Here is a 72,089-nt window from a genome sequence, read left to right as displayed (position 1 = left end):
TTAAACCTCACTTGAATTATTTTCCTTAAAAATCCACCACGCAAATCCATCCTGATTTAACCCATCCATTTCGATGAAAAATTGTTTTGGCTTTAGTAGGAAAGAGGGCAAGAACATTTCCTTGCAATAGTTTTTCCCTCACTGAAAAACCGATGAATGAAATAAGACCTCAGGATTGCCTGAGATAATTTACATACTAATTAGTAAGCACAGTGTAGTTGAGAAAGAGAGACAGAGACAGAGGCACTCTGGAAGTGAGCAGACATGGTCTCCATGACCCCCAGCAGCGCGATGGTGATCGAGTTGCTTATCCTCCCCAGTTCTCTGTTCACTCATCAGTCAAAACCCTGAGGATAGCTATTAAGAGGGTAAAATGAAAGGTGTTTGAAAAGCACCTAGCACAGTAGGTGCTCAAAAAATGCTTTTTACTACTTTCTAAGACTCACAATGAGATCCAACCAGTCCATTCTGAAGGAGATCAACCCTGGGATTTCTTTGGAAGGAATGATGCTGAAGCTGAAACTCCAGTACTTTGGCCACCTCATGAGAAGAGTTGACTCATTGGAGAAAACTTTGATGCTGGGAGGGATTAGGGACAGGAGGAGAAGGGGACGACCGAGGATGAGATGGCTGGATGGCATCACTGACTTGATGGACGTGAGTCTGAGTGAACTCCGGGAGATGGTGATAAACAGGGAGGCCTGGCATGCTGCGATTCATGGGGTTGCAAAGAGTCGGACACGACTGAGCAACTGAACTGAACTGAAGACTCACAATATCCATCACCTTCAGAGTTTAGAAAAAGGATCAGTTTGCTCACCTGTAAAATGGGAATAATGACACTTAATCAATGAAGGTAGTTGCGTATAGGATATTGACAAAGAAGAGCATAGACACTGGGCTCAAACTGTCTGGTTTCCAATCTCAGCCCTACTACTAGCTGTGTGATTTCAGGCACTGTATTTGCTCTCTCCCCACTGCCCCACCGTACTCCCATGAAAGGAGGTGGGGCAGGGGCTGATTATAGCACCCATTGCCCAGGTGGTGAAAGTACTCACCATGCACTTGGCATAGGGCTACCTAACCTTCTTGCACACGGTTTCCTTTGGCAGTTTGTCAAAGCCTCTGGGCCCCCTTCTCAGAGTAATACTCTTAAATGCAGAAATCCAGTACTTATAGATTACAAAGGGGAAACGAGTTCTAATGAAATAAAGTTGTTGACATTTTTAAAAACAGATTTGTGGTATATGTGCTTGCACATACACCTCTAAATCTGAAATAAATAACAGCTTTAGAGTCTGTCTTATATCTACCACTATTTCAAGGTAATAATGAATGGAAATGGTATTGTGAGAACTCAGTGACTGCCGTGTGCTGGACAAGTACCTGAGATCTTGCGGATGGTGATGAAGGCACAGGTGTGGCTAGTAGGACTTTGATTTGTTATCTACATTCATAGTGGAAGGAATGCTTGATTTCAGTTACAGGTGAATGGAACCCGTAATCTTTTCCCAACTTAACATATGGGCATCAGATAAAGCACACAACTGATTAACACAATAAATGTCAGCTATTATTACGTCAGAAGGGTTGTATGGATCATGTGAAATAATGAATGTGACAACCATGGCAAATATTGGGCCCATGAGACAGGGAAACTATTCCATGCACCGCTATCCTGCATGAAAACAGCTATAGACAAGATGTTAAAAAAAAAAAAAGGCCTAGCTGTATTCTAATAAAACTTTATTGATAAAAACAAGTAGGTAAGATTTGGCCCATGGGCCATAGTTTGCTGCACCTGGCAGTAAAACATCATTCCTTAAGAAATGTTGAATTCAATTTAAAGTGTTTCAATATATTGTGGCTTGTCAGGTACTTGGCACTGGACCCTACAGGAAAGCGCTGTGCATATCCTTTATAAAATCTTGAAATTGTTCAACAAATGATAGATAATCAGAATAAGTTGAATTTTCTTAGCCTGTTACCTGCTATAATGTCTAGACTAGCTTTGTCTATGAAGACAGAGAAACATAAAGCTGACAGCAAGGATGACATGCTGAGTAATTAGAAGCAGCAGCACTTTAATATAGGGGGAAAGCAAATGACATTGGAAACTATCAATGGCAATATCCTCTTGGGTTTGGAGCTTTCTCCAAGGAGCTATAACTACTGTGCAGTGGCGGCCTGCTTGGCATACTGTAGGTGTCCAGTAGATAATTGTTAGTTGACAGACTGACTCTTCCCCTTGGTCCTGATGAGTCTCTACGGAGGAAGACAGCAAGCATATATTCCTTCTGAAATCATAGTACTATCACTGTATAGACAGTGTTCTGGAATTTCTAGGACTGGTGGAAAGAAAGAAAAACAAACTGGCGAAGGAAATGCACTTGGTTGGTTGCTCTTCAGATGGAAAAATCTCAGGGCAACAAATGTTATTCAGCAACTACTACATGCAGAGTGCTATGGTGAGATAGAGTAGAAGGAAAAAAGATCCAGTGATGCGACTTCCCTGGTGATCCAGTGGCTAAGACTCCACTCTCCTAATGCAAGGGGCCCCAGTTCAGTCCCTGGCCGGGGAACTAGATCCCACATGATGCAACTAAAGATCCCACATGCTGCAGCTAAGACATGGCAGAGCCAAATAAATTGATTAATTTTTAAAAAGATACAGTGGCTTTTGCTCCTCCTGCAAAGAAGTTAGGTCATACATCTATGACAGAGAATTGTGCTAGGAAATGAGAGATGACAGTTTAGACCTAGAGATGTTTATCTTTCCAGTCTGAAGCTAGTATCTCTTGGTGTCCTTTGTTTCTGGTCCCAAGACCATCCATTTCCTTTTTCACTGTCTTGCTTAGTATCTGCCTTCAACAGAGAATAAAAGCTCCCTATGCAAAAGTCATCAAGGCATTGTACATGAGAAGGCCCGCAACTTTGGTGTGTATGCTCTGACCCCAAACTAGCTTAGATACAAACACAGTGGACTAGAGATGGGGAAAAAAAGTTTCAAGACTTTAATGCAGGTCCCAATAATGGCACCTGCTATCAGCTGTAGACGTTCTCGCCAGGGGTTCCTGCTTTTTCAGCTTGTTGGGGTGGAACTGTTCCCCATGCATCTACCAGAGCAGCAGGGCAGAGGTGTACTCTTGTCAAGCCAGGCTACAACTCTAGAAACATTTTCTCATAGAAATCATGTTATCTGGTATCTTGAGTGTTACAGATATCAGATTCTACCTTTTCTATTTGTTTGTTTTTAAGCTGTAGGCATACCCCTACACCATACAGCTGGAACCACATAAAGAAGTAGGTTGGGGAGTTTATCTCAGTCAGCCAGGCACCATTCAGTGGCTTGATCTTGAGCCATTTCACACTCTGCACTGGTTCCCAGTCCTCCTGGCTTCTGACCTCATATCTCATTGGGTCAGCTTTGCCTTATATACCTCAGGTTCAGTATCGCTTCTCCAGTAAAATCCATTGGTTACCTTCTTTACTATTGTCTAAGTTTTCACTGGGAGGGGGCTCAGTGAGGTTTGGGAGCAGAGGATGAGAGTATCCTGGATATAGCTTCAAAGACGCGCAAACCAAGAGAGTGGTCAGAGAGGAGAAGCAAATAGACTGAAAGTCAATAAGCCAGAGAAGAGCATGCAAATATGTCATGAAGCTGAGTAGGCAGTGGGGAGCAGTTATTAAAAGCCAGGCTGTGTGGCCAGGGAGTAGAGGAGGCCACATTGTCACTTAGAAACCTAGACTGACAGAACCTCCTCCATCTTATGGCCACATCATCTGGAACACATGGCCTCTGGTTGCCATCTGTGAAGAGAGTTGCTTACCAGCCATTAAATAATCTGGTCAAGAGTTGACTGATATTGCTTCTGCTCATGGTCCATTGGCCTGACCTAATCACATGATCCTGCACAACTAAAAGGGGGCTGGGAAATGAGGGGAGCACATCAATATCTGATGAACAATTATTGAGCTATCCATGAAATGAAAAGACGCTTGCTCCTTGGAAAGAAAGCTACAACAAACCTACTGCTGCTAAGTCGCTTCAATCGTGTCCGACTCTGTGTGACCCCATAGACGGCAGCCCACCAGGCTCCGCCGTCCCTGGGATTCTCCAGGCAAGAACACTGGAGTGGGTTGCCATTTCCTTCTCCAATGCATGAAAGGGAAAAGAGAAGGGGAAGTCGCTCAGTCATGTCCAACTCTTAGTGACCCCATGCCCTGCAGCCTACCAGGCTCCTCCATCCATGGGATTTCCCAGGCAAGAGTACTGGAGTGGGGTGCCATTGCCTTCTCCAATGACAAACCTAGACACTATTAAAAAGCATAAGCACCACTTTGCCAACAAAGGTCCATATAGTCAAAGTTATGGTTTTTCCAGTAGCCATGTATGGTTATGAGAGTTGGACCACAAACAAAGCTGAACACTGAAGAACTGATGCTTTTGAACTGTGGTGTTGGAGAAGACTCTTAAGAGTCCCTTGGACTGCAAGATCAAGCTAGTCAATCCTAATGGAAATCAGTCCTGAATATTCATTGGAAGGACTGATGCTGAAGCTGAAACTCCAATACTTTGGCCACCTGATGCAAAGAGCCGACTCATTGGAAAAGACCTTGATATTGGGAAAGATTGAGGGCAGGAGGAGAAGGGGGCAACAGAGGATGAGATGGTTGGATGGCATCACCGACTCAATAGACGTGAGTTTGAGCAAACTCTGAGAGATAGTGAAGGACAGGGAAGCCTGGCGTGCTGCAGTCCCTGGGATTGCAAAGAGTCAGACATGACTTAGAGACTGAACAACAACAACAGCTATTGAGCTACAGGCACTATTGAGGTGATGTCAATAGCTTCTTCAGGGCCTTGATGCTGACAGATCCTCTCCACAAACAATAATTAGTCTGGGTTTACTCCAGCCATACACTTGGGCCCAAGAAAATGAAATTTCCAACACAACAGCCCATCTATTGGCTACATATAACTTCATAGGACAACAAACTCTGGGTTTTGAACAGTTGTTTCACAAATAGACTTTGAAGACTTGCCTATTCTTAAGCTGGGAATTATTTTAGTGACCTCAAGCCTAGGATAGTCATGTGGTGAAATTGTACAGTGAGCAGAGAACCGTGGCAACTTATTATGACCTCTTCCTTCCATGGTCCCTTTCCTAGTGAATGATGCCACCATATATTCAGGTAAACAAGCTAGAAACTTTTCTGTCCTCCTCTGCCACAAATCTCTCCCTCACTCACCAGGCTCCTATCCCATTGGCCTCTTCTCTGTCACTTATATGCTCCAAGCTTGTTCTTGTCTCCAGGCCTTTGCATTTGTTGCTCTTTATGCCTGGCATACACTTCCGGTCTACCTCCATCTTTATTTAACTATCTGTTTCCACTGTGCACAGCATATTCTACAAAATATGAGATCACCACCATTAGCTGGTGATAAGGCTAGTCATAGAATGTAAGCTCCAGGAGCAGGGACCACTGTGTATCCCCTGGAATATAGTAGGAGCCCAATAAATATACGCTGGAATGATGTCTAATTATGAGTCACCAGGGAAGGCAATCGAAAGTGTCCCCTCCTCACTTCCATAGTCTTGGGGGTCACATGTGACATATTTAACATCACCTTCAGATGGGTCAGTGTAGTAGTGGAAGTAGTTTCATGGAATTTCTTTCCATGCTTTGCCTCATCCTCTGGGTGAAGTCAGACCCAGGAGCAGTGTTAGTGATTTCTTTTGACTATGTCTACAAATTAGTAGTGAAACAAAACCCAACACACCCTAGTAACCCAATTTAAAAATGGGCTAAGCACTTGAAATAAACATTTCTTTAAAAAAGACCATGCAAATGGCCAGCAGATATATGAAAGATGCTAAATGTCAGTGGTCATCAGGGGAATATAAATCAAAACCACAATGAGATACCCCCTATCAGGATGTCTCTTATTTTAAAAAGAAGAAGAAGAAGAATGTGGAGAAACTGGAGCCCTTGTACACTGTTGGTGGAAATGCAAAGTGATACAGCCACTACAGTATGGAGTTCCCCCCCCCCCGCCAAAAAAAATAGAACTACCAAATGATCTGGCCATCCTGCTTCTGGATATTTATCCAAAAGAATTGAAATCAGTAGCTTGAAGAGATACTAAGACTCCTATGTTCATTGTAGCACTATTCACAGTAACCATGATGTGGAAACAGACTGAATGTCCATTGACAGATAAATGGATAAAGAAACTGTGGTATATACCAATAATTGAAGACTATTTATCTTTGAAAAAAGAAGGAAATTCTGCAATATTTGACAACAGGGTGACCATTGAGAACATTATAATAAGTGAAATGAGCCAGTCACAGAAAGACAAATACTGCAATGATTACATTTATATGAGGTATCTAAAATAATCAAATCCATAGAATCAAAGAGGTAAGTGGTATTTTCTAGCAGCTGGGAGGAGAGGGAATGGGGACTTAACTAATCAAATGGGCATAACATTTCATTCAAGCAAGATGAATAAATTCTAGAGGTCTGCTGTAAAATATTGCACCTATAGTCAACAATAATATGTTGTACCCTTAAATTTTGTTAAAATGTAGATCTCATGTTAAGTGTTCTTCCCACAATAAAATAAAATAAAAATAAATATTAAAATGAATAAAAATGTGATCTCCTTCCTCCTATGATGGTCATAGTAATAATAACATTAATAGCAGTAATAATAATATTAGCAATCATTTATTGAGTGCATATTAAATATATACCAAGCACTTGCTAAGAGCTTTGCATGCATTGCCTCCTTTAATCTTAATAACAGCTTGAGCTCTTTTCTCTCCTGGGCCTCAGTTTCTCCTGGAAGAAAGTGAGACACAGCCCAGTGTTTGGGGGCAGGAATCTGAGGAAGCAGCAGTCAGTTCCATTGTCAGGCTTCTAATACTGAAGGCGGACATTAAAAATACATCCCAAATCTAGTCAGTGCTGCCAAAGGAAGTATACCCATTTCCTACTTACCACATTGTTGGAGTTGCTTTAAATATAATTACTGTGAGAAATTATATTCCAGTGGGAAAGTATTAATGGATAAATTTACGAACTACTGGTTGGGCACTTTTCATGTCCCTGAAAGGAGTTACTTATAGATGTGACAGGGGGATGAAGTCTCAAGGTCCATGGGCCTAACTGGCAGTGGGTATTAATAGATGGTCACCCTGCACTACCCTCCCTCCACAGGCTCTTTCCAAAGAGGAAGGTGTACTCAATGTGTTGTGGAAACTTCCCTCTTGAACCAGCCTGTGTTTGCCCACCTGAGCCTCGGAGGTATTACCTCATTGTGAGAGCTCTTATGGTCCTGTACACAAATGGAGCCCTCTTGTCTCCCAGTTTCAACATCTATGAATTAGTTTTCGAAGCACCATCCTTCGGTACTTCTAATTTGATTACTGTTCCCTTTGATTTGCCCCCCTTTTCAAAGCTTTCCCATAATCCTTATAGGAACCAAGACAATGTATACAATTTGGCAGCAAGGAATTTGGGATTTAGTAAGTCGCCTGCACAAGCCAGCAGATCTATGAATTGTCTGTGGAATTAAGATTCCCTAGCTTCATTTGGAACTGGGTGCAGCTGACCTGAATAATGAAACAGGGGGCCCAAAGTTATGAATCCCCTTCAAGCATTGCTTCATTAGAATCCCCTTACAAAAAAAGAAATGGGACTCATCTCATCAGCTCGATTTTAAGGCATCTGATTAGACCACTATTTTCTCAGCAGGTCCCTTTTCTTTAAACTGTTGACTATGGATGGCCTGCTGAATAGAATGAACTTTGGACCACTAAATTGCAGCATTATGGTTATTTAGTATAATTTATATATAAAAAAAAACCATGAGAGAAGCCATGATCACTTACTTCTTGTTGCTAATGATATTTCCATTTATCTGAACAGGTATGGGTTTGGAATATCTATCTCACCCCAATACTCATCCTGGAACACTTCCCAATTAGAAACCCCAAACATGTTCTTTGGAGGTACAAACTCTATAGATGATAAATTAAAAATTAATAGCACCTGCACATGTACTTATGAACATCCACCTGTCAGGAAAGCTATGCATTTTTACTGTGTTTCCCTAATAAGTCCTTCCATTCAGTGTTTAACTTATAATTCAATGAATTTGGTAAAAGCCTAAATGGGCCTTGATGTAATATACTCCATTAGTGCATCACTATCTCTCTGTTTTGAGATATAAGGAAAAGTGTTGAAATTATGTAGTATTTACTTCATGCAGTGTGATAATTAAAGTAGTGCATATAATGTGCCATTCTTTTCTGGTTAGTGGGAAATCCAGTTACAACTGCATTGCAAATTTAAAAGCTGTTTTGAAACAATTGCTGCCTGAATCAATGACCTTCCAGAATATTGACCTGGAGAAGCCACAGGCCACCTTTGGCTAGATTTGTTTCTCTTAAGCATCTAGTCACTAAGAGAACAGTGTGGTGGGACAGTGAGGAAGAGCACGTGCTTTTAGAGTGAACCAGAGCCGGGACCGCGTTCTAGTTCTATCAGTGATGGCCTGGTGACCTTGTGACTCTTCTGGAGCCTTGATGGCTTTATTTGGAAAACAGGGTTATTTCAAGGCTTAATGGAAAGAGCCCATATGAAGTGCATAGCTCAGTTTCTGATTCACATGGGGACAGTCAGCAAACGTTTGCACACTTTCCCTTCTTCCAAAAAAGTGAAACCCAAATCAGGACTCCACCTCACTTTACAGTATCAGTGATCATCATAGGAAATCTCAAGAAAGTTCCCAAACAAAAATAATTTTATTCAACCTTCACTTTAGAAATCAATATTAGAACATGGAGGAGGTGAGTGATAGGATGGATGAATAATCAATTCCAGCATCCCAGAATCCAAACTACAAAGGAATTTATTCTCTGGCAGAGCTTTTTTTTTTTTTTTTTTTCAGTAATAATCTGCACAGAGACATTGGACAGCATCTTTTGGTCATACTGACAGTAACATGGGCCTGCTCAAATAAGTAGCATATCCCTTGGCCATTGGCTCATTGGTGAGGAATGACCAAGTTTGCCTACCTTTGTGTGGGCAGACCCACCTAACCCCACACTGACAACTATTTCAGTAAGTCTTTGTATCTTCACACTAGCAGTTGACCAAAAGTGGTCAACCTTTTTCCCATTGGTTTTTCAAAGGGACACCAATAATTCTGCTGGTCCTTGTGGTCTGAAACTCGGGTCTTAACAGAGGAGAGAGGCATGTATGAAAGACGGGGTGCAAGAGAGGAGGCATTTTTACACTTTATTAATACCTAGATGCAGGTGCTCTATCAAGATTCTGAGTTTTAATCTCTGTTTGACCACAGAGATGCTCCTTTAAAATTCCGTGTTTAAAGTGAGTTCAGTTCAGTTCAGTCGCTCAGTCGTGTCCGACTCTTTGCGACCCCATGAATCGCAGCACGCCAGGCCTCCCTGTCCATCACCAACTCCCGGAGTTCACCCAGACTCACGTCCATCGAGTTAGTGAGGCCATCCAGCCATCTCATCCTCTGTCGTCCCCTTCTTCTCCTGACCCCAATCCCTCCCAGCATCAAAGTCTTTTCCCATGAGTCAACACTTCGCGTGAGGTGGCCAAAGTACTGGAGTTTCAGCTTTAGCATCCTTCCTTCCAAAGAAATCCCAGGGTTGATCTCCTTCAGAATGGACTGGTTGGATCTCCTTGCAGTCCAAGGGACTCTCAAGAGTCTTCTCCAATACCACAGTTCAAAAGCATCAATTCTTCAGCACTCAGTCTTCTTCACAGTCCAACTCTCACATCCATACATGACTACTGGAAAAACCATAGCCTTGACTAGACGGACCTTAGTCGGCAAAGTAATGTCTCTGCTTTTGAATATGCTATCTAGAAGTTGGTTACAATTGATGGCTGTCCTGCATTGATTAGTCCAGTTCTTGGCACAGCCCTCTGAAACAGTTTGACTTTCTCTGTCTAGATTCTATCTTTACTCTTACTTCTTCATTCATTGCTAAGGAAGAAAATCCCTTCCTAGAGCTTTCAGTAGGGACAACTGAACGATATTGAAAGCTGAGTACTACACCTATGGTCTGGGCTAAGCTGGTGATCACTGCTAGTAGGCTCCTCCATTTCTCTGGACTTGTGTTTGTATTCAGGAGACTTCTGCTGGAGTGACACAGCCAGTGTCTTCGTGCTCCACCTGGTTAGTACTATGGGGCAGAAGAATGAGACAGTCCTTTGGGGGGCACTTCAGAACTATGTGTTCTTTTGGACCGACCCCCCCCCGCCAAGTCTTCTCAGTTTCCCCCTCCCAGTGTGTAACCTGTGCCCTTCAAGCTGGTGGTGGTTGAAGGTGATCAGGACCCTAGCATTCTCTCCAAAATATATAAAGGACTCATCTACTCAATAGCAGAAAAACAAATAATCTGAGCATTTGAATAGACATTTTCCCCAAGAAGACATACAAGCACATGAAAAAGTGCTCAGTACCCCTAATCATCAGGCAAATGCAAATCAAAACCACAGTGAGATATCAATTCAAACCTCTCAGAATGGCCATCATCAAAAAGACAAGAAATAACATGTACCAGGGATGCTATGGAGTAAAGGGAACCCTTGTCCACTGTTGGTGTAGCCACCATGAAACACAGTATGGATGTTCCTCAGGAAAATTCAGAATAGAATTACCATATGCTCCAACAATTTCAATTCTGGGTATTTACCCAAAGGAAACAAAAACACTAGCTTGAAAAAACATCTGCATTCCCATGTTCACCACAGTATTATTTATTAATATGATAGCCAAGACATGGAAGCTGCCTCAGTGCCCATTGGTGTATGAATGGATAAAGAAAATGTGGTCAGGATGCATTCCCAGGTCACTGACAGTAAAATCTTTGGCAACTGGGCCACCACCTTGTATCAGAGACCGTGTGCCCCACCTACCATTCAAGACGGTATCCTCTTTCACCAGTGATGAGTTAACCAGTTCATCTTACCACCTGTTTTCAACCACTTTTTTCAATATCACTTTATGTTAGTTCAGACCCTCCAAGAGGCAGGTGCCAAAACAAGAAGAGAAACACAAGAGAATATGAGGGTAGAGGGGGCTTCTGTGAGGGAAAAAGGGGAGTGAGCCAGAGGAGGCAGGGAGGGCTGTCAGACAATGCCGGTCTGACCTCATGAAGTAGGGAGGAGAAGACGAAGTGTTAGGTAGGGGAGTCTTAGATGTAGCCCAGTTCTAAGAGGAATCAGCCTGGCTGGTGGGACTCCATCAGAGGGCTACCAGTCTAGCAGAAATGAGCCTGCCTTATGATCATTGCTGTGTTTACTCATTGGCCAGAGCAGTCAATGTGGTCTCCATGAAAATGGATTCTGAGCACAACAGGCTGGACGGTCCTCAGTTAGGTTCCTCCCATCCAGAGATCTGAGTTGTGCATTTTTATGGCCCCTAGAATGATGGGGAAACCAGACAACATCTTGACAGGATGATCAAAATAGATATCACCATGAGGAGCACACCAATATCATGTGACTCCAGGTATGACTGGCTGAGGAGGACACTGCAATGCTTTTGTGGTGTTCCTGCCAAAGGTATATAACCTTTATGTAGTCACAAGGAGGGGCTTCCCAGGTGGCTCAGTGGTAAAGAACCCATCTGCCAATGTAGGAGGCACAGGTTCAATCCCTAGGTCGAGAAGATCCCCTAGAGGAGGAAATGGCAACCCACTCCAGTGTTCTTCCCTGGGAAATCCCCTAGACAGAGGAGTCTGGCAGGCTACAGTCCATGGGGTTGCAAAAGAGTCGGACATGACTTAGCGACTAAACAACAGCAATCATGAGGAAACATCAACAAATCCAAATTCAGGGTCTATATGTAAAATAATGACTGGTATTCTTCAAAAATCTCAGTGTCATGAAAGACAAAGTCAGAGGAAGTGTTCTGGATGAAAGGGAACTAAAGAGGTATGACAATGGAATTCAGTAGTGACTCTGGATGGATCCTGTGCTGGAAAGGAAAGGATGCTATGAAGACCATTACAGGACAGTTGATGAAATTGGATTGTGGATTGTAGATTTGACAAAAGCATTGTATGGGTATTAAATTTCCTGAAATTTAATTTTTATACTATGATTATATAAGAGGCTATTCTTTTGTTTGCTTTTTACTTGCGATATAGCTGATGTACATATAAATTTCATATGTTAAAAAAAAGGAAAGAAAAAATGTGGTATATATATCCAAAGGAATATTATTGACCATAAAAAAGGAGAAAACCTTTCCATTTGCAACAACATGGATGGACTTTGAAGGCATTATGCTAAGTGAAACAAGTCAGACAGAGAAAGACAAATACCATATGATCTCACTTATGTGTGGAATCTTAAAACAAACAAACAAACAAAACTCATGGGATAGCTAAGAGGTCGGTGACTGTCAGAGGCAGAGGGTGAGCAAAATGGGTGAAGGTGATTAAAACATACAAAGTTCCAGTTATAAAATAAGTAAGTCATGGGGATGTAATATACAGCATAGTGACCACAGTTGATAATACTGTACTGCATGTTTGAAACTTACTAAAAGAGTAGATTTTATGATTTAATTAATTTATTTATTTTTGGCTGTGCTGGGTCCTCATTGCAGGCTTTCTCCAGTTTTGGAGAACAGAGGCTCCTCTCTACTTGTAGTGTGGTGGCTTCTCACTGCCGTAGCTTCTCTTGTTGCAGACCATGGGCTCTAGAGCATGGGCTCAGTAGTTGTGATGCACTGGCTTAGTTGCCCTGTGGCATATGAAATCATCTAGGACCAGGGATCGAACCCATGTCCCCTGCATTGGCAGGCAGATTCTTTACCACTGGACAACAAGGGAGGTCCAAGAGTTGATCTTAAAAGTTCTCATCACAAGAAAAGAAAAAAAAAAATGTGTAACTGTGCTTGTTGATGGATGTTAACTAGGCTTATTAAGGTGATTGTTTCACATTGCAGACAAAATTGAATCAATAAGTTGTACACTGGAAACTAATATAATGTTATATATTAATCATCTTAATTTTTTCAATTAAAGGTAAGTAAAAATTTGAAAAGAGAATAATGGATAAAGTAACATAATATTCTATGTCAACTATACTTCGATAAGAAATAAATACTCACCAGCATATAAACAAGTGAAGGGACATGTAAATAAAACAAGATTGAAAACATTTTCACAATTATTATACTAGGTGATTAAGGGGATTCAATTATACTATTTTCTGTAGCTTTGTTTTAAATTTTCCATAATAAAATGTTTAATAAATTAAAAAAATCATGCAGGCTACATTGGTTTTCATGGTTCCTGGAAAACACAAGATGTGATCTCACAGATGACCAAGTTCCAACCTGGATGATGATCCCCTTTATGCACTGAAGCATAAATAATAATTGAATCCTACAGTAATTTGGGATAATTTTACACATTTAAAACTATAGTCCTTTTCAAAGATACCAGCATTGTAATTTTCACAAATGTAGTAAAATCAATCAAGTCCAATCACTTGAACAGGACACTTCTGGCACATTCTAAATCAACTTGAGCCCAAGGAGGGAGCCAGTCAAGTAGAAGGAAAAGTGTGGCCTGGTTACCTACTGACTTGTGATTATGGTCAAGTTATTTAACTGCTCTGGGCATCAGTTACCTCACCTACATGTGGTCTGTATCAACTGAGATAACTTACATGAAAGTTCTTCATAGAATTTATGAGAAATAAGACCTGGAAATCTAGGGGAGGTTTCACATGTCTTGAAATTTTATAGAGAAAGTATACCTCTCCCTTAGGAAAAAGAAAACCTGCTTTTTGCCTGAGTTTTAACTATATGAAAAACTTCAAGACATCACAAGGAACTTAATAATATTATTTTTAGTATAAGTTTGGATAATAAATCAAAACTAGGATTTATCCTCTCTAAAACTCAACCAAAGGCAGTGTTGGTTGGTTTAGCAGTGAAGTACGTGGACTTGTGCCTGACTGCTTGGGTTCAGAGCCTGGCAACCACCTTTGAGCTGTCAGAGCATGGGCAAATCACATAACCTTTTCGTGTCTCAGTAGAATGAGGTTAATATCTTCTGGGTTGTTGTAAGACTTTAATGAATGGAAAGATATGAAGACGCATAGAGCTGTGCTTGGCACAGAGTAAGCACCTATAAGTGAGAGTGATGACAAAGATGATGACGTCAGTTTGGAGCTTTGTCCTTGTGTGAAAGTTCTCATTCTGCCCAAATGAATTCTTTCAGATTTCTTCAAAAATAGCCGTCCTTTCCTCAGAGAGGCATTGTGGCAAGACCGTGAAGAAAATGTCTCTGATGCAAAGCCATTGGTCATCAACATGACCAATGTGAGAAAAGACAAATCCGCTGTTCTGGGCATCAAGTCCCTGGAAATCTTGGAACTGACAGCATGTCTGATCAAGTGATGCCATTCAAGACATTTAGCCAAGGGTGATGCTCTAGGATGAAATTAAAAGGAAAATGACAAATAAACTATGGCAACTAATCAATACATGGCCCAGTATGGAAGCTAACAGTCCATTTCAAGAGCAAGGTCTGGCTTTTGCAGAGCCTGCCTTTTTGTGGGCAGAACTGGGTTTTGTTATGATCATGTTGGGAATTACAAAGATTAGTGCCCTGAAATCAGCATTGCTCTATAAATATTTCTTTCTTCTGTCTTCCTTAATAGCTGGGAAATGAATTGGATAGATAGATAGGCAGTTACTGGAGTGATCCTATTTCAATACTGTACTTTAAGAAATTTCTTTGAAATTACGCTGAAACTTTAAAATAGAGACAGAGAGACAGAAAGACATTGTCAGGTTTGTATGTAGATTCCAGATTAAATATCAAAGGAGAAGTATGTGCCTTTTATCTCCTGATTCATCTACCTGATAATAATGGTTAGTTTATTTGAGACGTGGTTCTTAGGGCCAATATCTTAGCCCAGTCTCCTGTTATAAGCATTAACATCCTCTTTGGCATAAAATACCCCCATTTGCAACTTTTTCTTTGAAACTGATTGAGTGGCATCAGTAACCTCCAGAAGGGACTGATAACTGTCTGCTCCTCAGAATGAATGACTGTAGGTCAGGCCACCCGTCCCTTCAACAGGCACCTGTGGTGTAAGGGCTGGGGACATTGAGCACAACTCAGGGATTGCCAGACTACAGCCCCTGGACCAAAGCTGGCCCAGCGCCTGATTTGGTAATTGAAGTTTTATTGGAACACAGCCATGCCCATTCACTACATAGCTCCCTCAACTGCTTTCCTCCTACAATGGCAGAGTAGTTGCAAAAGAGGCCATATGGCTCACAAAGCCTCACATATTTACAGAAGAAGTTTGCCAACCCTTGCACTAGCTGGTGGTTTGTGATTTAAAGTGTTCTACCATGTTTAAAGTCCCTGGACAGGAGAGGAAAATAAAGTCAGTAGACTGGCTGACTTGATTGTTTGCTTATAGTGAAACTGAGCAGATTGGGCATAACCCTGAAAGGTGAACCGGGGAGTGTGTCCCTCTGAGCCTTCGCTGATTCAATCCTTCTACCTGGATCCACCTCCTCTCTTCCTTCCTGCCCATCTCCTGTGTGGCCTTCAGGATTCTTCCTGAATCCAGCCTCCCGTGTGAAGGCTTCCCTCACCTCGGACTCCAAGCAAAAGGAAGCACTCTCTCCTGAAGTTTCCAGCACTCCTTGTATAGAAGTGGTCTGAGCTGGCCCGTGTGGCATGGCTGGCCTCGTCTCCTCCCCGGTGAGCTGGGCAGGGGCAGCAGCCATGTAGTACTTGTCTTCACAGCACTGTTGCTGCTGTTGCTGCTGCTAAGTCATTTCAGTTATGTCTGACTCCTAGCGACCCCATGGACTGCAGCCTACCAGGCTCCTCCCTCCATGGGATTTTCCAGGCAAGAGAACTGGAGTGGGGTGCCTTTGCCTTCTCCCCTTCACAGTGCAGCCATATCCAATTCAGTCACTTGTTAGATGTAGAGCTGATGTTTCCCACACCAGACACCTCATCACTTGCCTCTGAGTTTCTCTTCTGTCTTACTGTCTCCTGTCTGCAGCTAGAGTGGCCTTCTCATAAAGGAATTCAGGTCATGTCACTCCTCTGCTCCAAACCCTATGCTGGTTGAGACTTGGAACAAAATTAGAAGGCTGACCATAGCCTGCAGGGCCCTGCCTGACCTAATTCTCTGCCTGCATCCCCTCCATCATCCATCTTGTCCTGCTCTTCTCCTTGTAAGCTGCCTTCCAGACCTGCTGCTTTCCTTGCTGGTCCTCAAACACGCCAACCATACTCCTGCCTCAGGGTCTTCACATGGGCTATTCCATTTTCCTGCAACCACCGTCTACTCCCAGATAGCTACAGAGCTTACTCTCTTCACTCAGTCTGGTTACTGCTCTGCTATCACCTCCTCAAAGAGGTCTTCCCTCTCTGAGGGGACAAGAGAGCCCCCCTTGTGACTGTGTCCCCTTAAATGTATATGTCTTCAAGGCACCACCCCCTCTGCCCCACTTCTTGATGTTACATGGCGCATCTACTTCAGGGTTTTTCCCTGCCTGCCTCAGGGAGGAGGGTCCCTGTCTTGTTTGCTGCTTTCTCTCCAGGGTTTGGGATACGGCCTGGCATCTAGGAGGTGCCCAATAACCATTCCTAGGATACAAATGACTGGAAGAAGTCTGGTGACTCTGACACCTGTGCCACCGTGTTTTAATCATTTCAGGGTTGTAATGTGTGCTAAACTGTACTTTTTAATGAATGAGAAAATGGGTTTTAGGAGTAGGCAGAGAGTTCAAATTCTAGCTGTACCAGGTAGCAGTTGCATGACTTCTCCAGGCCTTGCATCCCTTTCAGTTAATAAGGAGGACAGTGATATCTACCACACAGGGTTGTTGTAAGGAATAGATGAAATAATACATGTATTGCGAAATTTTTGATGAGGCAGGCTACAAATGTTATGAATGGTATAATCCCATTTTTGCAAACATGTTATTGTGTTTAGAAAAATGCCTATGAAAGTATAGCCCAAAATGTTGACCGTGGCCATTAAAGGTGAGCTTAGGAGGGATTTTTGTTGTTATTCTCTGTCATCTTCTATAGTTTTTTGTTCATGTGTTTTTACAACTAAGTGCATGACTTGACTCATCCGAGGAAAAAAGCCATTTTAACTTTGAAAAAATCAAGATGAAAATAAGGCCGTACGTACCCTTCTGACTGCAACCTGCTGCCCGTCATTCTCAGTACTCCCTGCTGGGGGACAGGGTCCTGAGTGGGCTGGCAGGGGAGTGTGGGGTTCAGGCAATGACTGTGAGAACAGAAAGGGAGCAGAACCAACTTCCTCATCTTCTATAGGCCATTCTCCCCTTTTAGAGCAGGTTAGTTGGTGGCCTGGCCCTCGGCTTCCTCACCAGTGTGGGTACTGGACCTCAGAGTACAGTGGAGAGCATCCGCTAAGCCTGCAGCTATGGCCAGGGGTATAGACGGAGGCTCGGGGCCGCACTGCTGGGGCCGGGAGCCTGACAAGTTCAGATCCTCCCTCACGTAACGGATGACCTTCCTCTTTCTGAAGCTCTGTTTTCTCCCCCTCTGAAGCAGGGAGAATGCTTTAGCGAAGGCAAATGTTCTGTGAGAACTCCAGGGACTCATGTGTCCTACTTCAACCTCAGCCCTGAGCCCCTTCCCCTTAGCGGGGAGAGTCTTGATGTAGGAGGGGGGAGTGGCCCCCCTCTGACTGTAGCCACCTTTCCTGGGCCTTGTTTCTGAGCCGTGAAAGGCTGGGAAGAAGGGTCAAGGGAAGCAGGGAGTGAGTCATCACCAATTCTCTTTGTGTCGCTGGAACACGTGTGGGAGGGAAGGCACGCCCTGCCTGCCCACTGCCACTCGAACAGCCACTGTGCCCCACAAGTGTGCATGGCTGCCCACAGAGAGTTGGGAACAGAGACGAGGGCAAGGCTGAGCTGTCCAGGGTGAGCCAGCTGGGCATTGGCAGCCGGAGAGCCCAGTTTTTCACAGCCTTGCATGTATCTGATCCCCAGAGTCTACTGGGGTGAGTGCTGTGTCCCTATACCACCGCCCCCCGCCCCCAGCCCAAACTGTGTCTGTCCAGCCCTATAGCAGTCTGGAACTGCTCATTGAATTGAAGCGGGTTTGATTGTTGGGGATGTTGTTAACCATGAAACACAGTGGGTGCAGAGTCGGGAGGATGGCCACGTGCCCCTGTGGTCTTCACTGTTAAGAGTCATGGTAGAGGTTATCAGGATGAGAGACTTTCCCATGTGTTCCTTCCTTCCAGAGCAGGGTGTTGAACCTTCAAGTGTGCTGGGCTATTGGGACTCAGAGATGAATGCACCCGGGACCCTGCCCTGGAGGAACAGTGAGGGGTGGCACCGGGCGTGCCAGGCAGTCAGAATGCCCAGTGCTCAGAAAGTAAAAGTGAAAGTCGCTGGTGTGTCTGACTCTTTGTGACCCCATGGTCTGTAACTCCATGGAATTCTCCAGGCCAGAATACTGGAGTGGGTCAGTCAGCCAGTTCAGTCGCTCAGCCGTGTCCGACTCGTTGCAACCCCATGAATCGCAGCACGCCAGGCCTCCCTGTCCATCACCAACTCACGGAGTTCACTCAGACTCATGTCCATCGTGTCGGTGATGCCATACAGCCATCTCATCCTCTGTTGTCACCTTCTCCTCCTGCCTCCAATCACTCCCAGCATCAGAGTCTTTTCCAATGAGTCAACTCTTCGCATGAGGTGGCCAAAGTACTGGAGTTTCAGCTTTATCATCAGTTCTTCCGAAGAACACCCAGGGCTGATCTCCTTCAGAATGGACTGGTTGGATCTCCTTGCAGTCCAAGGGACTCTCAAGAGTCTTCTCCAACACCACAGTTCAAAAGCATCAATTCTTTGGTGCTTAGCTTTCGTCACAGTCCAACTCTCACATCCATACATGACCACTGGAAAAACCATAGCCTTGACTAGACGGACCTTTGTTAGCAAAGTAATGTCTCTGCTTTTGAATATGCTATCTAGGTTGGTCATAACTTTCTTTCTAAGGAGTAAACATCTTTTAATTTCATGGCTGCAATCACCATCTACAGTGATTTTGGAGCCCAAAATAATAAAGTCTGACACTGTTTCCAGTTTCCCCATCTATTTCCCATGAAGTGATGGGACCAGATGCCATGATCTTCGTTTTCTGAATGTTAAGCTTTAAGCCAACTTTTTCACTCTCCACTTTCACTTTCATCAAGAGGCTTTTTAGTTCCTCTTAACTTTCTGCCATAAGGGTGGTGTCATCTGCATATCTGAGGTTATTGATATTTCTCCTGGCAATCTTGATTCCAGCTTGTGCTTCTTCCAGCCCAGTGTTTCTCACGATGTACTCTACATATAAGTTCAATAAGCAGGGTGACAATATACAGCTTGACGTACTCCTTTTCCTATTTGGAAACAGTCTGTTGTTCCATGTCCAGTTCTAACTGTTGCTTCCTGACCTGCATACAGATTTCTCAAGAGGCAGGTCAGGTAGTCTGGTATTCCCATCTCTTTCAGAATTTTCCACAGTTTATTGTGATCCACACAGTCAAAGGCTTTAGCATAGTCAATAAAGCAGAAATAGATGTTTTTCTGGAGTTCTCTTGCTTTTTCCATGATCCAGCGGATGTTGGCAATTTGATCTCTGGTTCCTCTGCCTTTTCGAAAACCAGCTTGAACATCAGGAAGTTCACAGTTCACTTACTACTGAAGCCTGGCTTGTAGAATTTTGAGCATTACTTTACTAGCATGTGAGATGAGTGCAATTGTGTGGTAGTTTGAGCATTCTTTGGCATTGCCTTTCTTTGGGATTGGAATGAAAACTGACCTTTTCCAGTCCTGTGGCCGCTGCTGAGTTTTCCAAATTTGCTGGCATATTGAGTGCAGCACTTTCACAGCATCATCTTTCAGGATTTGAAACAGCTCAATTGGAATTCCATCACCTCCACTAGCTTTGTTCATAGTAATGCTTTCTAAGGCCCACTTGACTTCACATTCCAAGATGTCTGGCTCTAGGTGAGTGATCACACCATCATGATTATCCGGGTCGTGAAGATCTTTTTTGTACAGTTCTTCTGTGTATTCTTGCCACTTCTTCTTAATATCTTCTGCTTCTGTTAGGTCCATACCATTTCTGTCCTTTATTGAGCCCATCTTTGCATAAACTGTTCCCTTGGTATCTCTAATTTTCTTGTAGAGATCTCTAGTCTTTCCCATTCTGTTGTTTTCCTCTATTTCTTTGCACTGATCGCTGACGAAGGCTTTCTTATCTCTTCTTGCTATTCTTTGGAACTCTGCATTCAGATGCTTATATCTTTCCTTTTCTCCTTTGCTTTTCACTTCACTTCTTTTCACAGCTATTTGTAAGGCATCCTCAGACAGCCATTTTGCTTTTTTGCATTTCTTTTCCATGGGGATGGTCTTGATCCCTGTCTCTTGTACAATGGCACGAACCTCCATCCATAGTTTCATCAAGCACTCTATCAGATCTAGTCCCTTAAATCTATTTCTCACTTCCACTGTATAATCATAAGGGATTTGATTTAGGTCATACCTGAATGGTCTAGTGGTTTTCCCTACTTTCTTCAATTTAAGTCTGAATTTGCCAATAAGGAGTTCGTGATCTGAGCCACAGTCAGCTCCCAGTCTTGTTTTTGCTGACTGTATAGCCATCTTTGGCTGCAAAGAACATAATCAATCTGATTTCGGTGTTGACCATCTGGTGATATCCATGTATCGAGTCTTCTCTTGTGTTGTTGGAAGAGGGTGTTTGCTATGACCAGAGCATTCTATTGGCAAAACTCTGCTAGCCTTTGCCCTGCTTCATTCCATATTCCAAGGCCAAATTTTCCTGTTACCCCAGGTGTTTCTTGACTTCCTACTTTTGCATTCCAGTCCCCTATAATGAAAAGAACATCTTTTTGGAGTGTTATTTCTAAAAGGTCTTGTCAGTCTCTATAGAACTGTTCAACTTCAGCTTCTTCAGTGTTACTGGTTAGAGCATAGACTTGGATTACTGTGATATTGAATGGTTTGCCTTGGAAATGAACAGAGATCATTCTGTCATTTTTGAGATTGCATCCAAGTACTGCATTTCGGACTCTTGTTGACCATGATGGCTACTCCATTTCTTCTGAGGGATTTCTGCCCGCAGTAGTAGATATAATGGTCATCTGAGTTAAATTCACCCATTCCAATCCATTTTAGTTCACTGATTCCTAGAAAGTCAATGTTCACTCTTGTCATCTCCTGTTTGACCACTTCCTATTTGCCTTGAATCATGGACCTGACATTCCAGGTTCCTATGCAATATTGCTCTTTACAGCATCGGATCTTGCTTCTATCACCAGTCACATCCACAGCTGGGTATTGTTTTTGCTTTGGCTCCATCCTTTCATTCTTTCTGGAGTTATTTCTCCACTGATCTCCAGTAGCATATTAGTATATTGGGCACCTAGTGACCTGGGGAGTTCCTCTTTCAGTATCCTATCATTTTGCCTTTTCATACTGTTCATGGGGTTCTCAAGGCAAGAATACTGAAGTGGTTTGCCATTCCCTTCTCCAGTGGACCACATTCTGTCAGACCTCTCCACCATGACGCGGCCATCTTGGGTGGCCCCACAGGGCATGGCTTAGTTTCATTGAGTTAGACAAGGCTGTGGTCCGTGTGATCAGATTGACTAGTTTTCTGTGATTATGGTTTGTGTGTCTGCCCTCTGATGCCCTCTCACAACACCTACCGTCTTACTTGGGTTTCTCTTACCTTGGGCATGGGGTATCTCTTCACAGCTGCTCCAGCAAAGCACAGCTGCTGCTCCTTACCTTGGATGAGGGGTATCTCCTCACAGCCACCTCTCCTGATCTCGAATGTGGAGTAGCTCCTCTCGGCCCTCCTGCACCCATGCAGCCACTGCTCCTTGGACGTGGGGTAGACTTCCCCTTCTCCAGGGGATCTTCCCAACCCAGGATCGAACCGAGGTCTCCTGCATTGCAGGCAGATTCTTTATTTGTTGAGCCACACAGGAAAACCAAGAATACTGGAGTGGGTAGCTCAGAGGATGGTCCAAAAGGAACAGCAGCGGTACCCATCAGGTGTGAGCAGCTCTCCTCACCACTGGAGGTGCCATCTGGCTTCTGAAGGAAGTCAAGGAACTTGCCTGGGGCACAGGCCCTGAAACAGGTGGCCCAAGAGAAAGCACTTGGTTGTGGCAACCTGGACCTGTCTAGATGCCAAGAGGGGCCTTGTCTGTGTGAGGCAGTCAGCCAGGTGAGTGTCTTCTTTGAGGCCTAGGGCAGTTAATGTTCATCTGTTTTTTACTTTGGGCATTCAAGAAAAGGACATACTCTCTCACATCTGGCCCCAGTGTCCCTTTCCAATGCCACTGCCATTATCTGCTTGCTTTCCCTAGCTTCCGTCTTGCTCTCTACCCACTTCACTACACATGCCGCATATTTTCCTGCCTCTGTGCCTTTCTAGGAGCAGTACCACCCCCCACAGGGACCTTCCTCAGGTCTGCCTTTGACCTAGTCCAATCAACTGGTGAGGGTCAAAGTGCTCCTGCAATAATCCTGAGCCCTGGGGCATGTCCACTGTCGCTATCTCCATGCCACCAGAGAGACTCGATCTCTCCTTTCCCTTTATGCCAAGGACACTTTGGGGCAGTTAGGAGACCAGACTGAGAAAAACGTACCTCCTCTGTGAGCTTAGGCAAAGCTACTCACCCTTTGAGCCTTAGGTTCATCATCTCTATACTGGAAATAATAATAGCATCTGCTTAGCAGAGTTATTTTTAGGATGATATGAGACAATCCATGGAAAGCATAGTGCCTGACACATAGTAAGCACTCAATAAATTATAACTCTTTTTGTAACACCCTAGGTTGTGAGCTATGGCAGGCCAGGGAGTGTAGTTAATCTTGATATTGCATCTTTTCATTTTAGTGATGAGCACATGGCAAGTGCTCAATGAAGTTGGATCAGATTATCTTGAATCCATGCCTTGAAGATCCTGGGGCCACTCTGGGTGCTCCAGAGTTCAGGGTGCCAATCTCAGTTGCAACAATGCCCCAACAGCTTCAGACCCTACAAGGTCTACTCTTACCAACAGCCCCTTGAGTTGGGGGTCCCCCTCGAGGGTTGAGCTGTGGTGAGTGTATGTTTGAAAGGGGCTTTTTTTCAGGGGTGGAATCCTTGGTGTTACAACTAGTGGAACTAGTGGAATAGCTGGGGTATGAGAGCAGCCACGTGACATGCACAGGAGCTGGTTAAAGGCGCACTCCAGACATCAAGCAGATGTGAGAGAGGAAGTGGGCCACTGAGATCTGCTGGGAACAGCCTAAGGAGCCACTAGGGAGAGGGCAGACATAGAGGGTCAACCCTAGCCTTCTGCTGAAAACCCTCAGGGATCTTGGCAAGAAACAGGGTGGGGCTAGGGTGGGTTTATTTTAAACACCACCTGAGTCTCTCCAGCAGGTCCGTATTGAGTTGGGGGGGGAGGCAAACAGGAGAGGGACAGCCACTGCTATGGGCTGTAACTTGTCACATGATTTTATTAGACTTGAACTCCCCTGGAATAGACTTTATATATTGTTCTTAGCTCTGATTCCTTCTTACTTTCCCACACTTGTTTTATCTCTGCCTCGGCTTTCTCATCCATTTTTTCCCCCTCCTGTTGAAGTTGCTATACCTCTGTGAGCCATTACAAATCTTTTTTTTTCCAAGTGATGTACAGTATAAATAAATAATATTTTTAAAAATACACCAACCTCACTTGATGCTCACAACATTCCTTAGATATGATGTCCTTCAGAGAGTATGTGGCTTGGGCAAAATCAAAGAGCTTTTAAGTATCTTCTGACTCCAAGCCCAGTGCACTTCCCACCAGTGGTGACCTGTTGAGCCTGGACTGTGTGCCAGTGACACTGGGCAATGCACTGGGGACTGGGAATTGACATGGTGCCACACACATTCTCTTAGGCCTGTGAGGAGTCATCTAACCGTGAGGAATGTGAGGCTCACAAAGCTTAGGTAATTTGATGGACTCATACAGCAGAGCAAGTAACAGAACCTGAATTCTGCCCCAGATGGGACTCCTTTGACTCCCACTTAGCAAAATAGAGAGCTCACCAGTGAGAGTGTTAGAGGCCACATCCTGCCACCCACTCAGTCTGCCACCCTTCAAGTCCATGGTTCTGTAATAACAAAACTAAGAAGAGCTAGCAATGGTTGCCCACCTTCCAGGGGCCAGTGTGTGTGTGTTAGTCACTCAGTCATGTCTGACTCTTTGCCACCCTATGGACTGTAGCCCGTCAGTCTCCTCTGTCCATGGAATTCTCCAGGCAAGAGTACTGGAGTGGGTTGCTATTGCCTTCTCCAGGGGATCTTTCCACCCCTAGGGGTCGAACCCAGGTGTCCCGCATTGCAGCCAGATTCTTTACCATCTGAGTCACCAGGGAAGCATTCCAGGTGCCAGGTACCATGTTAAATCCTTGACTTTCATTATTTCATTTCATCCTCACAATAATCCTCTGAGGCAGGTACTCTTCTGCTCCCTTGCTTCATTCCCTGTGCTGTGTAATCTCAGCCACACCCATAGCTGCAGGTAGGACCTCTCTTCCGGGGGGTGACAAGCATCTTTCCATAGCCCAGACTTCTCTGGGCACTCCAGAGTAGGATTTCTGCTTGCCTACTTGACTTCTTGAATTTATTCGTGTGTTCACTTGGTAAATATTTGTTGATCACCTATTATGTATTAAGCACTGTTCTAGATGCTAAGGATTTAGAAAGTAGGGACTTTCCTAGCTGTTCAGTAGTTAAGACTCAGTGCTTCCACTGCAGGGGCCACAAGTTTGATCCATGGTTGGGGAACTAAGATCACCCATGCCTTGAAGCACAGAAAAAGAAAAAAAGACAAAATTCCCTTTCTCCTGAAGCTTACATTCTAGTGGGTAAGAAAGAAAAGAACGATATCTAGATAGTGAGAAGAGGTAAGGTAAAAAAATAAATAAATAAAACAGAAAGTGAAAGTGAAATCGCTCAGTCGTGTCTGACTCTTTGCGACACCATGGATTGCAGCCTACCACGCTCCTCTGTCCATGGGATTTTCCAGGCAAAAGTACTGGAGTGGGTTGCCGTTTGCTTCTCCAGAGGATCTTCCCAACCCAGGGATTTAACCTGGGTCTCCCGCATTGTAGGAAGACGCTTTACCATCTGAGTCACCAGGGAAGTCTGATATCAAATATTGGAGAGATGCTGAACTTTTAGGTTGGGGGTGGAGAGAAGGCCTTGTTGATGATGGTGTTTGAATTGGGGAGGTGAAGGAGGTGGAGGAGGAGAGGTGGGCCTCTAAAATACCTCCAGATCAACAAGTTCAAAATCCAACCTATGACTGCCTCCTGAAAACCTAATCCTTGTCCAGTGATCTCAAGCTGAAGAAATGACCCTACCATCTATTGACTGGATGCAAGTCAGAAACATAGGAGTCATCCCTGACTCTGAACTCTCTCTCCCTTCCCCACACCCTTATCACCAGGTCTAATCCATTACCAAGTTCTGCTGCATCTGTCTTCTATTTCCTACTCATGAGGCCATGTGCTTCCCCATCTCCATTACTACTGCTGGTAACATCATCTGTTACCTGGACCAATGCAGTGGCCTCCTAACTGGTGTCCCTGCTTCTGCCCTGGCCCCCATCTAATCTGTTCTCCTCACAGCACCTAGAGTTACCTTTTTCAAACTCAAATTTCAGAATGCTCTTATCTTGCTTAAAGCTTCCCATGGCATCACATAACTCTTAAGTTCTTCCTGGTAGGTTAGAGGCCAGACTCATGATCCATACGGTCTGATACCAACCTCCTTCTCTAGTCTTATTTCATACTGGTATTGCCTCCCTTACCACCCCAACACACATACACACACACACACACCAGTCACACTAGCTTTATTTTAGAATCTTAAGCCAGTCGTGTTCTTGCCATGATAAGACCTTTTTACATGCTTTTCCCCTTTCCTGAAATCTTATTCTTCACCTACTTCAAGCCAATCTGTGTCATTTATTAAAATTTACCACCCACTTCTCTGATCTTCTGGATTAGATCAAATTCTTATTTGGATTTTATAGATTTTTCCTTTCACACATGTAATTTTGCACTGATTTGTCTGCGTGTTTGATTTCTCTTTACCTGTCCCACTAAATAGTACCTCCATGAGGACAGAGATTCACATATTCATCATTGGATCCCCAGTGCCCACAACAGTGCTTGACATGTAAGTAAGCACTCAACAAATGTTTATTGAGTAAATGAAAGAATGAGTGAGTGAATCACCATTTCACAGATGAGAAACTGAGGCTCACAGAGGTAAAGTGTATCATTCAAGGCAACACAGCTACTTGGTGGCAGAGCAGGGATTTGAGTCTAAATTTGTTCAATTTCATCTCCCATATACTTTGGTATGCCTCTTTCTGCCTTTCTAAGTTTACTTTTTTAACTTCACTAATTATGTGTGAGCATATCCATGCTGTAAAAATTCAAACCATAAAGATTTTTATGCAGTAAAAAGTGTAGGGGACTTCCCTGGTGGCACAGTAGATGAGAATCCACCTGCCAATGCAGGAGACATGGGTTAAATCCCTGGTCTGGGCAGATCCCACATGTTGTGGAGCAAGTAAGCCTGTGCACCACAGCTACTGAGCCTGTGTGATAGAGCTGGCGAGCTGCAACTACTGAAGCCCTCATGCCTAGATCCTGTGCTTCACAACAAGAGAAGTCACCACAAGAAGAAGCCCACGTACTGCAAAGAGCAATAGGTACTGCTCTCCACAACTAGAGAATGCCTGTGCAAAGCAACAAAGACCCAGTGTAGCCAAAAATAAATAAATAATTTGTTTAAGTGTAATTCCCCTGGCTTTGGCGCTCCTGTGGCGTATCACTGTCAACATTTTGTTATCTGTATTTCCAAGGCTCATTCCGTGCTTGTACTATACACATATAGCTAGCTAGCTATATTATAAACACACATCCACACAGATAGATAAACATAGTTCCATTGGGTTTTGTTTTTTACATTGATGGCTCATACTAGGTGTGTTCTTCTGAGGTTTCTTTTATTAAATTAACACTATGCTATAAGATCTGTTGATGTCAGTACATCAGCCTGGCACTCTCCTTTGCGTACATGAGGAGATGTGGAAATATTAAATGATGCATAAAATGCACAAATGCCATTAAATTATTATTTTATTATCAAAAGAGAGTCAGGTAGTAGTGTTTTGCTGCAGTTCTTTATTATATGTCACTGTGCTACACTTTGGGGATCCCCAGATGAGGAAGACAGTTCTTGCTTGTATCCTGTCAGCAAAGATGAAGCTAGGAGGCTGAGCCAGCAAGGCATGCTTAGGGCAACAGAAGTAGATCCTATAAGCAAAGGGCAAATGTGGGAGGGACAAGGCGTGGCACATAAGCAGCGGGTTAAATCAAGTGGGGTCTTATTTATCATGTTAAGGAGTGGATCTTTTCCTGAGGGTGCAGGGAACCATGTAAGGAGTACTGGTTAGGAATACATCAGCTATAAGTAGCAGACAATTTGCTAACAATATTTTTTTCTCAATATAACAAGAAGTCTGAAGGAAAGCAGTTTCTGGCTTTGGTTCAGAAGGTCAACAGTGCTCTTGGAGCTCAGGCTCTATCTTTTATAGTCATCATCCTGATTGTGTTCACTTTCATCTCTATGCTTATTGCTTCATAGTCCCAACATGGCCACATGGCTCTGGTATCACGTCCATGATGAGGGAAGTTAGAAGGCGAAAAGAGATTGCTCTCAGGAAAGCAAAAATTTCCCCAGAATCTCCCATCAGATTGAAGCTTATAACTCATTGGCTAGAATTGTATGTGGTGGCCCTAACTTCAGGGAAAGCTGGAGAAATTAATATTTAGTTTTTATTACTTCTAAAGTGAGGGTATACAATGACTGGGAAGGAGTGTTTTGGTCCCCAGCCCAAATGATCTGCTTCCAGTAAGATTTACTCAGGGAATTGGCAGGAACTAAGGAATCAGGCCCTTCTGCCCTGTGATGCCATTATAATTCTTCCCAAGAGATTTTTTTGGGCAACCCTGAAATGCTAGGAAATTTTTCACTCAGGCCTGAAAATGTTTGCCGAGAAAATAATGCAGGATTCCTGGTTTGCACATAAGGAATAGGTAAATCCCTTATTAAAGTAGGATATGGCCACTTCCACCTAGAGAATAGGTCTGTCCATCAGTCTCCAAATTGGAGCTGTTGGCTTAAGCCTTGTGTGGGAAAGCCCACACTATAAGGATATAGTTCTAAGAATCCACTCAGGAAGGATCAGATTTGAACTGCTTGAACTTAGAGAACTGCCCTGGCAGCTCCACTTCAGCTTATAGCAAATCTCTCTTGGCATTTGTATGTATGCCCTGTCTGAGAGAACTGTAATCTACTGCCAGGAAATGCCACTACCTACAAGAAAAGGAGGACCTACTGGTCACAGTCTCCATCAGGTCCCAGAAAGAAGAGTGTATTCATGCTACTGTCCTGAATCACAGACATGGCAGTAGGGATAGGGCTTGTGTTTGTGTGGTGAGGTTTTGAAAAGTTAAGCAGGATAGAAAGTTGATCAAAAGCCAGGGGATTTCAGGCTGGGATTGTGGGGCCCAGATGATCTTGTAATTCACAAGTCTATACAATTGTATGATCTTTCTCTGGAAGAAACTATATATAGAAGTGACAAAAAAAAAAGTTGAAAGGATATATGTTGCACAGAAGCAGAAGGCCTAAGAACCCAAGCAAGAGTATTACATTAGTAACGGATGTTAATAAAAAGAAGGCTTAGAAAGCTTAAGGACCTCCTTTCTAAAGCAGAGAGCTGGGCTCTAGATAATATCAGTTCAGGCAACCCCCACCACAACCCAGGGAGCTGAGTATCACTAGCTCCATTTTTTACATATGAGATCTGCCTAAGTCAGGTCATATCAATGGTGCACTCTGAAGTATGGAATTCAGTTCCATTTATTTCTGATTTTAAAGTTCATGCTCAAAGGCACCCTCACTACACTGCATTGAACAGACTTTCCCTGGATGCCAGAAAATGATGGTCTGTTTGAGAGGCTATTTTTCAGTAGAGAGAGTGACTATCTTTTATCTGCAATTTCTCATTAGTTTGGTTTTTGAAAGCCCACTTGAAAGGTCTCTGCTTGTTTGTTGGTTTTTTTCATTCGAATGCACTCTGACCTAAGTTGCAATGGATAACTTGTTGCCAGGATATGTCTGTAATAGCAGAATGGAAAGTAAGCAATAACAAAACAGCACAATCATCGAGTTCTTTGTGATGTCTGCATTTCTTTTTATTAAACCCATTATTTCTGAATCTTTTTGGGTGGGGCTAGAGATAGAGGAGAGCTATTAATGGCCAACTATTCTTTATTTCAAATCTATTCATATTATAGTTAATTGTTGCTTTACAAACATTTAACACCCAAACTACAGCCTTTTTGGTTAAATTGTTGATGACTACACGGCCAGATAAAAAACAATCTTAAACAAAGATGGGCAGAATAAATTGAAAACTGACAAGTACTTTCATGACCCCACTAACTTTTCAAATAATAAGAAAATTTGTGGGAAGCAATTCCTAACCCTTGACACTCCACGTGAAATGTGGCTAGCTCTCTGATACTTTCTCACACAATCCCACAGTAATTAAGCCCATTCTACAGATAAAGAAACTGAAGCTCGGGGGTGAAATGACTTGTCTGAGGAGGCCTTACAAATAACTGAGAAAAGAAAAGAAAGGGAAAGGAGAAAAGGAAAGATATATCCATCTGAATGCAGAGTTTGAAAGAATAGCAAGGAGAGATAAGAAAGTCTTCCTAAGTGATCAGTGCAAAGAAATAGAGGAAAACAATAGAATGGGAAAGACTAGAGATCTGAAAATCTAAGATACCAAGAGAACATTTCATGCAAAGATGGGCACAATAAAGGACAGAAATGGTATGGACCTAACAGAAGCAGAAGATATTAAGAAGAGGTGGCAAGAATACACAGAAGAACTATATAAAAAGGATCTGAATGACCCAGATAATCACAATGGTGTGATCACTCACCTAGAGCCAGACAACCTGGAGTGTGAAGTCAAGTGGGCCTTAGGAAGCATCACTATGAACACTGCTAGTGGAGGTAATGGAATTCCAGTTGAGCTATTTCAAATCGTAAAAGACTATGCTGTGAAAGTGCTGCACTCAATATGCCAGCAAATTTGGAAAACTCAGCAGTGGCCACAAGATGGGAAAAGGTCAGTTTTCATTCCAATCCCAAAGAAAGGCAATGCTGAAGAATGTGCAAACTATCACATAATTGTACTCATCTCACACGCTAGCAAAGTAATGCTCAAAATTCTCCAAGCTAGGCTTTAGTAGTACATGAACCAAGAACTGCCAGACGTTCAAGCTGGATGTAGAAAAGGCAGAGGAACCAGAGATCAAATTGCCAACATCCATTAGCTCATAGAAAAAGCAAGAGAATTCCAGAAAAACATCTATTTCTGCTTTATTGACAACACCAACACCTTTGACTGTGTGGATTACAACAAACTGTGGAAAACTCGTAAAGAGATGGGAATAACAGACCACCTTACCTGTCTCCTGAGATATCTGTATGCAGGTCAAGAAGCAACAGTTAGAACCAGACATGGAACAATGGACTGGTTCCAAATTGGGAAAAGAGTACATGAAGGCTGTATATTGTCACCCTGCTTATTTAACTTATATGCAGAGTACATCATGCAAAATGCCTGGCTGGATGAAGCACAAGCTGGGATCAAGATTGCTGGGAGAAATGTCAATAACCTCAGATATACAGGTGACACCACCCTAATGGCAGGAACTGAAGAGGAACTAGAGTCTCTTGATGAAAGAGAAAGAAGAGAGTGAAAAAGCTGGCTTAAAACCCAACAGTCAAAAAATGAAGATCATGGCAGCCAGTCCCATCACTTCACTGCAAATAGGTGGGGAAACAGTGAGAAACTTTATTTTCTTGGGCTCCAAAATCACTGAAGATGGTGACAGCAGCCATGAAATTAAAAGATGCTTGCTCCTTGGAAGAAAAACTATGACAAACCTAGACAGCATATTAAAAAAGCAGAGACATTACTTTACCAACAAAGGTCTGTGTAATCAAAGCTCTGGTTTTTCCAGTAGTCATCTATGGATGTGAGAGTTGGACCGTAAAGAAAGCTGAGTGCGAAAGAATTATTGCTTTTGAACTGTGGTGTTGCAGAAGACTCTTGAGAATCCCTTGGCCTGCAAGGAGATCAAACCAGTCAATCCTAAAGGAAATCAGTTCTGAATATTCATTGGAAGGACTGATGCTAAAGCTGAAGCTCCAATACTTTGGCCACCTAATGCGAAGAACAGACTCATTGGAAAAGACCTTGATACTGGGAAAGACTGAAGGCAGAAGGAGAACGGAACGAGAGAGGAGGAGATGGTTGGATGGCATTACTGACTCAATGGACATGAGTTTGAGTAAGCTCTGGGAGTTGGTAATGGACAGGGAAGCCTGGCATGCTACAGTCCATGGGGTCACAAAGAGTTGGACACAACTGAGTGACTGAACTGAACTGAAGGGCACACAAAGAATGAGTGGTAGAACCATGATTTGAACTTAAGTCTGTACAGGTCTCGTATGTGTGATCATTTTGGCTCAGCTCTAAGAATGGGTAAGACTTAGATGTGAATTTCAATCTTCATAGAATAAGTAAACAGAAAAACTGCATCTGAACATTTCTATTAATGAACTTGACCTACTGATCTTTATAGAGCATGTCACCGAACAGCCATTAACTACACATTTTTTTTCAGGTACACATGAAACATGAACCAGGGCAGAAAAATTTGGAACCATAAAATAAATCTCAATACATTTAGAAAGATTCAAGTCATACAAAATCTGCTCTGTGACCAGAGAATTAAGTAAAAAATCAATGATAGAGTGACTTCCCTGGTGGTCCAGTAGTTAAGAATCTGCTTGCCAATGTAGGGGGCACAGTTTTGATCCCTGGCCTGGGAAAATCCCACATGCTTCAGGGCAACTAAGTGCAAGAGCCACAGCTATTGAGCCTGCATGCTCTGGAGCCTGTGAGCAACAAGAGAGTGTGTGTTAGTCGCTCAGTCGTGTCCAACTCTTTGTGACGCCATGGACTGTACAGCCTGCCAGGCTCTTCTGTCCATGGGATTTTCCAGGCAAAGATACTGGAGTGAGTTGCCATTTCCTTCTCCAGGGGATCTTCCCAACCCAGGGATAGAACCCGGGTCTCCTGCATTGCAGTCAAATGCTTCACCATCTGAGCTACTAGGGAAGCCCACAACAAGAGGAGCCAATGCAATAAGAAGCCTGTGCACTACAACTAGAGAGTAGCCCCTGCTTGCTACAACTAGAGAAAGCCCATGCACAGCAACAAAGACCCAGCAGAACCATAAATAAATAAAAGTTTAAAAAATTAAAATAAATATCAATGATGGAAAGATCTCCAGAAATTCTCTAAATATTTAAACACCAAATAATATTTTTAATGAGCTGTGGGTTAAAGAAAATTCAAAAGTAAAATTAGGAAGTAATTTGAATTGAATGCAAATGAAAACACAACATAACAAAACTTGTGGAAAGCTGCTAAGAAAGTAGTCCTGGGGGAGATTTATAGTACTAAATGCCTATATTAGAAAAGTCTCAAATCGATGGCCTCAGCTATATGATATCACTTATTTGTGGAATCTAAAAAATAATACAAGTGAATCTATATGCAAAACAGAAACAGACTCACAGATATAGAAAACAAGCTTGAGATTACCAAAGGGGAGAAGAAGGGGGAAGGCAGAAATTATTATCTTGTAGTAACCTATAATGGAATGTAATTCGCAAAAATATCGAGTCACTATGCTGCACACCTGAAACTAACACAATAATGTAAATCAACTGTACTTCCAATTTAAAAAAGCTACAGTCATGCCAGTGTGAAGTTGGCAGAGGCATGGATACACTGAGCAAATAGAGAATCCAGAAATGGACTCAAACAAATAAGCCTAAGTTATTTCTGACAAAGCTACAAAAGCAATTCAACAAAAACCATTTTCAACAAATGATGTTGAAGTAATGAGACATCCATTGACAAAAAAATTAAATCTCCCTTAGCCTCACAGAACATTATGCTGCCATTAATGCAAATGAATCACAAGCTTAATTGTAAAACTTTTAGAAGAAGCACAGTAGAAAATCTTTCGAATCTAGGTTTTGATGAAGAGTTTTAGCCTTGATAACTACAGCAAAACTCATAAAAGGAAAAACTGATAAATTGAACCCCATCAAAACCAATAAGTTCTGCTTTGAGAAAGACCCAGTTTAGAAGATGAAATGACAAGCTACAGACTCAGAGAAGCTATTTGCAAACCAGATATCTGACAAAAGACTACTATCTAGAACTCTCAAAACTCAACAGCAAAATAATAATAGTAATGACAGTAATAATAAAAATCCAACTAGAAAATGGGCAATTATGGAGTCAGAATTCAACTGTGCTCGGTGGCTGCTGATAAGAAACTAAGTAACATGAATGTTAGTCACTCAGTCATATCTGATTCTTTGAAACCCCATGGACTGTAGCCTACCAGGCTCCTCTGTCCATGGGATTTTCCAGGCAAGAATACTGGAGTGGGTTTCCATTTCCTTCTCCGAGCAACATGAGGAAAAATGACGTTTTTAGTTTCCTTACTTCTCTAATGAGAAGGACCTCTGGCTGTCTGTTAAGCTTTTTCTGGTCACTTGTATTTCTTTCTGCCAACATATGGGTAGATGTCCAGGGCCAATTTGAGGTCAGTAAACACCCTTAATTGAGAAAAAGCATGCAAAGAAAGAAGTTGAAAACAAAACCAGACAATTTAACACCACTTCTCACTTCTGCTAAGATGAAGATCTGGGCCAAGCGTTTTAATTCTTTTAACTTTCACTAGATAACATTATCATGTTATATGGATTATATTAATCATAATATAAAGGTATGTAAATGATAACCACAGATTTGAAGCAAAAGTTAGAATTCATTGTCTGTCAAATGCAAATGTACTTATGGGCATAGTGAGCATTTGAATTCAGGATCAGAGTTATACATGCTATTATATTTCTATACATATTGTGGTATTTCTTGAGTACCCACCAGGCATACATATTTAATTTTAAAATACATTTAAAAATTTTCAGGAGTTAATTTTCATGAGTGAATAAATATATCTCAAAATGAATTCTGAAGAATATTTAGTTTTTTCCCAAAGAAAGGAAGGAAAAAGAAAGTGGTGTTTCTTATTCTGGATGAAGTGTCAATATTCCTTAGCAGAGTTCCCTTCAGTCATCAACAAAGATATATATTTATTTTTAAATTAATTTTTAGCACTGAATGGAGGCAGTTAAAAGCCCTAAATTGTCGTGCACATTCCACCACCAACTCCTGGTGTGGCCTTGATGAAATCCCTTTCCTTGCTGGGACTGTATTTCTCACGTAAGAGGAGGGGTTTCAACTAGAATATGACATCTCTGGCCCTTCCATAGAATGCTATAAATGTGTGTGTGTGTGTGTCTTATTTATCTACTTTGGGAAATAAAAATGCTTTATCCCTTAGAGCATATAAGCCAAACAGTTACATTTAATCTCGGCACGGCTAAAGAAGCGTTCTTTCCTATATGTTGAGATACAAGTAAAAGAAAAGGCTGAATAAATTCCATGGTCAATTACATGGTCAGTGAATCACAAGAGTAGAGGCTCTTGGAATTTGGCAGCTACTGTTAGATTCAAAAGATGTGCTGAGAAGCAACGGTTTTAGCAAGTAGTTTCCCTGTTTACTCGAGCCTGGAGGCTGTTGCTAATATTTGGGACCCAAAGTATTGTAGATTGTTCCATTTAACAGCCCCTCTGAAGATCAGATTCTGGAATTTCATGGACTTGCCAGATTTTAAAATCATAATCTATGACATGCGGCCATGTCTGTTATGATTTCAATCTGGCCCTGAGTTATTAAACAGGCCAGTGGCTCTGAACTAGGTGGGGGGTCGCGGCTTAGAGGCAACACAGCTGGAGGGATTATTCTTATTCTTCTCTTATTTTCTAGTAGCTCTCTAGGGTCTAGGTGTGTGTAAGAATTTGATTCTTTCCTTCCTTCTAGATTCCTTCCTGAAGAGAACTTCCATGAGAATCTGCACAGCCCTCACTCTCCCTGTCACTTCTCCAACACAATTCCTCTGGGTGAGTGTTCGAACTGAAATCCTTGGGCCTGGGGCCTAAGAGTCCAGAGTGGTGGTCCCTTGACTTCAGTGCAGGTGGAGAGTTTGGTATGGATATGGGAAGGATGGGGTTTCCCTGGTAGCTCAGCTGGTAAAGAATCTGCCTGCAATGCAGGAGATCCCTGTTCAACTTCTAGGTGGGGAAGATCCCCGGGAGAAGGGATCAGCTACCCACTGCAGTATTCTTGGGTTTCCCTGGTGGCTCAGGTGGTATAGAATCTGTCTGCAATGCGGGAGACCTAAGTTCGATCCCTGGGTTGGGAAGATCCCCTGGAGGAGAGCATGACAACCCACTCCAGTATTCTTGCCGGGAGAATCCCATGGACAGAGGATCTTGGGGAGGCTATAGTCCATGGGGTCACAAAGAGTCGGACTGAGTGACTAAGCACAGCACAGCACAGAGTGGGAAGGATGGGCTCCTGGTGACATGCCAGGAATTGAATGGGTCCAGAGGCAGCTTACACACATACACAAACTTAAAAGGTGAATCTGATTAGAAGCCAGTGTCTCCTTCACTCCATTGTCAAAATAAGATAAATCAAGATATAGATACTTCTTACCCAGGGACCAGAAATAGCTTTTCTCCCCCTATTTTTGTTTTCTTTCTTGGCTGTGAATCATTTGGGATCTTCGTCCCCCAACCAGGGATTTAACCCATACCCTTTGCATTGAAAAGCAGAGTTTTAACCACTGGACCACCAGGGAAGTTCCAGAATTAGCTTTCTTTAATTTTTTGATTCTGAGTGGCAATCTGAGTGTAATATGCATATGCGTGTATGCATGTATGTGTATAAATATATACGTGCATGCATGTGTGCTCAGGTGCTTCAGTCATGTCTGACTCTTTGCAACCCTATGGACTGTAGTCCGCCAGGCTCCTCTGTCTGCAGGATTCTCCAGGCAAGAATATTGGAGTGGGTTGCCATGCCCTGCTCCAAGGGATCTTCCCGAACCAAGGATCAACTGAAGTCTATGTCTCCTGCATTGGCAGGCAGATTCTTTACTGCTGAATCACCAGGGAAGCCAACAAATGGATACATGTTGTGATAAATACATATCCTATACATATTATATATATATATATATATACATATATATATATATATATATATATATATATATATATATATATATATATATATATATATATGGGCAAAGCTACCTCCACAGAATAACAGCTGGGAAGGCTATGTTGCGTGACAGAAGTAGGACCTGACAATGAAAGCTGGACTGAGTAGCTAAATTAATGAACGTGAAGTTGAAGGTGAGTCAACAGTGCAACAAGCACGTCTGTGGACTTCCGGTTAGGTGAAACTTGCTCTCTGAGTGGGGAAGTGAGTGAGCTCTGCACTGCCACGTACGAGTCACACTCCACCCAGGGGCATCTGGCTGCTACCCTGGGCTGTCGAACAGAGAAATACATATTGCCAAATTTTCTGACGAGAGTTCTAAGGAACACCTCAGTTCAGTTCAGTTCAGTTCAGTTGCTCAGTCGTGTGTGACTCTGCGACCCCATGAATCGTAGCACACCAGGCCTTCCTGTCCATCACCAACTCCCGGAGTTCACTCAAACTCACGTCCATTGAGTCGGTGATGCCATCCAGCCTAGAGCCTTCCAAATGAGAAAAAGTTGATAGAAGAGTGAGTGGCCTGGAGATAAACAGCCTTGGTGCACAGGGCTGCCCTAGAACACATGGGGAGTGACCTCGGTAAGACACAACCAGGAGGAGTAGATGAAAGGTGCAGTATAGAACAATGAGAGCTTTCCAAAGAGAAGACAGGTTGCCCCGCATGATAGCAATCCATTCATCCCCGGAGGTATTCAAGCTGGCCATCCATTTGGCTGGGATGCTGAAGAGGAGATTCAAATATCACATGCACGGGGCCCTGAGATCCATGGCGCATGGCACATGACACATGACGCTCTTCAACATATGGAAAGAGTAGAGTGTCTGGTCCAGGGCACCTACACAGTTCTGTAGATGTGTAGATATAGTCATATATCTCAAGTGAGAGGTTCAGGGAAAAATGTGGAAAAATTGTACAGTTTACATCTTCTTCTCCAAAGGACACAGAGACATCCTGTGACAATCTCATCCAAAGAAGATGGAGTGGTCCTGAGTAAAGTCCACATGGTCACCATTTCTTTAGCAAGCACGATCCCAAATGATGCCTTCTTGAGAGTGGCTTACCTCCTTGTCAGCTGTGCCCTTCCATAGTCTAGGTCCTTTCATCCTCCCCAGATGAAGTGCAGTTGAAGAAAGTGACCAAAAGTTGATTGAAACTTACTGTTGACAAGAGTGTTCTTCTGAGTGGCTGAGTTGAGGGATGGACATCTGAGTGCTGAGACATCAGGAACTGGGATGAGTGAACAAGCTCCTCCTGGGAAGTCGTCTTTGAACCTCATTTGTCCCTGAGAAATGGCCATCGAAGACTTGCTGCCATTCTGTGTCTTGTCCTGCAAACTGGTACCCACTCCATACATGGGAGTGCTAGCTCGCTCACCAGTAGAAACATTCTTTGGACAGAAATAGTCATTTATGCTGGTGACAGGTAATGTTTAATTTCTGGGAATGGCTTTTTAAATTTTTCTATTACTCTAGAACTTTTCTTTTCCCATCTCTTCCATCCTTTTTCATTCCAAATGAATTATTTTTTCAGTGGACATGTCTTTAGAGTAAAGACAGAATGCTTTGTAAAATGGTGAAATTGGGTTCTTTCAGACAAGGGTGACATGTAGCATTTTTTTCTGATAGTTGAGAAACAATAGTAGATCTTTGGGGACTTAAGCTGGAATTAGTCTTATCAGTCTCTATTTTTGGTTTATTTTTTCACCCTGTCAGTTTAACTCTGTCTTAAAGGCACAAATAGCAAGGGGTGTAACAACATCTGGAATATGGTAGAAAGTGGGCTGAAAAAGATGATTCTTCATTCTGTAGCAGTATCACTTTATGAGTGGGCCAACCACCATGGCTCTCAGACACTGTTAGACCCGTGGGGAGCTTGTAAGAACATCTAGTCCGACCCCTCACTTTCCTGACAGCTTTTTCAGCCTCCTCCCCTTGCCATTGTTCCCCACATCTGGGCAAGCTGATAAGAAAGCTTGGGTGTTCCGACATTTAGTGCCCAGAAGGAGAGTTAAATCACACAAGGCTCTGTACACCTGTGGGAACCTTCACTTCTGCCAACCCCCTAATCAGAGGTAAAACCCCTTCTTTCCCTGCTTTCCCAAGCCATGTTTGGACCAGCTTGGGAACCTCGCCCTGCTTTCCCTAGAAAACTCCATTATATAATTAATAACACACCCTCTGTATGTGTGTTTAACAACATCAGTCTTGATATTGGGACCAAACTTTGGGCAGATGACCACAGCACAACTCTGAGGTGTCTGCTGTTATCATCAGCATGTTACTGATGAGGAAACTGAGGAACAGGGAGGTCAAAGTCATGCACAGGGACTGTGAAAAGCTTACACAATTACAGAAAGCACTCCTGAAAATAAACACACTGCTAAGATTTTCATTCCAACCTGCCTAAGAATGTTCTATGTCCAGAGTGTGTAGTTGAAATGTATTAATAAGCAAAGGTTCTGAGATGAATCTTTGACTTCTAGTTAAAGTTCCTACCCAAGATTATACAGCTAGTAAGTGATGGAGCTGGGGCGAATCCCAGGCTCTGGGGCTCTGGAATCTACATTCTACATATCTCAGGAAGGGACTTCCCAGATGGTCCAGCAGTTAAGACTCCATGCTTCCACTGCAGAGGTCGCAGGTTTGATCCCTGGTCGGGGAACTAAGATCCCACATGCCACATGGCTTGGCCAAAAAGAACCAAACAACAACAACAAAATAAATAAATTTAACATCTGCCTGATAATAAGCCTGTGCAGCAGTAGAATAAACCCAGGTTTGATGAAGCTTATTATGTATAGAATAATCCTCATGCTATATACCAGACACTGTGCTAAGTTCTTTACTGAATTTTTTTACAACTCTGTAAAGTCAATGCAATTATTATCCCCATTTTACAGATAAGGAAATTGGAGGCTCAGAGAGGTTAAGAAACATGCCCGAGGCCACACAGCTAATAAATGGAGTAGCTGGCTTGAGAAGTTCCATGAGTTGATATATTAGAGGCTGTACGGTATAACATGCATTTAGAATGTGGACATTTTGGTTCTTAGGTCTATAATAATAAAGGTCAGATTTTCTATGCATTGAATGATAAGCCCTTTACATGCATTATCCTAGTTAAACTTAATACTATAACATAAGTACTGCTTTATTTCCATTTTACAGATGAGTCACTTAAGTCTCAGAGACATTAGCACAACATTTTTGAGGAAAGTTTTATTAATGTAGGGACCTGGAGAGGAGCTGAGCTCTGAAGTTTGTCTGATTAGAACAACCAAGCTCTGGAGGACTTAACTGGTTGGATTTGTGGTTTGAGTCTCAGTTCTCTCCTCTGCCGACTGAAAGTACGCAGTCTCTAGCAAGGACCCAGCCATATCTTTAGGATTTTAAAACACAACCAGCTGCCCTGCCCCGGCCCTCCCCCCATCAGCACCTCTTGAGCTGTTGCAGCATATTCCTGTTCAGCACCTCCTGTCAGATGCCTCATTCTTGCTGATGTCGGGGACTGGACTGTCACTGGACTGGCCCTGGCTGCTGTGGCTACTCAGGCAGCACATGCTGGAAGTCCCTGTTATCTCTGGGACTGCTCTTTCTGGTATGTTAAGGATTTATTCAGTCGAAAAAGAAGAAGGAACCAAAAACCTTCTGTGGCCAGTACGTGTATTTCTCCTTGTGCGTATCCTGGCATTGGTATCTCTGGACATGGAAATCCACATACCCAGCCAGGAGAGTGTTGAGGGAACCCATTGAAAATGGAGAAGAATGCAACACTGGGAGAGGCCCAGGCGTTGTCCTTTGTTGTTGTTTAGTCACTAAATCATGTCCAACTCTTTGCAACCACATGGACTGTAGCCCACCAGGCTCCTCTGTCTATGGGATTCTCTAGGCAAGAATACTGGAGTGGGTTGCCATTCCCTTCTCCAGGGGATCTTCCCAACCCAGGGATGGAACACAGGTCTCCCTCATTTCAGGCAGATTCTTTACCATCTGAGCCACCAGGGAAGACCAGCATGGTCCTGTGCTGTGCTGTGCTTAGTCACTCAGTCATATCTGACTCTTCGCGACCCCATGGACTGTAGCCTGCCAGACTCCTCTGTCCATGGGGATTCTTCAGTCAAGAATGCTGGAGTGGGTTGCCATGCCTTCCTCTAAGGGATCTTCTCAACCCAGGGATCAAACCCAGCTCTCCCACACTGCAGGAAGATTCTTCACTGCCTGAGCACCAGGGAAGCTCCAGTGTGGTCCTCAGTTTAGTTCAGTTCAGTTCAGTCACTCAGTCGTGTCCGACTCGTTGCAACCCCATGAATCGCAGCATGCCAGGCCTCCCTGTCTGTCACCAACTCCCGGAGTTCACTCAGACTCACGTCCATCGAGTCAGTGATGCCATCCAGCCATCTCATCCTCTGTCGCCCCCTTCTCCTCCTGCCCCCAATCCCTCCCAGCATCTGCCACCAAGTCAGCCCTGCCACTAAAAAACTGAAAGCATGCAACTGCCTCAAATTTCTTTACTTAAGATTAGGGTTTGATTCTAACTCTCTTCCTATAAAGAAAGTTCATGTTCACACAAGCTTGAGACGGCCCTAAGACGTATGTGGACCCAAAGACGGATGGAGAAACATTACCTGCAGTTATTATTAAACATCTTCAGAGAATTGGAGTTTTTGAGTGGAAGCAGGGAGCCTGAAACAGTGAAGGTACTTGGGAGAAGTAGAAATGCCCTCGAGTCGAAGTGAGCAGGTCTGGCTAAGCAAGTTGGTTATTCCAGCTCTGCTTGGCCTTGGACAAGTCCTCTCCTTTCCTTTCTCAGGCCCTTTGAGTCCTTCTTCATTTGAACTTCAGTGCTATATGCTCTTTTTTTTCCTTTTTAAAAGTGCTTACAGCTCTAGTGTTATTTGATTTCATTGAAGAAAATGACAAGCCTTCATCAAGTGCCCATTGTATGTGCCTGTCACTATGCAAGTTCCTCAAGTAAAGCTACAGCCAAAGGGCTTGGGGACCACAAAGACAGGGAAAGTCCAGGCGGGCGTGTCAGAGGAGGTGCCTCTGAAGCTGTGCTGAGGAGGATGAGCGGCAGAAAACAAGAGCAGGCAGCGAGAGGCCCACACGCTCTTCTGAATCACCTGAAATTGTGAAAGAGTCAAAAGGAACCTGGCTCATTTCCGGGAACCTGGGAGCCACAGGAAGTTGGGTATTTCTGTCGGGATGTGCGTGGTGGTAAGGAATGAGGCCTCAAATGGCTGGTCAAGGAGTTTGGACTTTGTCCTATGGCAGCACAGTTTGCCAACAAGGGTTGTTTAGAAATGAGATTGCAGAATCAGATGGCTTTTGTGGGACTGTCACCCAAGTCTCAGTGGGGAGGATGATCTAGTGCAGGAGACCCTACAGGCCTGGAGAGGAGTTAGGATGCTCGTTCACAAGGGAGAGTCCAGACAAAGGACAATGGCCCTCTGGTGGATGATGCTGTCCACCTCCTGATACTCAGGCCCTGTGGAATCCCTCCCCTCGGTTGCGGGCTAGCCCTAGTGAGACAAATTACGACAGTACAGCAAAGATGATGGATATTGCTTCCAAGATCAGATTACAGAAAGACTGTGACTTCTGAAGCCAGTTGCCATGTGATGAACTGTCCTATGGAGGGGCCCAGATGGCAAATCACTGATGTCTGTGGTCAAAGCCAGTGGGGACCAGAGGCTGATGTGCAGCCACTTGAGTTAACTGGGAAGCGGAGTTTCTGAGGCAGGCCAACAACAGCCATGTCAGTGATGTTGGAAGCACATCCTTCCCCACTGGAGCCTGGAGCCAGCTCTCCTCCCAACCACCACCTTGACTACAGCCTGTGAGAAACCTGGAGCCCACTAAGCCGGGCCTGGATTCCTGGCCACAGAAATGGTGAGTAGTTACTATCTGTTGTTTTATACTGCTAACATTTCGGGTTATTTCTTACACAGCAACAGATAAGTAACACCAAGCCTCAACTAAGAGAATAAGAATAAAGAACAGATGGATTCCAGAACTGGTTGGAAATTAGAGTGTGAGGGGGGAAAGAAATGTCTAGGCAGACAGGGGTTCTGTTTAATCAAGATGGAAAATAGAGAAGTGCTGGTTTAGGGAGGAAAATGATAAGTTAGTTTGGTCCAGTCAAAGTTTGACAGACTGTACACAGTACTACAGTCAAGAGGCAGTTGGGTCTAAAGATCTGAGGCTTAGGAAAACCATACAGGCTGAACTTTTGGGAAGATCAATGGAGAGGTGACTCTTAAACGTGCAAAGACCAAGGCCAAGACCCTAGAGATGTTCAGCAGTTAAAAGACTGTCCTGTATCATCACAAAACTGTTGGTGATTGTGTATGTGTTTCGTCTATGTATTCTTCTCCCAAGCAGTTGCCTCTCATTCCAAAATACTTTTCCAGGTTTCAAACATGGCAGACCTCATGGACTGGCAACAAACTACCAACACCATAGAAGAGCCCCTGGATCTTCTCAGGCTCAGCCTGGATGAAAGAATCTATGTGAAAATGAGAAACAACAGAGAACTTTGAGGCAGGTTACATGCTTATGATCAATATTTAAGAACAATATTGGGAAATGTGGCAACTATAGAAAGTGAAGGAGAAGCATTTCAAGAGATACATAAGTAAACAAAATGGAAAATTCTGATGCTCTTTGTCTGGGGAGATGGTGTTGTGCTAGTGGTCCCACCATTTACAGTTGACTGAAACAAAGAATTTATCCAGGGTGGAAAGCAGGAGATTTTGTATGATTGCCACTTTAAACATAGAAGATATTCAAAAGAGAAACTGTCTACATTTTTATATTAAGGAATAACCAAGAATTCTTCCACTCCTGAAATAAACTGATTTGCAGATAACTCACAAAATCTTAAGCTATATGGCATTTTTACTTTTTCTCTACCCCTTCCAATAAATGTGATCACCAAGATGCAGAAAAATAAAATACTTTCCCTTCACTTTGCAGCCATATTTGCAACCCAGTTTCACCTCACTGAAGATTCCAAATGTCCGTGCCCTTCCACCTTTCAGGTGTACCTGAGCCTCTCCAAATGGGACAAGCTCCAGTTGAGAGACTGCTATGCACATCTGCTGGTGATTTCCATTGCTTGTAATTATTGGCAACATCTCTAGAGTTTATATGTTGTTTACACACTCAGCCTAATTTATTCTTTGCAAAGAAATCATATAAAGCAACATAGCAGGAGAGCTTGTAACAGGAAGAAATATAGTACATGGAGCGTCTAGGAGATGTCAAGTTGACCCAGAGATCTTTTTCAGGGGGTGGAGGTGGTGAGAGTGTTTCCAGCTAACCTGCAGAATGTAAACAGAGCCTGCAGACAGACTGAAAGACAGCTCTATCAGCTCTGCTGGAGGTGTTGACACTACTATCCTACCCAGGGTGTGAGCACAGAAGCTTGTTACCATTCCAATTTTGCTGAGCTGCCTGGGGCTTTTGACATTACAGATATCCCGTTCCTGCACTGAGAAGCTCGTACAAGATTCTTTAAGGTAGAAGGCACCTTGGAGGTTGCTTTACAATAGAGTGCACAGGCTAATTCTGAGTGTTTCAAACTGTGTGCTTGTAAATAATCCATGGTATTTCAATTGAGCAATTAATAAAGCAGTGAACAGAGAATTCTTTTAGCAATATTAGTAGATGGAATTGGCTTTTATTACTATACAAACCCAAATTAAATTTGATGGAGCAATAAAATGAGAACGCTAGACTGAGTACTCTTCCTGCCCTAACAGCTTTGGTTCGGAGAGTACATTTGACTTTGAGGTTGCACCTGGTGTTTATGGCAGCCCCTAGGACTGGACATGCTGCCTGCCAAACACCTCTCCTACTGTCATCCACCAGAACATTTTGTTTTTGTTGTTTTAAATAGCTGCTTTGTTGAGATATAATTCAATACTATAAAACTCATCTGTGCAAAATGTACAATTCAGTGGTTTTTAGCATATTCAGAGTTGTGCACCCATCATCACAATTAATTTTAGAACTTTTTCATCATGCCAAAATGAACCCCTGTGCCCATTAACAGTCACTCCTCAGTTCTCCTCAATCCCTCCTGACCTTGTTGTTCAGTTGCTCAATCATGTGTGACTCTTTGCAACCCCATGGACTCAGCATGCCAGGCTTTCCTGTTCTTCACCATCTTCCAGAGTTTGCTCAAACTCATGTCCATCGAGTCAGTGATGCCATCCAACCATCTCATCCTCTGTCCTCCCCTTTTCCTCCTGTCCTCAATCTTTCCCAGCATCAAGGTCTTATCCAGTGAGTCAGCTCTTCACATCAGATAGCCAAAAAGTATTGGAGTTTTAGCTTTAGTCCTTCCAATGAATATTCAGGGTTGATTTCCTTTAGGATTGACTGGTTTGATCTCCTTGCTGTCCAGGGGACTCTCAAGAGTCTTCTCCAATATCACAGTTCACCCTAGGCAGTTCATAATCTACTTTCTGTCCCTGTGGTTGTGCCTATTCTGGATACTCTCATAAACGGAGTCATACAATGTGTAGTTTTTCTTGACTGGCCTTTTTCAGTTAGCATAATGTTTTCAGGGTTCGTCCATGTGGTAGTATGTATCAATACTTCATTTCTTTTTTAAAAATGAACTTCACTTTTTAGAACAGTTTTAGATTTACAGAAAAATTGAGGCTGTAGTAGAGACTCTCCATATACTGTACCCAGTTTCCTCAATTATTACCAGCTTACAATAGTATAGTACATGCTTGACATTGATGAACCAACAATGATACATTATTACTAAATAAACCCATGCTTTATTAAGATTTCTTCAGTTTTTCCCTAAAGTCATTTGAGTGTTCCAGGATCCTATCCAGAATACCATGTTACATTTATATTACTTTAAATCATCATATATTATGTTGAATCATCATGTCACCTTAGGCTACTCTTGGCTATGACAGGTTCTCAGACTTTCCTTGTTTTTTATGATATTGACAATTTTGAGGACTGCTGGTCAGATATATGGTACAGTATCCTCAGTTGGGACTTTCCTGGTGGCACAGTGGTAAAGAATGTGCTTGCCAATGCAGGTGACACAGGTTCAATTCCGGAGTCAGGAAGGTCCCCTGGAGAAGGAAATGGCAACCCGCTCCAGTGTTCTTGCCTGGGAAATCCCAAGGACAGAGGAGCCTGGCAGGCTACCATACACAGGGTTACAAAAGAGTCGGACACAACTAAGCAACTAAACAATAATAACATTGTCAGTCAGGATTTGTCAGATGTTTCCCTAATCATTAGATTGATTATGGGTTTGGGGCCACAGCAGAAAAGTGCCATTTTTGTCACATCATGTCAAGGTACATACTGTCAACATGACTTGTAATTGCCAATGTTGACTTTAATCTTCTGGCTAAGGTAGTGTTTGTTCAGTTTCTCAGCTGCAATGTTAACTCTTTTCCCCCTTTCCATACTGCTCTCTTTGGAAGGTAGTCACTATGACTAACCCAGGCTTAAGGTGTGGGGAGTTATGCATAGATTTGTCTCCTCCCCTTCCCTCATTCATGTATTTATTTATTTATTTATTTTAAAAATATTAATTTATTTGGCTGTGCTGGGTCTTAGTTGCAGCATGCAGGATCTAGTTCCCTGACCAGGGGCTGAACCTGGGCCCCTGCATTGGGAGCATGGAATCTTAGTCACTGGACCACCAGGGAAGTCCCTGCTTATTTATTTATATCAGTGCGGATGATGCCTATTTGTTGTATACTTTGGGTTATAATCCTGCTGCTGCTGCTGCTAAGTTGCTTCAGTCGTGTCTGACTCTGTGGGACTCCATAGGTGGCAGCCCACCAGGCTCCCCCGTCCCTGGGATTCTCCAGGCAAGAACACTGGAGTGGGTTGCCATTTCCTTCTCCAATGCATGAAAGTGAAAAGTAAAAGTGAAGTCGCTCAGTCATGTCTGACTCTTAGCGACCCCATGGGCTATAGCCCTACCAGGCTCCTCTGCCCATGGGATTTTCCAGGCAAGAGTACTGGAGTGGGGTGCCATTGCCTTCTCCGCATTATAATCCAGTACTACTTTATTCATTTTGTTGCTCAAACTTATTCAGATTTGGTCATTGGAAACTGTTTTAGGTGGCTCCTATGTCCTTTTGAGGCTTCCCTGGTGGCTCATACCATAAAGAGTCTGCCTGTGGTACAGGAGACCCAGGTTCGATGCCTGGGTTGGGAAGATCCCCTGGAGAAGGGAATGGCTACCCATTCCAGTATTCTTGCCTGGGAAATCACATGAACAGAAGAGCCTGGTGGGCTATCATCTATGGGGTCGCATAGAGTCAAACATGACTGAGCAGCTAACAAACAAACAATATGTCCTTTTGACTCACTTCCATTATTGGGCTTCATCTTTCCTTCCTTCCTCCCTTTCTCTCTTCCTTCTTTCTTACCTTTCCTTACCTTTTGGCACCGCAGGATGCTCTAGACTCACTTTGTATATTTCTGGCTCCAGTTCTAGAATCAGCCACTTTCCCAAAGATCCCCACTTCCTTTCATTGAAGAATGATATTAGAAACCAAGACCTGGATACTTAGATGTGTTCGTTGTTACTGAGATGTCATTGTTTCTGGGCCTACTCACTGCTGGCAGAGCTAGGTAATACATGTGTGAATACTAACCTTGTATATATATTGATATGAGTACTCATTTTTTTCTTTTTAAAAAAAATTCTAATAGTTGCTGCTACTGCTAAGTTACTTCAGTCGTATCCAACTCTGTGTGACCCCAGAGATGGCAGCCCACCAGGCTCCCCTGTCCCTGGGATTCTCCAGGCAAGAACACTGGAGTGGGTTGCCATTTCCTTCTCCAATGCTTGAAAGTGAAAAGTGAAAGTGGAGTCGCTCAGTCCTGTCAGACTCTTAGTGACCCCATGGACTGCAGCCTCCCAGGCTCCTCCATCCATGGGATTTTCCAGGCAAGAGTACTGGAGTGGGGTGCCATTGCCTTCTCCGTTCTAATAGTTATTTGTTATTTATTTGGCTGCACTCAGTCTTGCATGTGAGATCTTTAGTTGCGGAATTCAAACTCTTAGTTGCAGTATATCAGATCTAGTTCCTTAACCAAGACCAAACCTGGGCCCCCTGTACTGGGAGGATGGAGTCATAGCCACTGAACCACCATGGAAGTCTCAGTACTCTATTCCTTTTTATTTGTAGAATAATATTCCATTGCATAGATATACTACATTTTATTCATCCATTAATCAGTTCAGAGGCAATTAGGTTGTTTCCACTTTGGGACTATTATGAATAATGCCTCTGTGAACATTAGGGCACACATTTTTGTGTGAACCTATGTTTATGTTAGCCCTAGGAGTAGAATTTCTGGGTCATATTGTAACTTGATGTTTAACTTTTTGAAGAACTGTCAGTCTGTTTTTTAAAGTGGCTTTACCACTTTACATTCCCTCCAGCATTATATAAGGATTCAAATTCTCCACATCCTTAGCAACACTTGTTAGTGCCTATCTTTAAAGAATTATGACAGCCATCCTAGTTGACATGAAGTAGTATCTCATCGTGGTTTTGATTTGATGCCCTCAGTGACTAATGATGTTGAGCATCTTTCTATGTGCTTGTTGCCTATTTGCATATTCCCTTTGGAAAAAACTATTCACTTCCTTTGCCCATTTTTAATTAGGTAATTTTGTTTTTTTTTTATTATTGAGTTTTAAGACTTTATACAGCCTAGATATAATTCCTTTATCAGATATATGATTGGTACATATTTCTTCCTATTCTGTGGGTTTTCTCTTCACTTTGCTGATGGTGCCCTTGCAAGCAAAACTGTTTAATCTTTATGAAGTCCAGCTCATTATTTTCTTTTGTGTTTATGCTTTTGGTGTCATAGGATCCATTCATTTTTAATGGTGATCTTTTATTTTGCCTTCTTTCTGTAGCAAGAACTGGCCTCAGCAATGAGAAACGTCCCTTGTGATGGTGGGAAATACAGAGTTTGACCAGAAAGCGCTAGCTCCTCCCTGAAGAGTCAATAGAGGCTGCTAAGGAAAGTGATAATCATGACTAACACATACTGCACAAGACTGAGTGCCAGACACTGTGCTCAGCGCTCAAAGCATCTTTTTTTTTTTTTTTTGAACCCTCAGAACAAACCAGAGACATTATTGTTCCCACTTGAAGCTCCATGTAAATGGTGTCCTCAAGAGCCTACAGCTGGTAAGGGATGGAGCCAAGGTGACAGGTTCATTCTTGATGATTTTCACAGGCTTGCACTCATCCTGTTAGTTTCAAGTCCTCAGAGCCCCTATTCCTTAAACACACAGTAAACACTCCACATGTATTTTTGAGGGCCTAATATGGAATAGGCATTGTGCTCGGTATTCGTGAACAAACCAGGCACTGTCTTTGCCCTCAAGGAACTTACAGACTAGGAATGAGACCAGAGATTGGCAGGATGACACAAATAAATGTAAAATGACCACTGGTATCAGGGCTAGGAAGAGGGTCCAGTGTTGCAAGAGTTTAAAACAGGACACCTGTCTTGTTCTGGAGGAGAGCTTCATGGACATCTTCACCAGAAGAGATGTTTGAGCTGAGACCTTGCAGACAACATTGGACCATTTGAGGGAAGAGCTTGGGGCAGAACATTTCAGGAAAAAGGAACAGCACATTCAAAAGCACTGGGGCAGGGAAGAATTTATGTACTTTTGCTAGTAGATTTTTTTAATCATCAAGAAATTTGTGCTTGATGTGGAGATTTGGGGGAATCTTGCCGATGCAAGATGAAACGTGCACTGTGCATAGTAAGGGCTTCCCTGGTGGCTCATACAGTAAAGAATCTGCTTGCAGTATGGGAGACCTGGGTTCGATCCCTGCGTTGGGAAGATCCCCTGGAGGAGGGCATGGCAACCCACTCCAGTATTCCTGCCTCGAGAATCCCCATGGACTGAGGAACTGGGCGGGCTACAGTCCATGGGGTCACAAAAAGTCGGACACGACTGAGAGACTAAGCACAGCACAGTGCATAATAATCTGTATCTGGGGAAATTACTGGACTTCAAATTTTATTTAGATATGAAACCATCCAGAACCATGATTTATTTAACAAACATTTCTCAGGGGGATCCTGAGGTGGGAGTGGGGGAGGTGGGGGTTGGAGGAGAGAGGCATAGAAGGACACAGCATTGATCAGACAATAAGAAGTCACCAGAAGGTTATGAAGAAAGGAAGTGACACTGATAGGATTTCTGTTTGAAAAGTCGATGGGACACTCTGGGGAGAGAGGATTGGTGAGGAGCACAGTGGATGCAGGGAAAACAGGTAGGAGGCCATGGCAGTGGTCCGGCAGGCAGTGATGGTGGTGTGGATGAAGATGGCAGTGACGGGGAGAAGGGACACAACCGACCGTGTTTGTTCATTCGGCTGTGTGGGTGCGAGTTGGGTGCTCATCTAGTCCCTCCTCTCCTGGCCCAGGACACATCCCGTGGGCTTGCTCCGAACCCCGCCTCCCAAGAGGGCAGTGAGTTGCAGGCTCCTGGGTTTGTGCACTTTCTGGTTCCTCAATGGCCCCTGCTTCCCGTGGTCCAAGCTGTTCAGCTTGGCTCCCAAGGAGGTCTTTTTCTCCAGTGAGTGGGTCCGAAGAATGACAGAGCCCTCACTAATCTGCTCCTGCTCCCGCTGACTGATGAGGGTGCTTGGCAGGGGGTTGCTCTGCTGTGTTCTCTGCAGCCCCCAACCTGGAGGAGAGCTGGGGAATTACTGCTGCTGGGGCTCCTGACCCCCCTTACCCCAAACAAATGAAGGGAAAGCTTGAACTTTCTTCTTCCACAAGGAGAAACACTTCTGTATTTGTGACTGGGAGAGAATATATTTTAAAGCTGACTTTTCTGATGATAGCAGGGATACAGTCCTATCAGAGAAAATTGAAGTACGAATAAATAGAAGGAAGACTAACCAGTATTCATATTAGTACCCTGCATTTTTGTATGTTTTCCGACTCATATATACTTCAATAGGTCACCACGTACTGAATATACTTTTGCACGTCTTGCTCTTTTAGATCTGTTTTAAGCATTTTCTTGTGTCATTGTGATCTCTCCCAGCACAATTTTTAATATCTGCAAAGTAGTCTTTTGGGGGAAAAGGTATTTTACGTAACCTTTTCCTATCTGTTGAACAGTTGGGTTGGGTATAACTTTTACTATCGCAAGTAGGTCTGTGATGAACGTCTTTGTTTATAAATCTATACCTGCGTTTTGGATGCCCTCTCCCCCTGTAGATTTCTAGACAGGAGATTAATGAGGGGAGAGATACAGACAAGCCAGGAAAGAACATCTTCATGTAGGATGCTGCTGCTGCTGCTAAGTCGCTTCAGTCGTGTCCGACTCTGTGCGACCCCAGAGAGGGCAGCCCACCAGGCTCCCCTGTTCCTGGGATAATTCCCATCAAAAGATAACTCTGCTCCTGTCAGGAGACGCTAAAGATGGACTGTGTTTCTCCCTCTGTAAGGACCCGATGCAGCCATCACTTCACCATTCGCCAAGCATTGGCCACTAGGTGTCTGTATGTCAGGAATTACATCTTTTCTATAGAGACCCCACTAGATTAAGGGCTTCAGAGGCAGCTGGAGCTGGAATTTCATCAGTTGCTCTCCATCTTGTGGCAGAGTCAGGCGTCCACCAGGCCTGGGAGTCCGGTTCCCCTGTGCAGCCAGAGACCAGCTAAGCAACCTTGAGCACTGTCACTTCCCCTGCAGGGGCCAGTTTTCTCATGTGTAAAACAAGCCCCCAAAGGCAGGAGTTGGGGCTTGACCAGACTTTGTTATTGTTGCCATTTCAGCCTCAGAACCCTTATTTCAAATGAAATTTGACCAGAACCCTAAGCTAGAAAACAGATTGCGGGGCAACTGTCCCCATAGACGTGGGGAGCAGTGGAAGAGGTGGGGGCGGGGTGGGGGTTGCGCTAGTCTGGAAACTCTGGCCCAGGGGATGGAAGTTGCACTCCAGTGCAGTTCTCTTCCCTGTGGCTGAAGTTAAAAAACAATTATCTTTCATCTATATTTAAATCCTCCGATGTGCTGATTGATGAAATCCTTTCTCTTAAAGGCAATTTGGAAATCGGACAAAGTAGAGCACAAAGCCGTGGATGTTTAGAGAGGGGGGGCCAGTAGCGTGTGAGACCGGTTGAAAGGGTGACCCTGGCACTTCTAAGAAGGCAGCAGCACAATGGACTCTTGGAAAGAAGCGGTGTCAATTTATTCCCGCGTTGGCACCGCCCCCTCAGTGGGGCGGAATTGCTTGTTTTCAACCCTCCCTTGCCCGGAATCTTTCAGACCAAATTTGGGTCCACAATTGGTAGCAATTTGAACCCAGAGTAACCGACGGACAGGTATTTTTACAGACGCCCAAACACTGTGAAAGATACAAATAGGGTGTGGATATGACCAGAGAATTGCCTCCCGCCCCCCCCTTCCCCGCTGGACGCGGATCGCGGGTGGCGGGGAACCTGGTAGCCTGGGACCCTGCTCTCCAGTCACGGCAGCAAGACTGGCAGCGCCAACCCACTTGGCGGGGCCCGGGATCCGTGGGACGGGAAGGGGAGCGAGCGGTAGTGAGGCCTCGCCACACCGGACGCAGCAGGCGCCCGGGAGGAGCACCCGGTGGAGGGCGATGAGCCGGGGTCGGTGCATCACGACCAGGAGCCCTCCCACCCTGTGCGGTACCGTCGGGGGAGGCCAGTGCCAGCGCCTGCGGGGGAGGGGTTGTGCCGCCTTCCAGGGAGACCCGACCTTTCTCTAAGAGGCGTGGTGAGCTTAAGTCTCCGGGATCCGCAGTGAGGTGTAAAAAGCGGGCATGACCCCCGAAGCCGCAGAAAGCCCCCGCCCCTCCTCCACCCCACCCCCCACCCCCCGCGAAGCCCGCCCCGGCTCGCAGGTGAATGGTCAGCCCGCACAAAGGAAGCCGGCTGGAAATGTGGAATTCGGACCAATTTAACGGGAGTTCCTGTCGCCCCGAGTCCAGCAGACCTCAAGCAAAGAAACCTGTGGTCAGGAGTGGAAGAGGATAAAACACAGTTCACCAGGCCGCGCTTACTGGAAAGCCGGAGTTTAGTTATTCTGGGATAGCGAAGTAACAGGATTAGAGGGATTAAGGAAATCACCTCAAACAGATGAGGAGGGGGTAAAAAAACACTGGTTCTATTTGTTTTCTTCCTAGGCCTCAAACAGATTCACTGGGGCCGAGTGGCCAGGAGCGAAACCAAAGGCCTTTCGGGGGGCACAGTGGAAATCCCAAGGGTCAGGGATGGAGGCAGAGTAGGGGGAGGGAGGGAGTCGAAAACTGGCTAGAGGCTCGGGTTGAGAGGGAGCCTCTTCTAAAAAACCAGTCAGTGGGCCGGAGTGACAAGTCAAAAAGAGAAAGCCATCGGAGGAGTCTCAGAGATCTTTGCAAAAATCTAAGGTGGACTGTTGAAAACCACAGCTTCCAGCGTTGAATGCTGGCTCCGCCGCTTCAGCCAACCTCGGTTGAAATGTACTCGTTTCCTGCTAGGGAGTCCTGAACTATTTCTGTTTAATAGGCTGAGATTTCTGAAGGGTTTTCGTTTTGTAAATCATTTGACTTGACTCTAGTGTCTTCCCGCCCCAGTGCACAAAGGTAAATGTGCCCCCTTTCGGGGCCAGTTTCCGCGGCCGCCCCTCCCCGCCCCGCGTGGCCGCTGCCGCCGCCGCGATCAACAAGTGCGTGGCCGCGGGGTGCTAGCCTCCGCCTAAGTGTGCTCGCTCCCGGAAAGACAAATCGCTTTCTCCTTGGAGTTTCAGTTGAAAATACCGGGAGACGCCGTGTTTGCGATCACCAGTAGTTACAGAAGAAACCGTTCCAGATCACGCTCGCCTCCCCCCATGCCCCCCACCCCCGGCCCCGGGACCCGACCACGGTCGCAGTACCGAGGACTGGTTCCCTCCCTAACCCGCACCTAAAGTTTCAGGCCCGCAAAATTACCAGGACTCCATTATGTTGGTTATAAAATTTATTGATCTCTCATTTAGGAACTGAGTAAAACCTTGAAAACCCTGAAACAAAATAGCCCCTTAGCCCTACCACCCAAACGAAATCCACATACATTAGCGCGACGAAATATCAAACAGATCACGGCAGAAATCACCAACTCAACAGCTTAAATGCGGACTGGACAGAAAGCTGTCCCGCGGCCAGGGGCGGCGAGGCGGGAGACACACGCACACCTGGCTATAAATTAACATCGGCCTTGGCTGCCGCGCCGCGGCGGTCAGTTCCCACCCCCCCCACCCCGAGCCCACGAGGAAAACAGATGCAACGCGACTGGGGGAGGAGGCGTTGCAGTTCTCAGGCCAGCCTCACCCAAGTCCGTTTGCCCCATTCACTCACTCCTCGGCTAACAGCAAACTAACGCGACAACATTTTCAAACGCAACAGAAAAACCCAGTAACCCAGGAGGAGGAGGTGGAGGTGGGGGGAGGCTTTTTCTTGGCAAACAACACAGCGGATTCCCAGCCTACAGAAGGGGAAGGGAGGGAAGGCGGCGAGGGGACGGCGAGCTCGAGAAAGTCCCATTTCCGCCGCTCCGGACTCCTTTCAGCTTTCGTACAAACCCCGACAGCTACAGCCAAACTTTCCGTCCTCCCCATCATCGGAACAAGGCAACAGTCCCAGGCAAGCAAAGCTAAACAACAAGGCGTCCCCACTCGGGGGTGCAGGGGCGGGGTGGGGCGGAGGGGCGGCGAGCGCCGGCGGGCGCTCAGATGTGGGTCAGTGGCACCGTGCCGTTGACGGCAGTCCCGGCGCCCTGGTAGTGCTGGTGCACGCTGTGCAGGCGGCCGCCCGGCAGCGGCGAGGCGGCGTCTGCCGCGTCCCCGCCGGGCGGCAGGTACATGCTGATCATGTCGCGCAGGTCGCCGAGGCACGCGCGCTGCGAGTGCGACGCGATGGCGGGCGGCGGCGAGCTGGGCTCCGTCTTCACCACCGTGCCCATGGGGCCCAGGCTCATGGCGGCGGCGGCGGCGGCCGCCGCCGCGGGCTGCTGCCCGTAGGCTGCGGCGGCGGCGGCGGCGGCGGAGGGCGCCATGCTCCCGTAGCCCGAGGCGGCGGCGGCGGCGGCCGCGGCGTTCATGTAGCTCTGGGCGCCGGGCGGCATCATGGGGCTGTACTGCAGGCCGGCCATGTCGTAGCGGTGCATCTGCGGCAGCGCGGGCGGCGGCGGCGGGCTGCTCATGGTCGCGGGCGGCGCGTAGCCCAGCTGCTCCTGCACCAGCGAGTACGCGCCGTTGGCCCAGCCGTTCACGTGTGTGTACGTGTCCAGGCGCTGGCCCACGCCCACCGGGCTGCTGGCGGCCGCGGCGGCGGCGGCGGCGGCGGCGGCGGCCGCGGCGCCGGGGGGCAGCAGGCCGCCAGGCAGGGAGTACTTGTCCTTCTTGAGCAGCGTCTTGGTCTTGCGGCGCGGCCGGTACTTGTAGTCCGGGTACTCTTTCATATGCACCGCGCGCAGCCGCTTGGCTTCGTCGATGAACGGCCGCTTCTCGGCGTCCGTCAGCAGTTTCCAATCGGCGCCCAAGCGCTTACTGATCTCGGAGTTGTGCATCTTGGGGTTCTCCAAGGCCATCTTGCGCCGCTGCCCGCGGGACCACACCATGAAGGCATTCATGGGCCGCTTCACGCGGTCCTGATCGCTGCCCCCGCCGCCGCCGCCGCCGCCCCCGCCGCCGCCCCCGGCGCTCGCGCCCCCGCTGCTGCCGCCGCCTGCGTTCGCGCCGCCGCCGGCGTTCGCACTACTCTTGCCTGCGCCGCCCGGGGCTGCCGGGCCGCCCGCGCCTGCCGCTGGGGTGGGTGGCCCCACGGGATTCTTGAGTTCAGTCTCCAGCAGGCTGTACATGGCCGGGGCGGGAAGAAGGTGCGCCAGGGTGGCGGGAGGAGAAGGCGCTCCCGGCGCTGGAGCGGCCACGGTGAAAAGGCCTGGGGACTCCGTCGGAGGGGCGCTTGGGGGCCGCTGGGCCCGCGGGTCGGGCGGGAAGGGCAGGCTGGCCGCAGTGGTCCGCGCCAAGTCAGCGGGACCCAGCAGGCTGCTGGCACCTGATGCGTGGTCTCGGGCAGGTCGCATTCGCAGTCTGGTCGGGCGCTCGCCGGGCCTCTTATATACCTGCTCGGATCCCCCGGGGTTGGGGCTCGGTCCGCCCCTCGCCACCCGGAGGCCCGGTGATTGACAGGCTTGCAGTGATGCGCCCTGGCCAATCATCACGGAGCCCTTGTTCGGCCAGGCTGGAAAAAAAAAAAAAAGTTCGGGGAGTCCTTTCGTTCACCCCCACGCCTCTCTGAGGCCTGGTGACGTGTTGAGTTATTCAGAAGGCGGGAGTCCCGGACAGCCGCTCAGGGACCACCAATTAGGGTCTCAAAAAGTTTGAAAGAACGAAACTCGAGGAGGTGACGGAGGGGGGAGGGGGGCGCGAGCCGGTTTGGGGGGAGGGGGCAGGGGGCGCCCACGGGGTTTCGAAAACAACTGTGTCAAGGCCGGGGGGCGTCCGGTCCCGGGGCCACCCTGCACAGCTTCCCGCTGTCTGCGCGGAGGTACTCCGACCGCTTCTGCCGCCAGCGCTAAGGGACACAGGACATGGCCAGCTACCCAGGCGGCCTTGGAGACTCGGGGCGCAGTGGAGGTACTCCGGTGTTGGGCTCCGAGAAGCCCTCCCTGGAATCGGCCCCGTTTCGGTAGGACACTCCGCCGGGAAGCCCCGGGCCAGCGCGCCCAGCGCTGAGCGGGGGTCAGGGAGCGGGGCTCGGGAGACAGGCTTCGGGACCGCGGGGCGCACTGGGGCTGCGAGCTTTCGGTGGATTGCCCGGCGCCCGGGCCGGGCCGAGACGCTCCCATGCGGTGGTGCGGGGAGTGCTTGGGGCTGGGGGCGGAGGAGTGAACCGGCCTCAGCTCTCTTCTCCCGGCCCCCGTTTAGCGGCCCCTTTTTGTCTCTGCTCTCTGGCCATTTCGGTTTTTCCAGTCCGATGCCCCTGAGGGGGAGGGTCGGGCCCCTTGGAAAATCCGTTTTCATGGCAACACAGAGCCTCTCTAAGTGAAAGAAAAGTTTCTTGAAGGGGGGGGATGGTGGCCCGAGAGGAGCCGAGGCCGTCCTGGGGCGCCCCCTCCACCGGCCGCGCACCTGCCGGGACCACTGAGCGCTGCTCTCGCCGCGCAGCCGCGCCGCCTCCCCGGGGAGCAGGCGCTGCTAACGGATGCCGTCCTCCTCCTCCTTCTTCTTTTTTTTTTTTAAATAGCCTTCCCGACCGGAGCCTCGAGACTCGGAGCGCCACATTCAACCGCTTGTCGGGGTTGTCTGCCGAAGAATAGCGGCTCGGGGAAGCCCGGCAGCGGGTAGCTGGCACCCCGACTATCGCCGCCTCCAGCCCAAGCTAGTGGCTCAGCGTTTGCAACTCCCGGAGACGCCCGAGGCGACCGGTGGGAAGGAAAAGCCAACCCCGGGCAGAGGTGGCAGAGACTGAAATAAGTGTTCCCACTGTGTGGCCCACCAACCCCCCCTAGCCTCGTGGAAAGATGTGGAACCCAAAGAAAGGCGTATATCCTAAGTGTGAAAAAAACAAAACAAAACAAAACAAAAAACAGCTCCAAACCGAGGTTTTTAGCTCCTTATAATGCAAGACCCAGCGATCCTGGGAAGCCTGTGTGCCAGGAGCTTGCTTCCCCGTTTCTTGCACAAATTATAAAGTAACCCGCTGTGACTTGGGGGACGCAGAGCAGGCCAGCCCGCCCTGGGGCCCACGGACCGCTAGCACCGGAATCCTGGCTCCCAGCAGCAACGTCTCCTGGAAGTTTGGGGTCTCGAAACCCGCCTCTTAAGTTTGGGTTCCACTTGGTTCTGTTGCTCTTCTGGGCGGAAGGAAGCGAACGTATACAGTCAAGGGCTGCTGCGATCGTTTTAATGGTTCTACGCATTTAGGGTTTTGAAGTAAACTATGTGGAATGGTTCTGTGTATGAGTCGTGTGTGTGTGCGCGCGTGTGTGCACGCCCGCGCACGCGCGCACGGGTATGTGCACTTAAGTTGACATGGACTGGAAGGCATGTTGCAGAAAACAGAAGTGATTCGGCAGTCTCCACCGGCAACTGTTTTCTTGCCAGACTGGGTGACACAGACAAAATTTCCTGGGCAAACCCACCTTCTCCCCAAGAAGTCAGTGTGCAGTAGCCCTGCCCTTCTGGCCGCCTTTCCAGAAGCTCTCTCAGGTTCTCTGGGCCTCTGAGGCTGTTGCTAAGTGAAGCGCGTTTTAGGAAACTACCCAACCGACGCGCAGCCTGGCGTCCAGTAGCCTGACAGATGTCAGGATTCTTTCCAAGTTTTAGGACCCAAGTAAGCCGTTGTGGTGACAGCGCCTGGGCTGCCTACTTGCCTAGGCAAGGGGTGCGGTGCCCGGCCGGCGCTCCTCGCCGCAGCAGGTTATCTGGGGGAACTAGTCACTGCTCCCAGCTGTTTGTCGCTTGCTCACACCCATCCCGCGGTTTAGGTAAGCTCCTTCTCACATTAAGGTCCTTCTTCCAGATTTATGGCAATCTTGCTAGGATCAGACACCCTCTCCCACACTCCTGGCTTCCCTCGGAGGTGACGATTAAACCGATCTCTGTGCCTGGTAGCTCTGGGGTTGTCTGCCCAGCCCCAAGTCAAGTGTCACACCGACGTACCTTCGAAACATTTTAGAGGACACGTTCTCAGCCCATACTACCATTTCAGTAATCAAGCGAGATTACCATCATGGGGGTGGGGAGATGGAGGGAAGGCAGAAGGAAACAGTTCTCTTAGCAATACCGGCGCAGGCACCGGCCAAGCGACGACTTTCCTTGCGGGTCGGGAGAAGCTTCACGGCAGGTACTACCGCCCGAGGGTGCTCGGTACAGGCGCTGCCCGCGGTGGAGCCCCAACCGGTGTCTGAGACCCGCACCTGCACCCCGCGAGGAAAGCAGAGGGACACAGCGTGATTCGGGAAGAGTCCCTTCCACTCTTTGCTGGAGGAGAGCGTGTTCGGTAGCTCTCTCTCCCTCGGGGCCTCCGGGAGCCCTTGGGCGGCAAACAGAGCCCCCCGGAAGGCGGGTAGGGAACTCGGCCAAGCACGCCGTCCCCATTCTCCCCACCCTCTGGAGAGAGCTCTGGCTCTCTCGGACTGGGGCTGGGCCTGGGGATTCCAGGACCCAGGGCGTGGCAACAGCGCCGTTTGTTGGCTTCGGTTGGAAACTTCACCTATAGGCGCCCCTTCTCTCCCTACGGGGCTTCGAGGTCGCCCCAACCCTCCAAGGAGAGGCAGTTGCATCGCTGCGGGCAGAAGTGGGACTCTCCTTAGAGGGCTGGTGATGGCAAAACTCGGGGGGTGGGGTAGGCTCTAGTGTGGGTGGCCCTGCAGGCTCCGGGTGCCTAGGGCGTTTCCAACTCTGCCTTCCTGCGGTTTGCGGAAATCCAGTGTCCCAGGAGCGTCGTATCTGCAAAGTGAACTCCTTAGCACTTGGCCTGAGAGCTACTAGTCGAGCAGGGGAGGGGCTGTCCCAGGGCTCTCGCGGGGGTGCCCCCGTGGAACCCTGCTCCGCCACTGCTCAAGGCGGGCTTTTTTCCCCCGAGTCTTCGGCTCAATTAGGACCCCGCCTCTTAGAAGAGGTGCCCTTTGCGTTCTGGGTGGGATGGAATGGGTGTGTATCAGTGTCCGCTCCGGGAGCTGCGGCCTGACAATAGAGTCAAGTGTTCACCTTTTTTCAAGTGCAGTCGAGCCCAGCGAGGGGTCCAGCTTTGAGGAAGTGCGAAAAACTTATCCCGAAGACCCTCAGAAAAAGCTTTGCTTGCCAGCAAGGGGTGAGGGAAGTTTGCCGGTCTAGAGACAGTCTTTTTTCTTATTTCTTCCTGGAGAACAACCCTTCATTATTTACTCTGGCTCCTGGCCAAGAGGGTGTATTTAGGCCCCAGATCGAGGGCCTTGACCACGAAATCCGGAGCTTAGGTCTGTTGTAGAATCATCTCCCGCAAAAGGTCGCAAAGGTCACCAGATCTCCAACGAGGCTGGAAGAGACAGCCGAGCACCTCGCAGCTGTCGAGGTCTCAGTCTGATACCCGCAGCACCTCTCATCCCCCACCCACCCCCCCTGCAGCTCCCAATAAAGCTCTCGTCCTTCAGAATCTGGGAAGGAGCTGACGGTCCTAGGCTGGCGGTGCAGTTTGCAGTAATAGCCTAGTTGACGCTCTCCAAGGAAAGCTTACTAGGAGCCACCAAGGTGTGCGGTGACACGGTCCTCAGGGTACCAGAAAGTCTCCAGTGGGCGAGCCAACTGTATTCTATCGCACTTTGATGTAGCCCTTTATAGGAGTGAGGGTGTACTTTTAAAAGAGTTTCGGAATTGGCTTCCCTGAGTTAGCTGAGCTGCGGTCGGTGGGTACGGGGAATCCCCTTGGCCCAGACCTTGGCGCTCAGTTGCAGAGTCCTGTCCACCTGCAGGGTGTGACGACGAGGATGCCAGCCGTTTTCACTAGGTGTCGAGCCACTGCCAGGAATTTGGCAATCTCTACCTTCAGCGCCCTCTCTGCCGACCTCAAAACGCGAGCACTGCCAAACACCACCCGAATACAGCCACCTCCCCCGTGGGAAAGGAGGATCTGCCCGGGAACTGGGTCCCACTGGCGGAGCGTCTTCCGGGTCACTGTAGTCGATCTGCCGGCCTCGCCCCCAACTCCTACACGCGCTCAGCCCTCTGAGCTGCGGGGACCCGCCCCCCGCGGAGCAGCCTCCCGGCACCCAGCACCCTACCCTGCCCTCCCGCTGGGCCAGTCGCCTTCCTTCCTTCCTTCTGTGGCTGCAAAGGCACGGCCCTCTCCGGCGGCGAGGTGGCCTGCCAGAAATCGGGCCTGGGGAAACAATCAAAAAATCGTTATCTGTGCGGAACGTGGCTGGAGTTATTCCACTTCCCCGTATCTCATCTACACGCTTATCGAGACCTGGGGGGAGGAGGTGGTGGCGCGGCTCCATCGAGCGGGCGGTGCTTCCCGAGGAAGGATGCCCGTCTGGTCACGGGACCTCCCGGCACCTCCCGTGGGACCCGGCCGGCCCGTCGGCCCCAGCCCTAGGGGGCGCGGGATAGCGGGGCTGGGGGCTGGGGAGAGCACGCCCTGGAGCAAAATTTAAATCTCAAGACAGCAGACAGCTGTTTTCCTTCCCCCAACCGCCTTTTCCTTTTCGCCTTTTCACTTTCTTTCAAGAGAGGAGAGCTGTGGAATTCGATGCGCGGAATCTCTCCGTTCTCTTCCCCTGCCTTGCCGGCCGTCATTGCTTTTCTTGGCACTAAACCTCGGCCGCACACCTACTATGGGCTACCCGGTGCTGCCCGGCGCGGGAGCAGACCACCGCCCCCCCCCCCGTCCCCCACTTCCGCGTCCTTCAGCCGAGAGCGGCGGCGGCCCGGGGGAGCGCCCGGAGGGCTGGGGACCGCGGCGCGCCCCGGCCGCCGAGGGCCACGCTCGTCCCACCCCGCGCGCGCTTTCCCCTCCGCGGCGCGGAGCCGCGTGGCCCGAGCGGCTGAGACGCAGAAGCGCCCGTGGGCCGGGAGCTCTGGCGCCGTCGTCCGAGTGGCGGGCGAGCGAGGCTCCGGGGCGGCTGCTGGCGACGGAGAGCCGGGCGGAGGACGCGCGGTCCGGGAACGGCGAGCGGGCCGCCGCCTGCCAGGTACGGAGGCCGCCGAGCCTCGGGCCGCCCCGTTGACGCGCGTGTTGGCTGTCAGACGGTGCGACAGGGCGAGGTCTGCGGCGAGGCCCGGCCGCGCCGGCGTTTTGGCGCCCCGGTTGCGGTCACCCCGATTCCATTTCTCGGGAAAGCGTCGCCGGGTTACGACCCCGAGGCTGGGCAAAGGTGATGTTTGTGTCATTAACACCGTCTCCCCTCGTTTCCCAACATCTTTCTTCCCCCAGCCCAGCCGGGCTCGCATTTGAACAAGCAACGGACCGAACGTCGCGATAACCCTTCCTAATGGGAAAAAACCTGCCCCTTTTGTGGAATGGTTTCTTTACAAAGCCAACAACCAACCTTATTTTCTAGTTCCAATGGCTATCCCTTTATGAGTTATATTATTAAAGAAATCCGATACTAATTGTGCCGATTTAACTTGTTAATTAGTTGCAAATAAACTATTCATTAGTGGTAAAATAAAATAAAACCCATGTGCCTAGATATCATTCCACATTCACATATTGTAGTGTCTGCATAGCATAGGCATACTAAATTAAGTTCCTAAAAGGTTTCTCCTCAGGATAAATAATTAAAATATATTCTACTTTAATTGACATTATAGAGGACATAAATGAGCTTTTCCTTTTAGAAAGAAATAGCCATTTCTAAATAAAGCTTGCAGTCTGGAGAATGGCGGCTTCAGCCAAATGAATAGTCATTACTACCTTTTCAACGACGTGGGCCTTTTGATCAGAAAAGAAATTAGCTCTAAAAAACAGACAATGGAAGCCTGCCCTGCAATAGGAAGAAAATTAGACGGCCAAGGCTCTTCACAACACCTATTTCTATAAACCATAGAGCTCCTTGCTTTTCAATTACAGCTGTTCATTTCATATAAGGAAAGGGGAAAAACAGGCCTCTAATGTAAACTCGCTTTCACCATAAAGCCTTGCTCCTGGCATGCAGCCAGGCTACCTACTTACTATTGTTTTTAGTCCTCTCATCAATTAGCTAATACTATATATTTTAAATGACTCTGAGGGTATTCACAGACTCTCTTCCCCCTTCCCCACCCAGACAAAACCCAAGCTGGACTCCCATGAAAGGGCTACCATTCGGTGCACAGACACTTAAATGTATAAAGTTTAATGTTTTTATTGTTCCTCAAAGAAAAACCATATTGAAAACCCTGCTTTGTTTTTTTTTCCTATATTTCTTAGCCCATTATTGAAAGACCCAGACGAGGTGATGACAGGGGAGGGACATAAATGAGCAGCTTTCAGGATTGTTTCTAATTGTTCACAGAGCTAAATCCATCTCCAGATCATTTTTCTGTGCCCTGTAGACCATAATTTGGTTTATACATCTTTGTGTTTTTAAAATATGCATCTTGAAATTTGCCAACCCCATTGGTTTGGTGTCATTAGATATAATTTCATTTTAAAAAATTACGACGTCTTCACCATTTGGGTGAAATTATCTAGTTGGCAGGAAGAAAAAAATCCCATTTGTAGGATGTGCTACAAAATAAAATCTTCAACATACATAAACCAAAAATATGAGAAAAATATTTGGTAATAATACCAAAGAGTCTTAATAAGCCTTTGACTGCATGTTCTAGAAACATCAAAGCAGAGTCATGGGTTGGGAAGGCTTTGCTTCCCTTGAAAGTAAAATACTTATCATCTGATCTTTGTGAATCACTATGTAAATTCTCTGGAGAACTAAATAATAGGGCAATACTATAGGGTTAGTCTGGGAACTTGCAGATTTGTGTTGTGTTCATAAAAGGACTTAAAATTATTTTTAAAAATTCAGTCAAAGAGGATTGATTTGCTCACAGTAAAACTAAAGAAATGTTTTTTACCTAACTATAAAATCATTTAAATAAAATAACACAATAACCATGAACTTGTCCGTGAAGGATGTCATTCCCTTTATCCTTTAAACAACCTAGAGATAGTCTGCCAATGTAGAAGGAAGGAATGGACAAGAGTAGAGCCACTAGGATGATTATTCAAAGTGTTTCCAAAGAGCAACTACAAAAAATGGTACCCAAATGGTTTATGCTCCTGTTTCCTTGTATTCCTTATTGAGTATGCTTCTATTCAATGGTTTTCTACCATATTTTTTGTATCAAGGAAATTATTTATTATGTTTGCTTTGACTCTTGAGCATTTACTTCTTTGCTGCTTTGTTCAAATGGATGTCAGAATAGAGTTACCAGAAGCATTTTGCCAAGGAGCACAGAGTTGCCATGTCATTGAGAAGATCCCCTGGAGGAGGAAATGGCAGTCTTCTCCAGTATTCTTGCCTAGGAAATCCCATGGACAGAGGAGCCTGGCTGGCTACAGTCCATGGGATCACAAAGAGTCAGATACAACTGAGCCACTGAGCATGCACGCATGCATGCTGAAGAAGGGACTCTTTCTTGGCCATAAAGTCCCTTGAATCCGTGAGACCATGAGATGGTGTCTGTTTTCAGAAAGAATTCCACAGGTTGGAAATCATCAACTTGCCAAGGCGAGGTTTCGTGGCAGAGGTCAGCAATGTGTGATCACAGATCGGTAACTGAAAGTTGTCCAGACCAAGAGCTGCATGATTATTTTGATGGGTCCAACTCTATGTTACAGCACTTGGCTTTCATTTTGAAGAAAGATTCAGGTGTGTGATGTTGTGGGCAGTTGAGCTGAAGTTTGGGGGAAAGTACAAAAACTGTCTGCCGAGAGGCCTGAAGGTTTATCTACAGCAGCTTTGGAATGGGACAATATATTCAGAAGGGGAATATAGAAAGAAATGTTTCTCTGGATGTTGACATGAGGTGGAGCCTGGGTGTTTATACTTTTCTGAATGAGTTCAGCAGATTGGTTTGTTTTTTTTTTTTTTTTGAGAGATAATTGACATATACTATTATATTAGTTTCACTGTACATGATTTATTAAATATTTATGTGTATTCCAAAATGATCACTGCAGTAAGTTCAGTTAATATCCATGCCCATACATAGGTACTTTTTTTTTTCTTGTGATGGGGACTTTTAGGATCTATTCTCAGCAACTTTCAAATACACAATACAGTATTATTAACTGTAGCAGGCACATTTATTATTCTTCCCGAACTTCAGTTGTCTCATCTGAAAGAAGTGGGTAGTCAGGCCTTCTTCAGTGGCTTAGGGTAGAGATTCAGTGAGATAATACAACTGAAAGCATCTGGCATTCTGTCTAGCACGGAGCACCCTCAATTAAGAGTTATTTTGTTTTTCAACTGGGCTTTCTTATTCCTGTGAAACAGGATTGAAAATTCCTCTAGTGTGGGGGAGAGGGGCCCATGTCACTTTTCTTCCCCCTTACATGGCTATGCACAGATGTTTCTGGAATGAATCATAGTCCTTGAGGAAGTCCTTTTTGAATGAGAGGAAAAAAATGAACTAATTACTCCATGGTTCCAATTCGGCATCTCAGTCTCCCACATTCAGCCCATCACTTGAGATTGTTTCCATCAGGGCCGTCTAGAGAGCACTCACTGACATGAGGGGGGCTTTGGTTTGTGACAGAGGGGCCTCTTGTGTTTAATTCTGAGATAACATAAAATATCCTTAATAGTAGAGACATGCCTCCTGTTAAAAATGTACAATTAGTGTCACATGGGTCTTACATCCTTTATTTTTGCCTAAAATGTAAGTTTTAATTTTTTTCCTTCAGAGCTCAATAGAAAGGATATTCTTTCAACAGATTGCATCAGGAGCCGTGTTGAAGCAAGAGCCTTGTTCTGATTTCATAGCTTTTATGTTTTCTCTGAGGTCTCAGAAATAGGCACAGTCGACCAAGCCAAGGAAAGAAAAGTAGTTCTAATCACCTGCAGAGATTAGAGTCTTATCATTCCTTACAGCAGCCTCTAAAAAGACTTAGAGAATCACAAAAACCATTTTTTAAAAATAAATAAATTGGAGAGACTTCAGTTCAAACTAAGAGTAATTCTATAGTTAGTCTGTGGCATTCGTTGCATTTGAAGAAATAGATCTGGCATGAAACCTTGATTGACTCCTAGTTACAACTTTTGCTGAAAGACTAGGGAGGGCTCTGCTGGATAAAAGTACAGCCCAGAGGAAAGGTCAAGAGCCCAGACCTGGTTTGAATCCTGCCCTGGCCCTTACTAGAAGTTACCTAACTTCTCTGAGCTTCAGTTTCATCTATAAAAGTGGGAATTGATTATACACCTTAAGATGATTGGGGAAAATAAACAAGATTATGTAAGTAAAGTACCAAACTCAGTGTGGACTCAGTAGATGTTAGTTTATCATCATCACAGCAATCTTGTGAGCTATATACACAGATAGGGACAAACTTACTTATATTTTAACAGATGAGGAAATAGGCTTAGAAGGATTAGTGTCCTGTTCAAAACGGCAGAGCGTATTGTGACCAAAAGCAGCCATAGAAAGGACCCCTCCTGACTCCTTGTCTATTTACGTATCCACCAAATTATAGTTTGCTTGCTCTTTGTCAATGAGTATTATTTTCATTAAAATGCAAAGCCTACAGTGCTGTTGTACCATATTAAGAAGGATATCATTTCTTCCTATATCTAAGTATATTTAAGTAAAGCCCCTCATGATGCCCAGATGTCTTAGTGAACAGTGACAAATGGCAGAGGAAGAATGAAGAGGGACTCTACCTGCCCTAGGTTGTTCCCGCAGAGGAGGGCTTCAGAGAGACACCACCAGTTCTCAAATTACTCAAATTAGAAACATTAAAACTGACACTGAGTCAGATTCAGGATTAAATAGATAAACCATTATGCCAGTGTGAGCTTCTCAGAGAGTACACCCTAATCTCTCATGGCGACGCCTATTTCCCTTCATGCTTAGGAGTCAAAACAATTCTGTGTTTTGTTAGTCAGCCCTGTCAGGTAGGCCTCACATTGAAAGCCATACCAAAGCAGTCTGATGATACAGCATCCGACTCACCAGCAGTGACCTCCCACTTTGCCCAGGGTTCAAGTTAATCTCTTGGCTTATGTCATACACATTCAAAGGTAGGTTTGCCAGAGGTTCCAGAAAATTGTAATGATGGTGATCACTATAGGTTGACACTGTACATGGTCTTTACAGATGTTATGGTATTTGTTTAATCCTAGCAACCTGTTTAAGGCTACCTTACAGAGTAACAAAGCTTTGAGATTTTATCTCTATCTTGAAATGATGGGCTTTTTCCACCACACTGCCCTAGGAGGGCCTGATTCCCTTACTGTGTGATTTTAGACAAAGAATATCCTCCCTGGATCTCATTTGCCCCATGTGAGGAATGCGGGCATTGGACTAGATGCTTTCTCAGGGCCCTTTCGCTTGAAAGATTTTGAAGATTCCAAAACTTTCCATGTGATGCCATTTTTAATAGTAAGTAAATGGAAGTGGTCTTGGATTTTCTTCTGAAATGGCAGTTCTCTTAGATGTACTAGTTAGAGCCATCAGCTCCACCACCTCTGACAGCAAGCAAATTCTTGGAGAAGCAGAACCAAGCTGAGGAAGCTAGGTTCCAGAGCTTTATCCACAAGAGAAGGCATCCCCATCTGCTGTGGGCTGGGGCTGGAGGAGAGCCTGTGTAGTTGTGTTACTGAATGTTTTTGTCCCTTTCCAGTTTGTATGTTGAAGCCTCATCCCCTGAGTGATGGCATTTGGAGGTGGGGCTCTGGGGAGGTGATAAGGTCATGGAGCACTCATGGGGACGGGAGTAAGTGCTTTATAAGAAGAGGCCAGAGAGCTAGCCTGTTCTCTTTCTGCTGAAGATGGATACAATAAATGGGCAGTCTTCAACTAGGAAGCCTGCTCTTAGCAGAACTCAGCCATGCTGGCTCCCTGATCTTAGGCTTCTCAGCCTCCAGAACTGTGAGAAATACTCTTCTGTCTTTTCAGTCACCCAGTCTCTTATGGTATTTTGTTATGCCTGCCCGAACTGACCAAGACAGGTTGGAAGAGTACAAGGATAACAAGGTGACCTGGAGCAGTCACCCACTGCTAGTTACCTACCACACCTTCCAGGAGCTTGGGGTGGGTTTCAGGAGGTAGAGAAAGCCAGGGATCACATGCCTGCCCCTTTCTCATCTCTTTAGCCTCATCTTTCTTGACTCACCTCGCCTTGCCTCTAATGCACTACAAGGAATCACTTCCTTAGTGTTCTTGATCAGTTTCTACTCTTTGGCTTTCATCTTCACAGATTTGCTTCATCTGCTTGGAACTCCTTCCTTAACTGCCCTCCCCCGCTCCTTCTGTTAAATGATTAAATGTTACTCAGTCCTCAAGATTCAGCCCAGGTTGCCTGTTTTTTAGAACATCTTTCCCGATTCTCCCCCAGCCCCACAATTCAGGCTGGATTGGGTGCCTTTCCGTGATGCTCCCAAGATCCCCCCCCCACCCCACCCCACAATGTGTTTATTCTCTCAGAGCTCTTGCCACACTGTTTAACCACCAATGGTTTATCTGTTCACCTCATCCCTTAACTGTGACCTCCTCGAGGGCAGGGACTTTCTTCTTTTGTTTTGGCTTTTTCAGCGCCTAGCCCAGAGCCAGGGTCATGGGGGCACAAAGTGTGTGACAACAGCATATGATCAGGACCACCCGCAGTAGACACCGAAATGAGATTTCATAGAGCCAAAAAAATTTGGATCGTGCCCCCAACGAGCTCTCAGCTCCGTAGGGAGTAGCTGGGCCTCTGGGGATCAGCTCTGGCATTGCTTGTGGGAGACCGCTGGGAAAGCATGGAGCAAGAGGCACCTTCAGGAATGTGACATTGATTTTCCTCCCCCACCTGATGTGGCCGGTACTCTGGCCATCCTCCCAATTTTATCCATGAAGGTAGTATGAGAGGGGACAGGAGCATGTATGGCTATATGTTCCATGCTCTCCTTGCTGACCTGTGTGCCCTGGCACTGGCCTGCATCTCTGTGGAGGGAGAGGTTCTCTTCCTCTGTTGCAAAGGCATTCTTCACTCACTAAGCCATGAACCTACAAGCTGCTTGCACACAAGGAGGTGCCTTGTTCTGACTGGCACAGAGGAGTCGTATGATCTAGTTGGTGGCCCTGATGTTTTGGGCCCCAGGATGAGCAGAAGAGTGGATACTCGTGCTCTCAGGCCTGGCACTGTCATCGAGGGTCTGTCCTCAAATTTCCAACACAAAAGAGGTGGGAGCAGTCTTTGGACCCATACAAGAGATGGGGAATGTCCAAACTAGGGATGCAAAGCAGGCAGAGTGCCTGTAGTAATACAGAGAGATACAGGCTGCAGTCTCTCTCTCCTCTCAGCTGACCAACATTCATGCCCAGGGTCAGGAGGCAGTGATAAAATTGGAGTCAAGTTATTCTGGGCTCAAGTGGCCTTTCAGGTGTCATTTAAATGATATGAATCTGACTTTCACATCTGTAAAGTCGCTGTGTGTGTGAAGGGGGAAGGCAGAGGGTGGGGGCAGCATCTGCTTGAATGCTCTGGATTCCGAAGGTAAGGGATCATGTTGAATAAATGCGTCTCAGTTTGCTATAAGCCTTTGATCTCCTGGAGTTTTTGAATACTTATCTTTGCTAATTTTGACTCATTTAATAGAAGTCTCTCCAGGTTAGAGACTTCTCCAAGCCACTTCCCAAAGTTTGTGAATCTCTTTGAAGACTTTTTAGCGGGGGAGTGCCAATCTGGATTTGTGCATTGGAATGTCATCTTGGCTGCTGACTATATCTGCCAAGGAGATTTGTGAGTGTTAAATATCTCTGAAAACCTCTGATATACTGGATAGTGCCTGATAGATGCTTCTTCTTTTGGTTGTTCAGTTCTTTCTGATCAGCTCAAGTGCCTATGACCTGAGAGGTATCACTTGCTTCCCCCTGGTTCTCAGTTTCCTCAGCTGTAAAATGCAGGTTATCTATTTGTTTTATTTGTTAGTTGTTCATTCATTCATTCTTTGCTTCTTTCTTTCCGCTCCATGACCAGATAACCTGGTTTGTCTTCCAGTCTATGTCACTGGAACTTTAATATTGTCTACCTGACATAATTTTCATTTGATTTAGTTTTTTTTTTTTTTTTTTTAATCCATGATGCTATTCTCTGAAAAGAGGCAGTTATAGCAGTGGGCTCCAGGAAGAAGTCTGTACATGAGAAAGCAGACACCGGCTTTGCGGTTACCTTTTGTCCTCATTTTGGAAAGTTACTTCTGACTTTTGAGGCCCCACAGGGCATTGAACAAAGGCGGGCATATGCAAAGTTCAGGTAGAGATTAGGCATATTATCTGACATCAATAAACTTTCATTTTGGCAGGAAGAATATAAATGATTGTTCAGCCATTTTCAGTTGTATTAAGTCAAGAAGCTAGGCTGATGCTTAGTCTTGTTAAATGTCCATTTTTCTTTATTTTATTTTATTTTTATTGCAGTCTAATTACTTTACAATATTATAGTGGTTTTTGCCATACATTGACATGAATCAGCCATGGGTGTACATGTGTTCCCCATCCTGAACCCTCCTCCCACCTCCCTCCCCATCCCATCCCTCAGGGTCCTCCCAGTGCACCAGCCCTGAGCCCCCTGTCTCATGCATTGAACCTAGACTGATGATCTATTTCACATATGATAATATACATGTTTCAATGCTATTCTCTCAAATCATACCCCCCTCGTTTTCTCCCATAGAGTCCAAAAGACTGTGTTATACATCTGTGTCTCTTTTGCTGTCTCGCATATAGGGTCATCATTACCATCTTTCTAAATTCCATATATATGTGTTAATATACTGTATTGGTGTTTTTCTTTCTGACTTACTTCACTCTGTATAATAGGCTCCAATTTCATCCACCTCATTAGAACTAATTCAAATGCATTCTTTTTAATGGCTGAGTAATATTCCACTGTGTATGTGTTCCACAGCTTTCTTATCTATTCGTCTGCTGATCAACATCTAGGTTGCTTCCATGTCCTGGCTATTGTAAACAGTGCTGCAATGAACATTGGGGTACACATGTCTCTTTCAGTTCTGGTTTCCTTAGTGTGTATGCCCAGCAGTGGAATTGCTGGGTCATATGGCAGTTCTATTTCCAGTGTTTTAAGGAATCTCCACACTGTTCTCTGTAGTGTAAATGCCCATTTTTAAAAGATCAGTTACCCTATCTTGGACAGTGTGGAAGAGGTAGATGTTGCCCTCCAGGAACTCAGTCTATCAGAAGAGTAGCTGAAACAATGGAGAAGGCAATGGCAACCCACTCCAGTACTCTTGCCTGGAAAATCCCATGGACGGAGGAGCCTGGTGGGCTGCAGTCCATGGGGTCACTAAGAGTTGGACACGACTGACGACTTCACTTTCACTTTTCACTTTCATGCATTGGAGAAGGAAATGGCAACCCACTCCAGTGTTCTTGCCTGGAGAATGCCAGGGACGGGGGAGCCTGATGGGCTGCCGTCTATGAGGTTGCACAGAGTCGGACACGACTGAAGCGACTTAGCAGCAGCAGCTGAAACAAAAGCCAGGGTATCCTCAGGGCATTTACAAAGGTGTCCAGTGCTGTAAGAGTAGAGGGGAGAGAAGGTGCCATTTTTGTCTGGGGTATTTTAGAAGGATTCTTGGAGAAGGTGGGCTCTGTGTTGTGAACTATGCACTGTAAGACACAGATGGGCAAAGATCCTTGATGAGGAAGCAATGAGCACAAAAGCTCATTAAATATGATAGTGCAAGATGTGTTTGGGAAATGGTAAGATCCATGTGGCTTAGAGCTGGAAGGAAGCACAGTGTAAAGGTGAGGGGAAGGAGTTAGGGTTGAATTGTGGAGGACATTGAAGGCCAAGCAGAAGACTTTGAGTTCATTCTCTGTACAATGAAGCACCAGTGGTCCCCACCCCAGCCCATCCCTTTGCCCACCTCAGGTAGGATTTACATACAGTGATTTTTAGACAAAACGGTAATCATTATAATGATGCCCCAAATCAATTATAACTTTGCAATGGAGAAATTGGGGCTTTAGAAAAAATTCTTCTGAGATCCCCATCCAAAAAAGAAAATGTCTTGGTAATCCTTAGTGCACAAGAGAAGCAGTGTGGAGAAGCTTGAGGTACTGCACCCGAAAGCCTGAGACCTGAGTCTGAGTTCGGACAAGTCACTTCCCTTCTATGGGCGCCTGCCTGCTCCTCCCTGGTAGGGGGATGTCCATGGCCTTCTCAGATAGTTCAGTTAATCAAGCGATTTAATAGAGAAGATCCGTTTGTAAACTCTCAGATACTATCTGTAAGTAAAGAACTGTTTTTCATTAAGAACAGAACATTTCAATAAAGGTGGATTTCAAAAGAGATTCCTGCCAAGCGTTTCTGCCTAGGGCCAGTGGTGGAAAGAGTTCAGTAATGAAAATATATGTCCTCAACACATGCTCTCAGCATAAGCAATGGGTCTGACTGAGGAAATCCTTCTTTCTGAAAAGTAAAAGTGGGAGGGAAATGGCCTTGTTGGGGATTGCTGATGTCTTTCCGATTGGCAGTATCTTATCAAGTGCTCGCAGTGTTTCCTCTTCCATTGCCTTTGGTGACATTGTTTTATCAGCAGTCCCCAGTGGACTCAAAATGCGACTGTTTTCAAGAAGTTTTCTCACTAGCTGCTGCAGTAGGCAGATCGATGTGATGTGGCTGGTGGTCAAGCTTGATCATATATAATGGAGGGGCCCCTCTATTAAAATCCTCAGTTTTGTGGAATTCCCTGGTGGTTTGGTGGGTCCCCAGGGTCAGGGAACTGCAAGGTGCATGGGGTGGTGCCCCCAAAAAAACCCTCAGTTTTAAAAGATGAAGTCATGTGCCCCTTCATTAGAG

The 72,089-nt window shown here is 45.8% G+C and overlaps 1 protein-coding gene and 1 pseudogene across 2 annotated transcripts; one reads left to right on the top strand and one right to left on the bottom strand.

The window, feature by feature from the left end:
* The first annotated feature begins 42,969 nt into the window (after nt 1-42,969).
* Nucleotides 42,970-43,266, top strand: LOC102183857 (annotated as a pseudogene).
* An 11,028-nt stretch (nt 43,267-54,294) lies between these two features.
* Nucleotides 54,295-55,674, bottom strand: SOX3 (SRY-box 3). Of its 2 annotated transcripts, XM_018044090.1 has the most exons (2): nt 54,667-55,674; nt 54,295-54,597 (listed from the first exon to the last, which is right to left on the bottom strand). In XM_018044090.1, the coding sequence occupies exons 1-2, from the start codon at nt 55,672-55,674 to the stop codon at nt 54,319-54,321; spliced, it is 1,287 nt and encodes a 428-aa protein (XP_017899579.1). In that variant the 3' UTR covers nt 54,295-54,318. The 2 variants fall into 2 exon arrangements, with proteins under 2 accessions (XP_017899579.1, XP_017899578.1); XM_018044089.1 differs by having other exon boundaries at nt 54,295-55,674.
* Nucleotides 55,675-72,089: the final 16,415 nt, after the last annotated feature.

Source organism: Capra hircus, assembly GCF_001704415.2.
Source record: "Capra hircus breed San Clemente chromosome X unlocalized genomic scaffold, ASM170441v1, whole genome shotgun sequence".
In the NCBI taxonomy this organism is placed as follows: domain Eukaryota; kingdom Metazoa; phylum Chordata; class Mammalia; order Artiodactyla; family Bovidae; genus Capra; species Capra hircus.
Note: the sequence above shows the minus strand (reverse complement) of the source record. Positions and strands in the feature narration are given on the sequence as shown.

Coding starts and splice junctions, on each gene's coding strand:
- SOX3 (XM_018044089.1), bottom strand. CDS start 55,674: ATGCGACCTGCCCGAGACCACGCATCAGGTGCCAGCAGCCTGCTGGGT.